This window comes from Miscanthus floridulus, chromosome 5 (genome assembly GCF_019320115.1).
Source record: "Miscanthus floridulus cultivar M001 chromosome 5, ASM1932011v1, whole genome shotgun sequence".
Lineage (NCBI taxonomy): Eukaryota > Viridiplantae > Streptophyta > Magnoliopsida > Poales > Poaceae > Miscanthus > Miscanthus floridulus.
Window position 1 is genome coordinate 1,366,411 of NC_089584.1, and position 71,732 is coordinate 1,438,142.

The window sequence follows — 71,732 nt, forward strand, 5'->3', positions numbered from 1 at the left end:
ATGGGGATGATGTCGATTGGGACACCATCCAAGAGGATGAGGAGTGAGTGTTGTTCCTTCTTCTTTTCTTCTCTTTTTGGTGCTTTATGCCAAAGGGGGAGAAAATTAGAGGGGTCAACAACTTTTTTGACGCCTTGGAGGTTGTTGCAACTAGAGTTATGTTCGTATCCGTTTAGAGTAGTCTTCGTTAGGTGAGAGTTTGAGAGTCCATTACAAACTCTATTATGTAATAGTGCTACTTAAGTACTTTATATATGTGTGGGATATGGATATATATTAATCTATGCTGTCATTTGTGATATAATTGTGCTAGAATATATATCTTTATATGTATCACATGTTATGTGGTCTCTATTCTGATCTTTGCTGTTACAGCAAGTGCGGCAGTACCGCACCCAGCTGCAGCAGTAAACCATGTTGTGCTTAAACTGTCATTTGCATCATATTTTACATACCTAACATAGTATGCAGCACCCCATAGGAGCATGGATATAGGGGGAGCCCCATCACTTTTACTAAAATATAAATCTTGACTTATTATGTCAATTTGAGAATTCAATTCTCTATTCACATATTTAGGGGGAGGCTCTACACCCATGGCTCAAAAATCTTAGTATTTATTTCATATCTTTTGTAAGCTCTAATTGGGTTGTCATCAATCACCAAAAAGGGGGAGATTGAAAGTGCAATCAAGCCCTAATTGTGGGTTTTGGTGATAATAACTACACAATTAGAGAACTAATAAGATTTATCGAGATGACAAACAGAAAATTCATGTTTGAGGATGCTACATGAAATGGAGGAGCCCCCAATTACAAATATAGATGGCTTCAAACTCAAAGGAGGTTTAAATTCTTTTTTATTTTTAATTTGAGTATAGGAAAAGCCATACTATAAAGGGGGACACAATGCTTAAGCTAATATATGCTACCAAGTGCTCAAACATAGACATGCATCCTTAGATTGACAGCCAAGATAGTTTGCACTTCACTCTTACCCTTGCTGTCTTGCATGATACGGCACTGCCACACTTGAGCAGAGGCACTGCCACGACTCAAGTGACCGTTGGGGGCTGGGGGGGTATTTATACTCTTCCCCTTCCTCCCCAACGGTTCTCTACCTCTTCTTTCTCACTCCAGCACGCCCAAAATAGAGCAGGAGCTCTCTCTCTCTCCCTCCATTATTGACCTTAAGACCCCAAACAAATCCGTTGATTTCCCCATCAATCCTTGAGGGAAAATGGTCCAAAACTCAATTAGAGAGCAGCTTCATTGATTCCCCAACTCTAAAGAGCACTTGGGTCACGTTTTGGTCAGCGGTTGTGTTTGTGACTCTTAGAGCTTAGCTCCTAGTCGGCTAGAGCATCACCCATGGAGCTTGCCAACTTGTGTGGTAGCCCCAGGTGGTTGGTAACCATCTCTTGAAGCTAGTAAACTCATCCATCATGTCAAGAGTTAAGTCTCTTGACTTAAGAATGAGAAAGGGTTGGAAAGCCCTCAGCCTTAGTGGCTAACCTCAACAACGTCTAGGTAGGCAAGCCTTGGTGGCGAGTAGAACCATGGGATAAATAATTGTGTCACTTATGCTTGATTTACATTACTTGCATGAAAAATTGTGGCTGAGGTGATTTCTAGGGTTTCTAGTCGATCTACTTGTGTATGGTATTTCTACCACTTCTAGCTCTTGATCTGTGATTGTCATACCTACAGTAAGCTAGGAAATTTCTCTGATCTAAGTATTTATTCATAGATTTTGAACTGTAACTCGAAGTTGTCTATAGGTGCGGATCTCAGTGTTTTTGTAATCAATTTGTACAAACAATTCAAAAGACATATTGGTCTAAACTGCTGGATTTTTGTAGCATCTTTGATCTTTGGTAACAAAGTGATTATTCCATAATTAATTCTACTAATATCAACCTTGTGATGAAAGAAATCATCAAAGAGTTGTACAATATCTTTCTTAACAATAGCCCAACAGTGTTGATAGAATTCAATAGGGATTTTATCAGGACCAACAGCCTTGTTTTTCTCCATTTGCCACAAAGCATTTTTGATTTCATCTTGTGAGAAAGGTTTGCATAGCAACTGGTTATCATTTTCTCCCACTTTGGGAATGTCTTCCCACATATCAGAGTCCAACTAGATATAATAATCAATGGGTGGGCCAAATAGGTTAGCATAGTATTCAGAAGCATGTTGCAGCAAATTCTCATGTCCTTTAATATTCACTCCATCTTTTTCTAAACTGATGATGTTATTTTTTCTTTTCCTACCATTTGCACATCTATGGAAAAAGCAGTGTTACAGCCCCCTTTAAGAAGCTAGGATCCATGACTTCTTTCATACCAATACAACTCCTCTTGTTCAAGACTCATAAGATTTTCACACATCAACCATAACTTCCTATCAACTTGGTTAACAGTTAGCCCCTCAATCTCTTCCAAACATTCCAACTCAATTAACTCATTCTAAAACTATTTTCTTTGCTTTCTTAGTTCACCTTGAAAATTAAACCCCCATCCTTTAAAATACTGCTTAAACAATTTTAACTTTTGCTAAATTCTATCAAGAGTGGATTTAGCTCTACAAGGTCTATTCCAAAAATTTTCAACCATAGCATTAAACTCAGGATTTTTTAACGGTCAAACTTGAACTGAATAAATGGTAGATTCACTTTTTTCCTAGTGGAAACCACTAGAGGATTATGATCAGAAATTTCTCTTGGTAATTTACTCACCAAAACCTCAAGAAAGAGATCTTCCCAATCCTTTGTCACCAAGACTCTGTCCAGTTTTTCCAAAGTGGGTTTTTCTTGATTATTAGACCATGTAAATAACCCACCATTCATCACCAACTCCCTCAGCCCATAAAAATGAATCAAAGAATTGAACAAAGGACCATCCATAGTATTCTTTTCTTTAACATATCTAATAATATTGAAATCACCTCCTATTATCATGGGTTTACAGTTTGCTACACAAAATCTAGATAACTTAGACAAAAAGGAAAGTTTATTCTCTTCCTAGGCTACTCCATAGACTACTAGCAAATTCTATTTAGTCTTTAACACCTTATCCCATAAATTCAATTGCAGCATGAATTCTCCTTTTTTAAAAGATCCCACATCAAATGTTTCTTACAAAACACGAACCAATATCCCATCAGACTTACCTTTGGAGGAATTCCGCATCCAAAGGTAGTCTTGATTTGTATCAAACTTTCTCAATAAAGATTCATTACACTTTGCAATCATTGTTTCTTGTATTCCCAAAAAATAAAACTTATTCTCATAGATAAGATTCTTTAGAAATGTGGACACACCTTTCTTCTTAAGACCCCTATAGTTCCAAAAAGACCTTGTATCATCATCTTTTTCTTTATTTTTTCGTTTTAATCAGATTCACAGAAACTTTAAGGTTTCTAGAATCATGCAAGCCAGGAGCTTCCTGATCTTGCTTTCTCCCCCTAGGGAGATTCTTACACTCTTCTTATTCAACATCATTTGACTTCTGAATAATCAACATTTCAAGATCAGGATCTTCATTAGATTTTTCATCTTCTATCAGAACTATCTCAGTGCTAGGATCAAATTCCACAATTTCAACACTAAGGTTATTTTTTGATAACTTAGCATGTTTATCATTCAAACAATTCCTAGCAGACTCAAGATCTTTAAGCAAGTCAAAAGTAGCATAAGCATTATCATGGACAAGCACACACATATTTTTAGCTAATTTCCCAAGCACATCATTATCCATATCAACAATACTATGAGTTTTGACATTGATACCTTCTACGTTTCTTTTTCTAGCCATGGCTTCATTCTTTTCTTGAGTGGTAAGAATCACATCCTTTACTAGCCTTTCACTCCTCCTCTCCACCTAAATTTTCTTAGCTTGATCTTTAGTGGCAGCTGTTTTGGATCCCTCAGCTTCAGAAGTAGTAGGAATCATTGGGGCTTTGTTTGAACCATCATCTGTGATGACACTCTCTTGAGAATTGATGAGAGTATCATGTCCACCCTCACTCTCTTCTTGACTAGTAGGAATTTGATAAGCTTCCACACTAGCAGCCTTCACTGAATCCAGCATTTGAGTCAGATCAGTCCCTTGAACTTGTTTTTTCAGAGAGAAAATCTAGCCTTGGTTATCAGCATTCTCATCAATTTCCATTTCCCAAACCTACTATTCCCCATCCCCTTCCTTTGATTTAGAAGATTTCCCTTGCATTCTACTATCATATGCATCAATCTTTCGAAGCTTATCACTCAAAGTCTCACTTTCAGCACCAGACTCCTTAAAAGTGTCAAGTATCTGAACTCTATCAACCTGTTCCTCAGAGTTAGGTGGTTGAATGTTCTGCTGAGTCACAACTTGTTTAGCTTTCTCATTACTAGCAATTCTACCACCACTCAGCTTAGGAGGTGTAGAGTTGGTGGTAACATCAACTTTATGTTGTTGCACATTCTTATCAGATCCAGCCCCAAATTTTGGATGCCACCTTGACTGGAAGAGCCAGTAATTTGAAGGGTCTTAGGAGGCTCATCAACCTTGAACCTTTTGGGTTGGTGATCCTTTTCAGTTATCTTGATCCCACTGGATAGAGTTTTGATAGTACCATCACCTTGCACCTCTCTCCAAAGGTAAAATCATAGATGTATAGCCCCAGGGTGCCATCTGTAGTTTTGGGAACTCTTGAAATGTCTCTGCAAGCAATCTTGACCCTCACATAATCAGCTCTAAACCTTGTCTTTTCATCAATCTCCATGACTTTGCCTACTAAGCCTCCAACTTTGGCAATGGTCCTAATTGACCTTTGGTCACTAGGGATGTCTTTGATCCTAAACTAAGCCTACTGTAGAACACCTTTAGCACCAATCTTGGGAGATCACTGTTCCAATTTCATTAAAGCATCACCTGATTCCATTGCTAGTGCTTTGAACTTACTCTAGTCCACCACCATCTTTGCATTGGGGAACCTCATGACAAACCTATTCTCTCCAACCTGTTTAGCATTCCACTTCCAGGTACTGGAACCAACCACACTCATTAACTGTTGCTCTATTTGTTTGCTGGTTGCATGCTCCTGTAAGATTGATATCACAACAATACTTTCTTTCTCCCTGGAGACTCTTGGGTCAATGAATTCCTCAATGAAGAAGAAGCTCCGATCCTCCACCTGGGTTGCACAAAGTTTTGGGCTAGTATTCCACAAGACACACCTCCTACATTCATAGGTTGAATGGTTGTTGAAGCCACAGATCTCACATACCATCCTACGACAATCTCTGGTAGTATGGTTGAAGAGCCCATAGTTCTCACATGCCACCCTATTCTGAGCTAGATTGGGAGGGTTATGAGGAGCATCAGCAGACTCATTACCAGAATTACCTTGATCTTCCCCAGGTTTGATCTTCTGCTCAGTAGCCTCTCCATGAACTTGATTTTCACCAGCTTTCTCGGCCGCTTGATCCCACTTTTCATTAGCTTGCTCTTCAGCAGCTGGAGCTTCTTCATGCGGAGCAATCTTGGGTTCGCCTTCCTAAGTTTTACAATCCTAGACATTACGACCCCTTCCTCTTCCAGCATCACCCCTTCCTAGACCTCTGCCAAAACCTTTAGGACCTCCACCGAAACCTTGATTACCACCACCGAAACCTTCGGCCCCGCCCTTCCATCCACGACCACCCACACCACTTCCACATACGTTGTTGCGGCGACCTCCTCCTTGATTCATCACTTCGATTGTACCCGTAGGCACCGAATGCACCACAGAAGCAAAGGATTTGGATGGAGCTCCCCACAAGTGACCGACAAATTTGGAGATGTTGGATTTGGGAGGAGGGTTCTGAAACTGGGGTGGGGGTCGGGTTAGGGTTAGAAACCCCGATCTGATGCGACAGGTTCTGTGGCTGCGGAATAGGAACGAGGAGGTGGAAAAAGCTTGGGTGACCAGATCCGGCGTCTCCCCAAACCTCTCGCTCACCCCTTCCCCGATGGATGTCGCGTGGCCCTTCCTCCGGAGATCTCCCCAAAATCCCTGGTACTATCCGTACCTTCGGTGGTAACCAGAACCAGGGACGCTGACGCGTAGGCCCCTTGAGCTTGAATTTACTGGTTCCCGCCATCAACACTTGCTCTGAATCTCTTGCGCTTGCACCAACTCCGGCCAAATCGCCATTGGATTTCCAATTGAATTTGACCGGGATAGACTTGATCTTCACCTCATTCCTCTCAATCTCCTCATATAGAAAGGATTTCTCTGCTGCTATGCTCTTGCGGCCGGAGATTGAGGAATCAATCGGGAATCCGAACTTCTTATCCTTGGTCCGACGGCGAGCACCTTCCGCGATCATCGGGAACACATCCACGTGTCGCTTCGCGCCCTCGAGAGACCCCCCCCCCCCCCCCCCCCCCGCCCCCAGAGCTCCGCCCGAGATCCAACCTCTAGGGAGCTTCCAACCTGTTCCAGGCTCCGGAGCCGCCGGCGAGGTTGCGGACGCGGTGGAGGGCGCCGCAGATGGAGACGTGGGGGAAGGAGAAGGAGGGGGAGAGACCGTTACGGGAGCCATTGCAGAACTCATCACCATCGCAAATTCACATCCATTTTTCCGATTATATAAGCCGTCAGAATAACACGATACGATTTTTTGGCTGAAATCCGAGCATACTTGTACGAGCTCAGGTAGAGCAGTGAGCTCGGCATGTTACCAGTGTCCAGTATATACTCTACTCTGCGGTTGTCAAACAAACAAAACTCATCAGGTCCATATATATGAACTCCTAGAAAGCGAGGCTCATACTCTCTCGCATGCTGTATTATTCAGTCAAGTCAACCACCATTCGTTTTGTCACAACGACAAACTGGTGACGGCTTACAGTACTTTGTCGGGATTGGTCGCTACTGCTTGTATGGAACGGTCAAATTGAGTACTTTGTCGTTTTCAATCCCAATTCAACAAGCAGCGAGGAAATTAAGTACCGTGATAGAGATACAGCTTTGTCGGGATTGGTCGCTACTGCTTGTATGGAACGGGGATCCTGTCGGGGCCAGACCTCATGTCCTCCCACAGGTTGCCACTGCATGCCGGCTGGGATATGACGAGCCTGCTGGTTCACACTGCACTGCGTCATGGAGATTTTTGCTCCTGGGATGCTACAAGTACAAAGTAGAATATGCCGGTGCCGCGGCTGTGGTGCTATGTCCGTGCCACAAAATATCTACCTGAACGTGTGGTCACCAGCGACATGTGATGCGCGCGTTCGATGATCCTTGACAGAAAGAAAAGGGAACCCGAAGGAGATTCCATGCTGGACGCTGACCGATCGATTTTAGTTTGCATGAAAAAAAAGAAAGATGTATCTGTACAGAGCCTTCGTGATGATAATGAAATTCTCATGGTGCCGTGCCGTGTATTGTACATGGTATATACGACGAACCCTTGTTCTGTTCCTATCCTATTTTAGCTAATTCCATTTTTATCTTTATCTATCTAGACTAGATAGACTGACTGGAGTCTGAGAAAGAGACGGGCGTTCTGCTTGCTGCTGCGTCCACCTATCATCTCGTTCTATCCGTCCGCGGGCGCAAGGACACGGGAGGTGAAAAAACTCACTGAAATGGGCTGCGCTTCACTGCCCACGCGGCCTTCTCCGACGCCGTTGCCCGCCACCGGCCGCGCGCGCCCTTCTCGCTCTCACCTTCGCACCTGCACCACCACCACCACAGGTGCCTCGCTTGCTATCTCTTAGTCTTAATTAGCTTCCTCCCTCGTTTAGTCGTTTTGTTCTATATATACTGCTCCCGTTCCATTCCAATCACTGTTACCAATTACCATAGGAATTAAATACTCACTGGAATATGATGAAACCTGGGCAATCATATTTTTGGTAAAAGAAACACGGGATCGGGATCTTTGCCTTTCAGGAGCTGCGTGCTGAATCTCTTCAGAACCCTTTTCGGATTGCTCTTTAATTAATCCTACTGATGCACCATTTTCTTTTTCCTGCATGGATTTATTATTACTCCGAGACCAGTGCCTTCTCATAATATTGTACCCCAAACGAGTGCTATCACTTCAACATGTTCAGAACAGAACAGGTTCTTTTGTGTTGTTGCCGCCGACAGTTAATTAATTCCCATTCTTGCTGCTGCAGGCAAACCGAGGAGGGCTTTTTCCATCAGAGCAGCTCACAGTGGCCTCAGCGATGTATCTGTAGAGAGCCTTCCCCTTCCTGATAATGAAGCTCCAGTCACCGGTGCTGCTTACAGCTTCACAGGAGCAACGACATCACTCACCAACAGGATCCTAACATCCTCCAAGAAGGCTACTCTTGTCAGGCATGGCCTGAGCTCATGGAATGCAGAAAGCCGTGTCCAGGTTAGTTTGCTGCTACTCAATCATTCAGAAATCACAAGGTCTGTTTACTGTGTCGGGTTGTAAAATGCAATTTGCGTGTTTAGTTTTATTTATTTTTTTAAAAAAAGTGGCAGGAGCTCTGCTTGCATTGAATTAAGGAAAATAGAAGGTTTTTGCCTCAATGGCAGACATGGCTCAACAAGCTACAGGACAACCACAAGAGAGAGACAACCAGCAAAGAAACGAAAACAAGACGAAAGCCCCCAAAACTAGTTTTGAAAAGCACGTTGTCGTTTATCAAAGTCCTCTCTCTTTTGTACGTAGCGCAACCGATAGAGCCGTGGAGCAATCATTTTGGAAAATCCGCCGATTCCTTTCTTTCCACAAATTCCACATGACCTAGATGCATACTCCGTTGAAGTGTCGTCCACAATTTGCGTTCAGTTAGTTACACGCTGGAAAGTATGTTCAACCAATCATTTTACCAATTCATTCATGAATCATCATACTTTTTTTTTATCTATTCTATTCTAGTGTGACTGGGTTATAAAACATGTTCAACCTTTTTGAGTTCATTGCTGAAATCGTTGCTTTTGTCTAGGGAAGCTCAAATCTGTCTGTGTTAACAGAAACCGGCACCAAGCAGGCAGAGAAATGCCGCGATGCTCTTGCAAACATCAAGTTCGACGTTTGCTTCTCTAGTCCTATTTCACGAGCAAAGGTTGGCCAATTACATTAATTAATTACAAGTCTACTACATATCTGAATGTAAGCTACTAATATGCATGCATGCATGCATGATGCCTATATTATGTGTAATGGTATAAGGAAGTGACATTTCTATGCAGACAACCGCTGAAATTATCTGGAAAGATAAGGAGGAACCCCTTGTGTTTCTCGATTCATTGAAAGAGGCACATCTCTTCTTCTTAGAGGGCATGACCAATGGTAATGAAATAAGAGAATCTTCTAGGAGTAGCTCGTTTTATATATATCTTGTTGTCCATTTCGGTTTCGGAAAACTGACCATATTACATGCTTGGAGGCAGCGGATGCTAAAAAGCAATATCCGGAGTTGTACACAACATGGAGGGAGGACCCTGCACATTTTCATGTCGATGGCATATACCCGCTCAGGGAGGTGTGGAGAACAGCAAGACAAGCATGGGAGCAAATCTTGCTCACTCCGGTATAATACATCAACCTTGCCCTACTTCTTCTCTTCAGGTTCAGGGTGTGTCATTGTTTGTCCTTGATTGAACTCCGGTTTCGACCTTTTTTTTTCTCTCTTTTTGGGGGACAACAGGGAGAAAACTTCTTGGTGGTTACACACAAATCCATTTTGCGCGCGCTCATCTGCACTGCACTAGGTCTCCCTCCTGAGAGGCAAGTTGTCTGAACTTTTCTGTGGCACCAATTCTGAACTTTATTTGTCCCACGTTCATGGTTGGGAAATTTTGATGAAACTGTTTGTCAGAGTTATGTCACCAAGATCTATGCATCGCTGTTCGCAAAAAACTTGTTTTCCCCCCCTTTCCTCAAATACTCCAGCTAGTGAACAATGCAGTTATGCAGGTTTCGTGCCATTGATGTAAACAACGGTGGCGTGTGTGTCTTCACGGTCAACAAGCAAGGAGAAGCTATGCTTCAAGCCCTCAATATGACAGCGCACTTGTATAGTGATCACACCTATCAGTACTAGTTTTGCTTTTGCCCCTCTCTTTGCATTACATTACCTACCTTGTATATTATTACACTTCCATTAGAGGACAAGCCATTATTGAAATGGCTTTGGTAAATACTTTTTTGAAAGAAAATACTAATGTGACCGTAGTGTGCATAACGATAGGTTACAGTTACACAAATTGCTCCTGTCAGATGTGATTGTCCACGTACATGAATGTAAACTGAATCATGCGAAAGTCATTTGATCTTTGAGGAACTGTTCATCTCCATCTATAATGTGCTTGCTCACATACTCCCTGGAGAGGTATTTCTGCTTCTGAGAGGGATGTCCCCAAGAAGGTACAGTTCAGTTCAGATGCTATAAGCCTAAGCAGCTGGTATATGCATGCCTGGCCTTCTGAAGGACTGATACAACTTGTTTGGGACTGAAGAATTTTGCAGGACTTTCACTGAAACTTACGGAAAACATAACAATTCCTGAAAGACTTCAATTTTCAACGAAGTGACTATCGTTGATGATGCTTTATTCATCGATTAGTCCAGAAGGAGATTCTGGTGTGCATGTATCCTTCCCGTTGACTAACAGCATGTTTTTTATGAGGAGAAAAATGCAGTTGTAGCTAGAATGAGATAAAGAGATCTGATCCAATCTACCATATCAGAAAGAAAAATGCAGTTGTGCTCATGGTCATGTCAGCAGAGCGTTTGCGAGTGTGTAAATGGAATACATGAGAAGGGAGAAGCAGAGGACAACTGCGCTGCGACAAAGCCGGAGATGAGAGCCCCCTGACATGGTCGCAGAACGTCTGTAGCTCAGGGGCTGCTGTAGCTGCCCATCGTTCTTCCTCAGGTCCGATATGGCGCCCGCGGCAGCGATGCATGGCACTAGTGACAGTGAGCAGCATGCCCACCATCTGTGGAAAATTCACCAAAACGAAATAGCACACGGAGCACGATTCCAGAGGATGAATACATAGCTAGCTTTTGCAGTGTTTGTCACCACGTCGGCCACGAGGACGGAGGGGGCTCGCTGGCGGCATGCACGATGAGGACGAGCAGAGCTGTAGGCGCAGGCGACGACGTTTGCCACCACGAAGAACCTGTGATGTGACACCGGCGGGCCAGGTGAGGTGGCGACAGGGCAGCGATCAGTGCTCGGAAACGGCCAACGGATGCTAGCTGAGTAGTAGTAAGCTCCCATGGAGTTGGAATGTTGCAGGACCGGATCGATGATCCGATGCCAAGATAGGAGGTTGATGATATCATGTGCACATGAGTGAGCAACACAGATAAACCACGACCAACCAGCTGGGAAATTTCTTTCTAAAGGAATGAATTTGATCACTTGAATTTTTTGATCTTGTCTATTGCTTAATTAATTTTGTTGCTTTATTACTTGATAACCGGTGTAATCTGCCTATGAATCCTGAGAGCTATGGTAGAATTTAATTTTGAAGAATAGTTGTCTCTCCATCCAAAAAAAATGCAATTATAGGCTTGGAACTAGTCAAACTTTCTCAAATTTGACATATTCTATAGAAAAATATCAGTATTAATGTTTGCAACTAGATTTACTATAAAAATATATTTCATAATCAATCTAATGCTACCTATTTGATAACAAAATGTTAATACTTTTTTCATATAGAGGTGGTTAAAGTTCAAGTTGTTTGATTCCTCGAAAGTGAGAATTACACTCTTTTAAGATGGAGGGACTACATAGGGTGTGTGTATCAGTATGCTCCGAGTAAAGTCTACCCCTGAGATACCATGTGCTTTGTGTACTTTGTATTCCCATGCACATCAAATGAAATTGTGTATGGAGGACATATCCTTAAGGGTGATGATCCTTCCTCGTGGATGTAAGGATACTCATCCTTTTTCGGGTTGAAGACAAGAGGACCTTGGGACATATAGCTACCACTATCTCTCAACATCTGGCAACTCAAGCCGAATGTGAGTATTGTCGTGACAATCAGTCTCCTATATATATGCATAGCATGTGATACTAGAGCACAGTCCTTTATTAAAACTTAGTAACATAGAAAGTGATTGATATATAGAAACCTCTACTCAGACGAGTGTATATGTGTTTGGATGGTGGGATGGAGGATGGAGAGGTTAGTTCTTGCTAGTCTTTAGTTTAGGGACAGACTGAATTGAGCAGCTTCTCAAGTGGAATATTGACTTGGTTTTTCGGATAGCCTATCCCGGAAAAATAAATTGATGAGCTTGCCACGCAAGCTCAAAGGAGCTACTAGTGTGGAGGCACAAACAGAGGAGGTTAGAATCAACATGATCAAGGAGTGTCTAGAGCAGCTATAGGTGGAGACAGAGGCCGACTAAGGCGCGGTTCACATGGTAGGGTCATGCAAGAAAAAAATTAACGATATTATAGGAACCATTCCATCCTTAACGTGAAGGATGAATTTATCCCATCGCCTACTAAACAGACGTAACTTATCACTTGTTTTGGGACTCGACGAAATTAAATAAGCAAGTCTTTTCCTTTTTTAAACCACAACAAGCCCTTTAATTTGCCAATAAATTTACCCCGATGGCTTGTAACAGGTGAACAATAAACTTCCATCATTGTTGTAACTTGTAACACGGTCTGTGGGCTAGTGTGTGCCTACATATAATAGATTAAATAGGATACGTGCTACTTGATCTGGAGCATGTTGTTTATCAACACGCATTGTGTAATGCGTTTTACAATCTCTTGTTATTAAGCACTCAGGAGGAGCTTCGAATCGATGGTGTTGCTAGTCACTTGTGCCTATGGAAGGAACGCAACCGTCGGACCTTTGATCGCAGGTCGAGGACACCATTCGAACTGCTCTCCATCATCCTGGACGAAGCTGACGCCCGGATCGGGGCTGGGTTTAGCAGCCTGGCGTTGCTCACCGCTCAAGCCGCTTGATCAGCCGGGGAAGCGTATTCAATCTACATCGCACAAATTGTTCTTTACTCAGTACAACCTTCTTTCTCCACCGTTAGACGGTGATTTGTGTTTCGTATGTTCTCCCACACAGGAATGGTATCTCACTGTGACTCTGTCTGTGGAGGTTCTAAACTTTCCCACATCTACTTAATGAGCATGTGCTAATGCACGCTTTCGAGAAAAAAAAATCTCTTGTTATTTTTTTTGGGCATTGTTACGGTTAGCGCGAGTAACAAGAAAACAGTTGAGTGAGATATATATAAGCCTGAGTCAGGACCCACCAACCCTATCTCGGGAGGGGCGCCCACGCAAGGCATTGGTGCTTATGTTACGAAGGCCAAAGCACCGGTGGAACCAGCCTTTAGCGGAACCATATTCTGGACTCTCACTCACCCAGGAGGGCAGCATAGTAAGATTAAGGGTATAACAACACAAGCCGTGCAGGTGTTATATGAGAACCCCTTCCATAGGTCATCACTTCACCCTCTGTATATATAGAAATATGTTCAGGTGGGAACTATTGTCCCCTATGCCTCCATATAATAGATTAAGGCTATGTTTGGATGGACTAGTACTAGTTGCTAGCCATGGCTAAAAAATAGCAAGCTAAAAATTAGCCAACTAATTGTTAGTCTATACTTGTTTGGATCATGAATTAATTGTTGGGTTCTACAGACTAGAACTAATTGTTAGCCCTTGATAGTTAGGTTCTATAAACTAGTGAACTAACAACTAGTTGAGGCTTTGGCTAAACTTTAGCCAATCAATTAGTCCTCCTATTTTGATCCGTAAGGGCTAAAGTTTAGCCAACTAGCTGTTAGTCCAAGAAATCTAAACAGGACCTAACATGATACGGGCTACTCGATCTGAAGCATGTTGTTTATCAACTTGCATTGTGTAATGCAGTTTGAAATCTCTTGTATATTTGTGTGGGGAAAATCGTTACTGTTAGCACGAGTAACAAGAAAACAATGGAGGGGATATATAGGGCCTGAGTCAGGACCCACCAACCCTATCCTGAGAGGGGCGCCCACGCAAGGCATCGGTGCTTATGTTATGAAGGCCAAAGCACCAGTAGGATAAGCCTTTAGCGAAACCATATTTTGGGCTCGCACTCATCCAGAAGGGCAGCACAGTAAGGTTTATGGTTATAACAGCATAGGCCGTGCAGGTGTTACATGGGAACAACTCCCATAGGTCATCATTTCACCCTCTGTATATGTGAAAATATATTTAGGGGGAGACTATCGCCCTTTGAGTTGTGGCTTGGAGGGATCAATCAAGAGGAAAACAGAGAGTTAGGCCCTGTTCGGCTAGCTGGAAAATCAGTTGATGCTGATGCTGATTTGTTGCGAGAGAAAAATATTGTTATTTCGCTGAAACGGTATGGCTAATAAGTTCAAGCGAATAGGGCCTTAGAGGCTACCAAAAGCAGGTGAGGCAACACAAGCACCGAAAAGAGCGATGTGCCTAGGCAGGGGCGAGCAGGGCTTCAACGCTGGAAAGAGGAAAGTGAAGGCACCCGAAACCAGGGGCGAAGCCCAATAATGGCCTGTGGGTGCCCAGGCATCCCCTCCGATTCCAGAATTTTTTAAGAGCTAGCAAATTTCGGCCATATAGGCACCCCCATGGCCCAAGACGAGGCACCCCCACCAGCCTAACAAGCCCACTGCAACACTTCCTTCCAGGATCGCTTCCAGCCGAAGCGTTGCACGCGTAGCGGGCGGACTTGCGGTTTTCCTTGCTCGCAACGCTTCGCTTGCCTCGTGAGCGGTGAGTCCGAGCTGCTAGGGCGCTGCCAACGTTGGTCACGCCAAGCTGTGTGCCCCTACTGCTGTCCCGGCGCCGCCGTCCGCTCGTCCCGGCGCCACTGTCCGCTCCACACCGAGCCGAGAGCAGGGTTCGACTCGCTGGCCAGTGGCCGCCCCCGCCCTGAGCTCCTGACTGCTGTATTCGGTCTGCCTGACCGCCCTCTGCGGCTCTGCCAGCTGTCCCTGTCCCTCCCATCGGCCATCGCTGCCCCTGCCGGCTACCAGTGAGTTTATCCTCAATCAAATTATTTATATGTGAAATTGTGAACTGCAATTTGATTATGCAAATGAATGAATTATAGGACATGATCGATGCTAATAGAATTTCTTGTCCAGATGAAATCAATTGGGATGAGGAGATTAAATATGACCCCGGTTTGGGAAAGAAATTGATGCTTACCATCCTAACTTGAGAGAAAAGGTGAGAAGAAATGAAGAAAGTTAGCAATGAGACTATGGTTCGTCGTTTCATGATCATGGAATAAAAAGGCGTAAATATGATCTCTAAGAGGTAATGCAAATGCAATGCATCTGCTTTCAATAGATGATTGTACACTTTCTTTGCTAAATAATTGACATGTTTGCTCTCTATTCTTTAGGCTGGATCACATATTTTACTATATGGGACATCTTTTGTTCATTGTTTTGGCATTCTTATAATCACTACACTACAATGTCTTTATTTTGTTATAAACGATGAGTGTTATTGCCCTTGCCCTTACCAGTTTGCTTATGTTTTGACCAAAGTCACATTACTATTACTGTAAGTTGAATTTTGATGTTAAAAATTATGAATTAATTATGCTATTTGTTTGAACATAATATAAGTCACTGTATTATTCATGATCAAGTTGAGCACCTCAACCCATTTGCTCTCCACTGGCCGAAACCGAAACCAACCACACTTCCACAAGTATAGTCCAGTAGTAGTGATCTAGTGACGGACGGAGTGACGCTGATCGTGGCGAGAGGGACGACCACACACAATTCCCTTCCCTCCCTCTGTCTCAACTCTCAAGGCTCTCCCTCTGACGGCAGAGGCTCCGGCGGGGAGGCGCCTCCTCCCTCCCTCCCTCTTCTACTCTTCTGTCTTCTCCAATGGCGGCGATTACCGCGCCGCCGGCCCCTCCTCCGGCCTCCACCTCATGCCGTCTCCTCCGCCGCCGGGCGCCACTCATCCGCTTCGCCGCTTCCTCCTCCTCCTCCTCCTCGTCCCCATCCTCCCGCTTCCGCCCATCCTTCTCCTCCTCCTTCCCCGGTGCAGCCGGCAGCAGCAGCAGCGGCGGCGGGGGCGAGATCCTCCACGTGTCGCCGCCACCCCCGCCCGCTGCGCCCCCGGGGGCCCCCGTCTACGTCACGCTCCCCGCCGACGCCGTCGGCCCGGGGGGGCGCGTCGTGCGCCGCCGAGCCATGGGGGCCTCGCTCGCCGCCCTGGCCGCCGCCGGCGTCGCGGGCGTCGCCGTCGAGCTCTGGTGGGGCGTCGTCGAGCGCCACCGCCCCGGGGAGTACGACTGGGCCGGCTACCTCGAGCTCGCCGCCATGGCACGACGCCACGGCCTCCGCGTGCGCGCCATCCTCGCCTTCCACCAGTGTGGCGCCGGCCCGCATGACCCGCCCTGGTGCGTCTCCCCACCCCCTTGCCCGCATCATCAGCTATTCAGCTCCTAAAAAGATCCCCTCTTTTTTCTCCCCCCACCCCTGCTCTTCTCTTCACTTCCTTTGTTAGGTTCAACTATACATACAGGATATGTATGTTCACATCTCAGTGAGGTTGACGGGCTGTGCATGTCCAGTCTCTTGAACTGGTGTGCATGTTCTAACTCACTTCTTTGGAACAAAATTGTAGATAAAAAAGGCTGCATTTCTACTTCTCGGTGGTATAATGCTATAAGCAGTTGTTAATCATTAATGTCTATTGGACATGCAAGTATGGCCAAGCACATCACTTAACTTAAATTCACATCTCGTGGAGTTGAACACATCTGCTGACTGCTGCCAAACTTGAAGATTGATGCCCAATTCAATTCATAACTATTCTTCTGGGTTGTGTAACTAGTATTTATGTGGTGATATGGTTTCTGTTCAGAATTGACTGAATTTATTGATACTTGTGGTTATATCCTTTGCTACACGTGGCATGCACTTTTGTCCCGCTATGTGGCACAAAACGTTTAGTAAAAAAGTTCTTTATTAGTTGACGCTCACAATTTATCATTTATGGTTAGTTATTTTAGCTCAGGAGGTATGTAATCCCTATCAATCATTTGGATTTTATTTACTACTAGCATTGAGCACTGGTATTCTATACTGCACTAAATGGTCATGAGCATGCCTTGCTCATGGATTCCCTATCTAGACATGACAGATTCCCATGCTAAGCATGAGTGCATCGTGCTGATACTATTCACGTTGCATTGGAGAGAAGTGCTTCCCTTACACACGTGTGCACCCAACAATAAGGCCACAGTTAAGGTCTGAAGTAGAGGAATCTAGTATAGAGAGAAGGAGACTGATATCGCCGCAAATTTTGCTTTTTTTGGGCTCAACTCAACTGGTCAAGTCATTAGGGGCCACTTCAATATGCTCATGTGATAGAAATGGAACCTCGTTGGTACATGGTTAGAAAGTTTATGATGCTTCGGTTTCAGATCATTGATGTAACTATCAAAAGCCTACCGATTGTTTTTTTTTGGTGACTTATTTCTGAGTATTTTAATCAATGGATTGCCTCAAAACATCATTCTTTTTTTATATCGGATGTGCTGGTAACAATCCTTTCCCAAAATGGCAGCTACAATAAATCGTCTACCTAGTAATGCGAAACTACATGACATTATATCAGCTGTTCATGAAATAGATCCCTAATGAGTTTGCCATTTAATAACTGCTTTCCCTTCTTGCTTTTTCAAGTTGTCCTGTTACAGCCAACCTATTATTAATGCTTTTTGTTGCTGTGGTGTAAAAGTTTAATCACTTGGCCTTGCGTTGATGCACACACAAGTATATCTCCTTTTAAATTCATGGTTGGAATTTCCTACCTTTCCAGGATTCCTTTGCCACAATGGGTGCTTGAGGAGATGGATAAGATTCCAGACTTGTCATATACCAATAGATACCAGAAGAGAAACAAAGAATATATATCACTGGGATGTGATATTCTTCCTGTTCTGAAAGGAAGATCACCTATGCAAGCTTACTCCGACTTCATGAGAAGCTTCCGCAATACTTTCGAAGATTACCTTGGGGCCATAGTAACAGTTTGTATTCTCCCTGTTTTTTAAACACATACAATTAATTCTGAACCACCAAAGGACGTATCCCTATTATAACATTGTCTCTCAGGAAGTTCAAGTTGGAATGGGTCCAGGAGGTGAGCTTAGGTATCCATCATACCCAACTGAGAAGCTAAATCAGCCAGGCAGTTCATCTGAACTTGGGGAATTTCAATGTTATGACAAGGTATGATGGGAAATAAAATTCTTTCTCTAAATTTACTACAAAATGGAATGTTTTTGGTAGAGCGGGAGGCATATTGGATGATCAGTCTCAACGTTGTTTACTCTACTTATGCAATTCGATATGCAATGTCTATTTGTATCTTCAACTTGTAAGTAGTACCAGTATGGGTTAGCTCCCTACCATTTGGGCTTATACTGAATCTTCTATACTAGTCCATCACGCGCGCCCTCGCGCGCGTCGGTGGTAAAATAAATAAAGCAGCACCATAGGCACACGGTTATATATACTGAAAAGATTACAACAGCAGCATAGTGCATAGAGACATGCTTAGATTTTTTCTGCCGGAAACCTTGAACCTTATGCACAAGTAAAATAAATCCATACATACAGGAAACGAAATTAAGGGATCATCATGTCATGTGCGGCATCCCATACACCAGGCGGAGGCGCGCACGCGATGTGCGTCGGGCCGCTGAGCGCGCCGCAAGCCAGGCTCAGGCCGCGCATGCAGAGGGGCCGCAGCAACAGCGTGGCCAAGATTAGAAATAGATCAAGTCAATTTCCTTAAGTTTAGTTATTTCCTTATATCTAGGAGGTTGGTTTCCTTTTGAGTTGCAGCCGCATGGCTATTTAAGATTGTACTCGGCACCTTGAGGAATTAAGCAAGATTATTATCTCCTACCTCTTCCTTCCCTAAACCCTAAGCCTGCGGTAGAGGGGTATAACCTCACCGGAGAAGACGGCCGACGGCTACGAGCTCCGTAGCCGAGGCCCTACCTGTCGGGGGTTTGACGCCCTTGACAACCTGGTATCACACGTCAGCCGATCCTCTCACACCCATCCCGATTCATCTCTTCCAGCCGCCCCAGCCCACCAACAGCCGTCGCCATCTACTGCTGCCGCGCCCACCCCGCAACCCACCGCCACCATGGCCGAGCCTACCATCGCCGATCTCTTCAGGGAGCTGAAGAACATGTCTGCCGAGATCACGACCCTGAAGGCCGACATGGCCTCCATGAAGGCCTCGACGGCCGAGAGCAGCGGGGGCCGCCATTCCGAAGGGCCGCGCGAACTGGACTTCCACCCGAAGCACAAGAAGTGGGATTTTCCTCACTTCGACGGCACGTCCGACCCGATGTTGTTCCTCAACAAGTGCGAGGCCTACTTTCGCCAACACCGCACCATGGCCGAAGAGCGCGTGCGCATGGCGTCCTATCATCTGGACGACGCCGCACAGTTATGGTTCATCCAGCTGCAGGACGATGACGGCACGCCAACGTGGGGTAATTTCAAGGATCTCTTGAATTTGCGCTTCGGTCCTCCCCTTCGCTCCGCTCCGCTGTTCGAGCTCGCGGAGTGCCGCCGCACGGGGCCCGTGGAGGAGTATGCCAACCGGTTCCAGGCCCTCCTACCTCGCACCGGCCGGCTCGACGAGGCGCAGCAGGTCCAGCTCTTCACCGGAGGGCTCATGCCGCCGCTCAGCAACGCCGTCCGTCTCCACAACCCGGACTCCCTCGCCGCCGCCATAAGCCTGGCCCGACAGGTCGAGTTGATGGAGCTGGGGCGTCCAGCGCCTCTTCCACCGAGGGCGCCCCCGCGCGGCCCACCGCCCCCCGCGGCCCGGGCCAACATGCCGCTCCCACCGCCCCTCTTGGCACTCCCGGCGCCACCGGTGGCTGCCCAGCAGGGCCGTACCGAGGGCAACCAGCGCCGCCTAACCCCGGAGGAGATGGTCGAGCGACGCCGCCAAGGGTTGTGCTTCAACTGCAATGAAAAGTACTCCCGCGGCCACAACAGATTCTGCCGACGTTTGTTCTTCCTCGACGGCGTCGAGATCGACGACGCTCAGGACGCGGGCGACGACACCGCGGCGGACACCGTGGCGCAGGAGGCGCCGATCTTCTCCCTGCACGCAGTGGCTGGCGTGCCCGTGGGTCGGACCATGCAGGTCCGCGTCATGGTGGGCTCGACCCCGCTCATCGCCCTCCTTGACACCGGTTCCACCCACAACTTCATCGCCGAGACGGCAGCGGCGCGATCCGGTCTACCCATCCAAGCCAGACCACGCCTCACGGCCATGGTGGCCAATGGCGAGAAGGTGCCGTGCCCAGGAGTCATCAGGCACGCCCCACTGGTGATCCACGACATCGCTTTCGCCGTCGACCTCTTCGTTATGCCCCTTGCAGGACACGATTTGGTGCTGGGGCTGCAGTGGATGGCCACGCTCGGCCGCCTGGTGTGGGACTTCGTCGATGGCTCGGTCTCCTTCCAGTGCCAGGGCAGCATGGTCCGCTGGCCCGGGGTGGCTACCTCGAGCACCCTGGAGACCTGTGCCGCAACGTCCAGCGCACCACTCCTCGACGAGCTGCTTGCCGGGTTCGCCGACGTCTTCGCCGAGCCGCGCGGCCTTCCGCCACCACGCAGCCGCGACCACGGCATCGTCCTCAAGCCGGGCGCCTCCCCAGTCGCGGTCCGGCCCTACCGGTACCCCGCGGTGCACAAGGACGAGCTGGAACGCCAGTGCGCCGCCATGATGGAACAGGGGATCGTTCGTCGCAGCGACTCCGCCTTCTCCTCCCCGGTCCTCCTCGTCAAGAAGGTGGATGGCTCATGGCGCTTCTGCATCGACTACAGGGCGCTGAATGCGCTCACCGTCAAGGACGCCTTCTCGATTCCCGTCGTCGACGAGTTGCTTGATGAACTCCATGGCGCCCGCTTCTTCACCAAACTCGACCTCCGGTCGGGCTACCATCAGGTCCGCATGCGGTCCGCCGACGTCCACAAGACGGCGTTCCGTACGCATGATGGCCTCTACGAATTCCTGGTCATGCCCTTCGGATTGTGCAACGCGCCGGTGACCTATCAGGCCCTCATGAACGACGTACTCCGGCCCTACCTTCGGCGTTTTGTGTTGGTATTTTTTGACGACATTCTTATCTACAGCAGCTCGTGGGCCGACCACCTTCGTCATCTGCGCATAGTGCTCTCGGAGCTCCGCCGGCACCACCTCTTCGTCAAGCGCAGCAAGTGCGCCTTTGGGGAGGTTTCTGTGGCCTACCTCGGGCACGTCATCTCCGCGGCCGGCGTCGCCATGGATCCGGCCAAGGTGCAAGCCATCGTCGACTGGCCAGCACCTCGCTCGGCTCGGGCGATCCGCGGGTTCCTGGGACTTGCGGGCTACTACCGCAAGTTTGTGCACAACTACGGCACCGTCGCCGCTCCGCTGACGGCACTCCTCAAGGAGGGGTTCTCCTGGAACAACGACGCGGCGGCGGCGTTCGCGGCACTCAAGGCCGCTATCACGACGGCGCCCGTCCTCGCCATGCCGGACTTCACCAGGCCATTCACCGTCGAGTGCGACGCGTCCTCACATGGGTTTGGCGCGGTGCTCATCCAGGACGGCCATCCGATCGCCTTCTTCAGCCGGCCGGTCGTGCCACGCCACCGCTCTCTCGCTGCCTATGAGCGGGAGCTGATCGGCCTCGTCCACGCCGTCCGTCATTGGCGTCCGTACCTGTGGGGACGTTCCTTCGTCGTGAAGACCGACCACTACAGCTTGAAGTACCTGCTGGATCAACGCCTCGCGACAATTCCCTAGCACCATTGGGTGGGGAAACTCCTTGGCTTCGACTTTGTGGTGGAATACAAGCCGGGCGCAGCTAACACCGTGGCGGACGCCTTGTCCCGTCGCGACACGGACGATGGGGCCATCCTGGCACTATCGGCCCCTCGGTTCGCCTTCGTGGACCGCCTTCGCCATGTTCAAGCGGAGGATCCAGCCGTGGTGGCCCTTCGAGAAGAGATAGCAGCAGGCCACCGTGGCGCGCCATGGTCCGTGGTCGATGGCGGCATGGTCATGTTTGCTGGCTAGCTCTACATCCCGCCATCTTCACCGCTGCTACTGGAGCTCCTTGCTGCCGTGCATGATGATGGTCACGAAGGAGTCCAGCGCACGCTCCACCGCCTCAGGCGTGACTTCCACTTCCCCGAGATGCGCCGGCACGTCCGGGACTTCGTACGCGCCTGCGCTACCTGCCAGCGTTTCAAGACCGAGCACCTCCAGCCGGCCGGCCTGCTGCTGCCCCTGCCGGTTCCAACCGGGGTCTGGTCGGACGTCGGCCTCGACTTCATGGAGGCTCTTCCGCGTGTGCGCGGAAAGTCCGTCATCTTGACGGTGGTGGACCGATTCAGTAAATATTGTCATTTTCTCCCCTTGGCTCACCCCTACACTACAGAGTCTGTCGCCGAGGCGTTCTTCAAAGACATCGTGCGGCTCCATGGCATGCCGCAGTCCATGGTCTCGGATAGGGACCCCGTCTTCACTTCCACATTCTGGCGGGAGCTCATGCGTCTCATGGGCGCGAAGCTACACATGACAACGGCCTTCCACCCGCAATCTGACAGACAGACAGAGGCGGCCAATCGAGTCATCGCCATGTACCTCCGTTGCTTCACCGGCGACTGGCTCCGGTGGCTGCCATGGGCGGAGTTCACCTACAATACTGCCTACCAGTCGTCACTGCGGGAGACGCCGTTCCGGGTGGTCTACGGCCGCGATCCCCCCACCATCAGGTCGTATGAGCCAGGCGACACACGCGTGGCAGCGGTCGCCAAGACCATGGCTGAACGCGCCGCTTTCCTGGAGGACGTAAAATATCGCCTGGAGCAAGCCCAGGCCACCCAGAAGCGCGTCTACGACAAGTCACACCGGCCGGTGGCGTATGCCGTGGGGGACTGGGTTCTTCTCCGTCTTCGTCAACGCCCAGTGGCGTCCCTGGCCGGCGCTGTCAAAGGGAAGCTCCAGCCCAAGTATTTTGGGCCGTACCGCGTCCAGGAACTCATCAACGAGGTTGCTGTCCGCCTTGAGTTGCCTCCACGCGCCAAGATCCACGATGTCTTCCACGTGAGCCTTCTGAAGAAGTGGATTGGACCAGCACCAGCTACACCACCTCCTCTACCGCCGGTTCATCATGGCGCTATCGTCCCAGAACTAGAGAAGGTCGTTCGGGGTCGTCTGGCTCGTGGAGTTCAGCAAGTGCTCGTGCGCTGGAAGGGGGAATCGGCATCCTCTGCTACATGGGAAGACAAGGCCGACTTCATCACCAAGTACCCTGCTTTCCGGCTCGAGGATGAGCCGGTCGTCGAGGGGGGGAGAGATGTCATGTGCGGCATCCCATACACCAGGCGGAGGCGCGCACGCGATGTGCGTCGGGCCGCTGAGCGCGCCGCAAGCCAGGCTCAGGCCGCGCATGCAGAGGGGCCGCAGCAACAGCGTGGCCAAGATTAGAAATAGATCAAGTCAATTTCCTTAAGTTTAGTTATTTCCTTATATCTAGGAGGTTGGTTTCCTTTTGAGTTGCAGCCGCATGGCTATTTAAGATTGTACTCGGCACCTTGAGGAATTAAGCAAGATTATTATCTCCTACATCTTCCTTCCCTAAACCCTAAGCCTGCGGTAGAGGGGTATAACCTCACCGGAGAAGACGGCCGACGGCTACGAGCTCCGTAGCCGAGGCCCTGCCTGTCGGGGGTTTGACGCCCTTGACACATCATGAGAGATATAAGGTGCCAAATGAAATAAAGGGGTTTTTTAGGTTACCATACCAAGACCAAGCAAGTTCAGGGAGGAAGAAATAGAGCATAGCATGGATTTACAGAGGTGCTATCCATTCGTAGATGTACCGCGATGTGTTCCCATTTCAAGGAAATGAATGGATCCATTGATACGTGCATCAGTGTTTAATAAATGGAGAGATGGGATGGAGATTTAAGGAAACCACGTAGGTTTTCTTGTTGAATCCGTCAATCTCTATCATAGATCAGAAGAGAGCCCATCAGAAGAAGGGACAGAGATTAAGGGAAAGCAACTACCTTTTCTTGTCGAATCCGTCAATGTCTAGCACAGATCAGAAGAGGGAAATAGAGGCGACCGTAATGGGATTAATAGCGGAGAGTGATGTTCTTGCTTCACCTGGGAGATAACAAGCGAACAGAGCATAGGGGACTGTAGCGGAGGCACCGGAGGCCATAACCGTCGGGGCTAGGCGCGCGGCCGCAGCACCTGCCGGGGGCTCACCGCCGCCCCACCCGAACCCAGAGTGGGGAGCCGGTCATGGCGGGGGGAGGGGGGGTGGCCGTGCCCGCGCCGCTGCGCTGGGGAGCGGCCACCGCGAACGACTGAGCCAGGGGTGTCGGCCCACCCGCGACGGTAGCCGGCCGGCTTGCGGCACCACGTGGGTAGAGAGAGAGAGAGGGAGAGAGAGGAAGAGTAGAGGGAGGGAGCGTCCCCGTGGTTGGGGCGCGCGGAGCGGCGGCGGCGGCTCTGGCAAGGGCGGCTCGGGGAGGGGAGGAAGAGGCTGCTGGCTGGATGTGGAAGCGAGGAGAAATTTTGGAGAGCCAATATTTTTTAGAGCAACCACCGATAGGGTAACACGTTGAGCAAACAGGAAAGAGCGTTGGAAGTAAATCTGGACCGTGAAATTAGAATCAGACGGATGAAATCTTTTTTACTACCGTGGATGCCCTGAACGGCGGCCAAAGTCTCCTGCTTTGATATATTAGATGTGAGTTTGCATTTGTAGAAATGACTTGTATGTTCTGTTCTACTTTGTTGTTTTGAGCCATGCAATAAACAAGGACAACATCTGCATTTCTGAAATGATTGAAACACATATCCTATTCGTGCATCTGATGCTACGTTACCATTACAAGATTTAACTTCTGATAGATGTGATCTGTTGACAGTTTATGCAAGCTTCATTGAGTGCTCATGCACAGATTTTTGGGTTACAAGAATGGGGTAATGGCGGTTCAACTGGCACAGATGGTTCACAGCAGAACCTTGAAGAAACAAGTTTTTTTCGCGCTGATGGAGGCTATTGGGATACACCTTATGGTCACTTTTTCCTTGAGTGGTATTCAGGAATGCTTCTCCTCCATGGAGAGAGGTTATGCATGATAGCTGATGCAATCTTCTCTGGTACTGGTGTGACCATCTCAGGGAAGGTTGCTGGCATACATTGGCACTATTATACTTGTTCACATCCATCTGAACTGACAGCTGGCTACTATAATACACTATTAAGAGATGGCTATCTTCCTATAGCTCAAATGTTTGCCAAATACAAAGCTGCATTGTGCTGCGGTTGTTTCGACCTGAGGGACGCAGAAAGAACAAATTATGAGAGCAGTCCAGAAGGTACTCTCCAGCGCCTTGCAGGTGCTGCTAAAATGTGCAACCTTCCTCTTAATGGTGAGAATTCTGTGACAAGGCTAGATGATGCATCACTGAATCAAGTCATAAGAAGCTCAAGGCTCTACTCAGGTCGTACTTCAGGAACATCTTTTTCCTTTAACTATGTTAGGATGAACAAAACCTTGTTTGAGTTTCACAATTGGAATCGATTTACAAAGTTTGTTAGGCAGATGTCAGATGCCAGGACCTTTCTAGCAAGACTATATGTCAGGAGACGGCAGCAATACTTGTCTTCAATGTCGGTTGTTTGGGTGGTTAGTCGGGCTTGTGCATATACATGAAAGTTGTCAAAAGCTATTGGGGAAATCATGTACTTGTAATCTCAGCCATCAATGATTCGACAACTGTGGAAAGAAATGTTTTGCTCACTATATGGCTCATTTTTAGTTGCCAGAAGGGCAGGCAGGCTTATGCTCAAGGCTGTACTGATTTCATGCATATGCATGTATTAGTTTCATGCATATGCCATTGCTGAACAAAATTTTATATGTATTTGTTGTAAAGTGGTAGTGTAGTTGCTGCCAACAATATTGAATCTTGAAAAATATGCCCCTGTTAAAGGTCCCACGAGGGTCCTGTTTAGCCATTGTAGAAATACTTAGTTGGGGCCTTCTGTTTCCCCTTCCAATATGAATGCTTTTGAACTATATGCCTATGAAAATATGTATACTTCCTCAAATGTCAAATATAAGTCCATCTAAGTTTATCCTAAGTCAACTTTTCTAACTTTGACAAACAACATTATAAAATTGATTGACAGTGAATGGAGTACGATCCATTCCTGAGCAATGCTGGATTCACAAGAGGTCTAGTACTCTCCATTTCTTTTTTATAGAACACATTAAAATTTGGAAGTTCTAGAAATATATATATTTTAACCACCAATTTCTCATAGAAAACACTTTCAATTGCTATAAAATCAATGTCATGTTAAAATACATGTGAAATGTGAATTTATTATTACGATTTTTACACACTAAGCATGAATCTAATTTAACTCATTTAGCCATTTTATCAAAACTTTGAAGTTTGCCTTTTTTTTAATATATTACCCCCAATAAAAAAGGAATGGAGGGAGTAAAGTGCAGCTGATATTTTATGAAGTTGTCAGTTCTATCACCGCAATAAGTTAAAATCAGCATGCATCAACTTCATGGATCACAAAGATATAAATAAAATGAATAAATGTGTTTACAGCATGGAATTATGACCTACGAAAATATGCTACATTTCCAATACAATATAATCATCCTAACCCAATACTGTTCTGCACAAATTCTAGACGACAACAACAAATCCAGTTTATAACTTGAAATAGAATTTCCAGCACATAATATATACAAAGTTGACTACAAGTGCATTCTGCACAATTACATGTATTTTTTTTTGGGGGAAATACAATGATACATTTATAAAACACAATGAAGCAGCTAATGCTAACTAGCAACAAAACTACAAGTGGAACTGAACTCATGGTACAAGCACTTTCGAGTACCCATTGAGCAGAGCAAAAGGCTGACACGCATATCAACCAGAGCTTCCACAAGAACTGCCAAAGTGTGCTGCAATATCACTAACCAGTAGCCTGATGACATCGCTACCAGAAAGCCGCGAGATCTCCATGCATTCTTCCAAGTCTGCGTTGCACGCCAACTTTACCCACTCATGGTCATCATCGAGATACTTGATATCGAACGTACCAACATCCATCCTTAGCCTTTTCGCTACCTCCTCTTTCAATACAATAACACCACCTGAGCATGGGAAACGGAACCTTACAATATCTTCCTTAAAACCTGCCTTTATCGTTACAGTCCCTGAATGCTTCATTGACACCAAGTTGTTGGGAGGGGCCAAAAATGGTTGGTCCGATGTTGAAGTGAAGAGATTCTTCAAATCTTTGGAGCTACCAGAATCTTCAATCAGCATCCTGGAAAGTGGTAGTTGTGGTTCTTGAAAAGGCTCTTTGTTGAACTCTTGATTAAGTTGAGGTTCTGCGAATGTTGAAGCAATTGGCTTACAAACAAATGTTTGGTTTGCTGGACTTCCCTGGCATGAGCCTTCTGAAGTGCGTGAATTTATGCTGCCTTCTCCAGATGAACTTCTCGAGTGAGAAGCTTTGTCAGCTTCAAGCTGCGTGTCATTGTTATTGTCTATAAATCCTTGCTGGGCCATGACTACACCAAAATGGTCATCATTTTCAAGTGACTTTTGCAAAGAATCTCTGTCACCATCAACAGCAAGATTCGAAAGATCTGCCACTTTACTTTGAGTTAATTTCTCTACATTGAGAGACTCCGATGAACGGCCAACAGGTATAGGAAGAGGACCTGTGATAGATGTGAGATTAAATGCCGCATCGGAGCCTTGAACAGACTCGATTACCTGCTTTAATTTCGAGAGAGACCGGTTGACCTTATTAATTTTTTGAGATGGCCAACGAGAAATTCCATGCTGCCGGCAGATGCGCTTCATGGTTGTAGGACAAACTGCGAGATACAAAAAAATGAAACTAGTTAATGCTCACAATCTCCAAGAGTCAACCCCTTACATCGTTATCACAACTGAAAAATCCACTGTTTTGCCGCCTCTACTCCCTCTTTAGGCTCTATAAATGGCAATTGATGGAAACAGAAGTTGACAGCATGACGGGTTTATAACGAGCGGACAACAGACGCACAAGACACAAGAAGCTCCTCTGCGATACATGCGACTATGGATAGGACACTTCTAATAATAGTACTATAGCAAGCAAAATTATAGAGGCAACTGGCAGCATCCAATAAGTACAGGGATATCGAAAGAAATTCTTTCCAGGTTGTTTCTGCATACATGATTGCACGACCAATTTATCCAAATCCCAATTATCCAAGCAGTATGCCAGAATGACAGAGATCCAGATTTAAGTCTCAAAGGCAATTAGGTCTAACCAAGTCATTGCCCTTCCAAAAGTATTTCATGCAGGTTCTACCTAACAATGATGTACAAAAAGTCAAAAACACTAAACTGCAGAGAAACACAATTTTCCCTAATCAACTCTTCCTGTTCTAAAATCCAAACACCTCTGTGCAGGCACTATCTGCTATAAAGTTCAATATTTTAAGAATAGATTCGACTTAGTCAACAATTTAACCATGGTTTCACGGCACGTCAACACCATGAACTCAAAATAAAGTGAAAATCTCAAATGCAAACCTGTCAACTATAACTAAGCCCTCTTAATTGTCGAGAAAAAGAAATAGTATAGCAGATGAGCTGCATATGGTATCATTTTGAAACTAAAAAAATGCACAGTCCAGACTACCATTTCAAAACTTAAAACAAAACTGCAATGAGCTGGATATGACCATCCAAGAGTTAGCATTAGGTCAGCAACAGTGTGACACTAAAAAGGAGTACATTGAACTTGAGTATTAGAACATACCACCAAGGCTTTTAGCTGCGTTTTTCAAGCTCCCAGAAAAATATTGCTGAAGAACCTCTAAACTGAAAGTCTTTTCAGCTTTCCCACGTCTCCTTTCAGGGGGTTTGTTGGTTTTGTGAAGCAATGAAGAATCAGAAGCACCGCTACCATTTGGCCTGCCAGCAGAAGTACCATTGTCTTGAGAGTAGTCATCAGTCAACAATTGCCCCTCTGTCACATCCAAAACTTTCTTGTTCCCGTTATCAAACTTGTGGGCTCCTCCATGTCTATCACCATCAGGTGATTCACGAAGGGAACCATCAGAGTTATCAAACTGTGCATCTGTTTTGAATTCTTCATTCTCAAGTTTTAGCACATTACTAAGTTGAAGAGAAGCCCCACTTGCAGCCTGTTCGGGAGGCCGTATCGTATCGTGGATTATTTACTGCTGGCTGGTTTGGTCTGAGAGAAAAACACTGTTCCTGGCTGGAAATTTACGATCGTTTACGAGCAAGCGAACAGGCTGTTGAATCTCTGTCACCAACTACCTTTAGGCTACGAAGACACCGCTTCATCAGAGTTAATATAGACTCCAGTAAGGCATTTTGGTCATCTTCGTCAATACAATCGGGCGGCAAGAAAAACTCTAATATGTAGTCGTCATTCCCGGTATAAGAACTTTGCAAGCATATTGCAAAGCAGCCAGCCAACCCAAACATGCGAGCATAGTGTACAAGGGGATATGCCAACTTACAGAACTTCTGGATATCTTTTGAAAAGCAAGGTTTGTGTGAGATAAATGCCTTTCCAGAAACTCCTTGTCCCCTCTGTAGGTGATGCTCCACGCATGCATCTCTAAATCCCCACATATGAGCATCAATCACATGAAACGCCACATCACTAGTTGACATGCAGACTTCCCCCACGCAACTTCCATCGAAACTTTAAGCAACTCTTCTTTAAACCACCACCATGTGCCAATACACTTCTATACTTGCAAGGAACCCAGGTCTGTGCCAAAGGAAGCTTGTGCTCCACACACTACAGTCAGGATCTCCAGTATTTCGACCAGAGCAGCTTGACGGCCTTCATTACATATCTGAAAAAACAAGACGGCGAACAAAAATATAAGCCACCTAGAGCATGGACAGAAATAATCTTCTTGTCCATAAACCATAACCATAATGTAATGAGTGAAGGCTCACCTGGACATTTGGATGGTACAATATTTCAGTGCTTTTATGATTTACGGCCTGCAGAAATATTGTCAAACTGTAAGATGATAGCTCAACAAAATTTAGGCTACAGGTGGTTTGCTATAGCTCACATGTAAGGTTACTAACATCAATCTTAAGCAATTTGCTGCTCCACTGAATGTGCATGAAAAAATACAGCAAGCAAAAGAGGAAAAGGACCAACCTCAAGTGCTTTGCAGACTTTATCGACCTCACAGGCATAGTTTATCTTCTTTGATGTCATTATAAGTTCGACAACAGCAATACACGACTGAGCGGCAGGATCAAAAACAGGCAGGGCAACTGTACCATGGACGTTGTAACTGATCGCATGGTTAAGTCGTTGATACTCACCACTGCTATAGTACTGCACATTTGGTGTCCACTCAGGCACCTTTTGCTTATAAACACGCCCAGGTAGGCCCAGCTCTCCAACATTTTCCCCATCAACTGAAAACATGTACATCATGGATACAGCTCTGTATTGAAGTAGGCCAATGCTCTGGTGGTCAAGCACAAAAGGTTGTCCTGAAGTAGTAAGCACATAGCGGTCTCCGTTCTTGACTGGTGCCCAGACTTGGACCAACAGGTATTGATCTGTGGACTCCTTGAAGTACCGAAGAGCTTGTGTAAGCTTCTCTTTGACCAAGCTAGAGTTATCTGTGCCATCTTCGTCCAGAGATAGATGAAACTGCCATTTGTGATTGATTTGTTCAACTCTCTTGCTTGAAGTGTCAGAATTCCCTGGATAATAGAAGCATAATGGTAAGGCGAGGAAGGATGATATAACACCCTAGCCCAATAAGAAAGGGATGCTGTTGTATTTAAATGAACCATGAGTTCTGCTTATGCTTGACACTATGATCCAGACCTAGCGCTCATGTGAATAGTTTAAGTCCCTGTTTCTACCTATGGACAAACCAAGTTTACCACAGTCATCGAAGCTGGAGAAAACATAATTGATTTATGCTTTCAATAAAGTTAAGTAACATCAATGCTTCGACACATAACAAAGAGAGAGTGTAGAGCCCATGCAGTAATGATGTCCTAGTTTATTTGGCACATAAGTAAAGTTGATCTCATTGTCGTAATTTAATTTAACTATAATAACTATAAGCAGAAGGGCGGGCCTGGTACAAGCGGTAGAGTCTCACTGCCTATGACCGGAAGGTCCCGGGTTCGAGTCGCGGTCTCCTCGCATTGCACATGCGAGGGTAAGGCTTGTTTTTTCTCAATCACGCAAAAGATTTGCGCGTTTTTGTATTAAGTAGAAGAATAGTTTGTTACATCTCGGGTGGTTTACAAGATTAACACTGAGCGCACCCACCCTGCTCAGCTTCTTCTCTAACCTATTACTCGCTAAATTAAACAACCTAGGTGCTTCGCACCGGCCTAGACCCATAGCTCTGCCTGAAGTTTGATGGTTGCCTTGATCGCCGGAATCTATGTGGCTGCTCCGCGGAAACAACGCGCATTACGTTCTTTCTAGATTTCCCAAGCGATTAGCGCGAACATGGAGTCTGCGCCTCTTGCAAATGACGCTGGCCAAAGAGCTCTCCAGGTCTGCCACCAGTCGACAATGGCGCTGGCTGGTTGCTTGGTCAGAGTTGCCCCAAGCGCCGTGGCTGCCTCGAACCACAACTGCCTGGCGAAGGAACATTCGACGATGATGTGATCAATGGTTTCCGGTTCCTGATCGCACAGGAAGCAAGTGTCGTGTGCATCGAGCCCATGCTTCCGTCGTCTGTCCGCTGTCCATTGTCGTTGGCGAACCGCCAGCCAGAGAAACAGCTTGGCTTGTTATCCAACTGCTTCCACTTCCAATACATGCAATCTGGCATACGGCCCATGGCGTCATAACCCACCAATAAATCTAGTAAATACAGCACGAGCTAGCTTTAGACAGCCTGTTCGTTTGGCTGTGGCTTGTCGTAAACGATCGTAAATTTCTAGCCGGAACAATATTTTTCTCTTACATAAACCAGCCAGCAATACTTCTTTACGAACCAGCAACGATACGAACCAGCCAACCGAACAGGCTGAGAGACAGCACACGAGCACTAGGAGACAGAGCAAAGCAGTCCACAGCAAAGGAGGGCACTTTTTGTGTGCACAGTAAATATAATCAAGTACAGCCTCCCCCTTGTAGTGGAATCCAATTTGCCATCAACAAATCCTGGCAATGATTAGCGTTAAAAACGAAGCATGGCCCCACCGAGGGTCGGGAAGAAAGGGAGGTTTTTGAGCCGCCGCGGCACTATCTAGACAAACGCAGTCGTATTGTTGCAAACTAAGAGACGCGGGTAACTTTCCAGCATCCTATCCGTATTCTTGCGACGCAAAGATTCTGTTCCATCCAAAACTCGCAAGCCTAAGGCATACGAACAATGAAGGTGTCCGTAATAATAAATTTATTTTATATATATTGGTAAGATTTTTTTTAAAAAAAAGAGGGGTGGCATGCCAAAGTCAAACGTCAAGCTGGGAAGCTGATGATAGACTGATAGATAAGGTTAGTGCTAGCGTATTGGTGACAATAATAGGAGCGAGATTTCAACTTTCCGCGAATCTAATCAAACCAAAATCGCACAAGGAAGTGGAGCACAAAATCTCAAGGGGATTGGAATCTCCCGGAGACTGATAACCTGTTCGCTTGGTCGTATTTGGCTTATAAGTCATGGCTTATCAGCCAACGAACAGTATTTTTCTCTCACACCAAACCAGCCAACAGTACTTTCAGCCATGGCTTATCAGCCAAACAAGCCCAAACGAATAGGGCGTGAATTGGATCCCTTTGGCTGGCGGGTGAGTGTTTCTCTCTCTCTCTCGTGCGATCCATGAAGAAAGATGAGACGAGACGATGTATGGCAAGGAAGCGCAGTAGGTGGATAATAAGATAGTAGGAGCAGAAAGGAAGGCTCACCGGAGCGTGGCCGCTGGACCTCCTCGACGACGACGGCCGCGACGGCTACCTCCGGCGCGGCGGCGGGGGCGTTGAGCATAAGGATGGCAACGGGGATGTACCCGTCGGGTATCGCTGGAATGTTTTCTTCCCCGCTACGGAGAATTCATCCCGTCCCCGTCCCCGTCCCCGTCCCCGTTAACTGTCTCGGGTATAGATTCTTGCCCATCCCCGTACCCGTCGGGCATCGGTCGGGTAACAGATACCAGACGGGTACTGCATACCCGATAAACAAGGGCACTTGGGGTCGCAGCTTTGCAATCGGAGACGTTTCTTCTTCACCCGGGTATAAGTGTCGGAGTCTCGGAGATGCCGAGGAGAAGGAGCGAGGTTGCGAGTAGGACGAGCAAAGGTGGCAGAGAGACCGAACTGAGGAAGCGAGGGGCATGAGCGCTCATGAGGCAGACGTGCTTGTGCTGCTGGCGTAGATGGTGAGGAAAAATTGAACTAGGGTTCCTAGGACACACAAATTATATATATAATTGTTCAGATTTATGCCAAAATACATATGTTGAGCTTCTTTGGGCCTAATACTCGCATGACAGCTCAAATAGTCGGGTTCCCCAACGGGTAACGGGGACGGGTAAACAGGGAACGTTCCCGTACCCGCTATACCCGTCGGGATGGATTCTTGCCCATTTAGATGCCCACGGGTAAAGATATAACCCTATCCCCGTCCCCTAATGGATCAAATACCCATCGGGTATCAGATATCGGGGGGCCGTTGCCATCTTTAGTCGAGCGGGAGCATGTGGCGGTCCTCGAAGAGCAAGAGCGGCGAGGGCGGGGTGAGCCAGGAGGAGGAGTTGGCTGGCAGCGGTGGGAGCTGCGGGGAGGCAGAGGCAGAGGAGAAGAGCATGGACGTGGTGAGCGAGTCGAAGGGCCAGGCGTCGGCGCAGCCGCCGCCGTCGCCGTCGCCGTGGGCGGAGGCGGGGGAGGGGTCGAGGTCCATGTGACCTTGCTGCTGCTGGCTGGTGCTGGCGGTGCTAGTGTGATCGGACGACGGCGGCGGCGAAAGAGGAGCAGGAGGCGACGGCGAGACGGAGGAGGACTGGGGGAGGGAGTGGAGGGGGAGGGTGGGTGAGACGCGGTGCCATGTGGGGGAGGGTGGAGGGGGAATCAAATGTGTGCTGCCGTGGTCTGTCAGGAAGGTAGTGGTGAACCGGAATAAGATAATGCCATGGCTGCCTCTGTCGACAACTGGGGTGGGCCCAAATCCTTCTCTCGTCGGGGAATTTCTGCTCGGGGGCTCTCGGAATCTACACATGTGGGTGCTGCCATAAATAAATAAACTAGTATTAATTGGTGACTGGGCAGTCACTGGTGGGTCGGCTGTGGTAGAACCACCCAAATTATATAACCCACATGCACCTGTCATTGTCCTAAAGATCTCTGACTACTGCACATGAGAGCCAGATAATCCAGATAGTCTGTCGAGTGTCCTCGGGGAACCCCGAATCATCCATATTTTACAACTCATACAGGATCAACATGGAGTTACCACAACATTACAACATTTGGTACAAAAACAACTTACATCGGAGTGCGAAAGATTTACAATATTAGGTTACAAAACATGTTCAAGAAAAAACTTAACTCAAGCTCCAAAAGATGAGTAAAACTGTGGAAGCAACTAAGGTGAAGCATCTAAGGTAGAAGAGATGTCCAGATCATGTCGAGCCCACCAACATGACCTCAACTAGCAGCACGAGTCAGATCCTGCAACAAGGGTTAATAAACCCTGAGTACTTGAGGGTACTCAACAAGTCGTACCCGACTAAAAGAAAAGACTCCAAGGGTATGCATGCTTAAAGGAAAGTTGGAAGCAAGAATAACTTTTGCAGAAAAGGTTACTACAAGTGGATCCTTACTTTCAATGTTTTAGCTTCGTATTAGGTCATTATAGGTATCTAGTTTGCACCTAATCTAAACCAATCACTTCATTAATCATCTCATCTTATCTTAGCTTGTATCCATCAGTAACCATGTTCCATTGATTAACTATGATGTATGGTCAGAGGGTCAAGTCTTCATCTCCGAGAAGCAATGGTAATTCGAATCAATTGGTCCAGCTACGGTTTCCTTACCACACGACATATGCAGATCATAGACCTACATATATCAACCCTCACGTAGATCCTCCAAAACGAGAACGGGTTCGCGCCACCCGAGAATACAGTACTCCACCTCCCTATGCCAACCCAGTGATTTCATAGGATGGGTACACGCCACTCTCGCCATCTCTCCACTCCCAGTGCGTGGTTGTCCTTTCTCATAATGGAATAGCCGAGGTATTAGGCTTACCGGAGTATGTGGCCAGTACTAGCAAAGTCTCAACCACACATAGGCCTACAACGAACAGTCCTCAATCAACACAGGTAGAAGCACTACATGGAGACTCCATTCTCGATGCAAGCCACCCACCCGGTCTCAATTTAATATTATAATAACCATGGTATTCACAATCCATAACTAGAGTTGAGAAGAGCAAGGTAAACATGTTTCTCTCGAACGATAAAACCATCATTCGACTTCTATCGAAGTCTAAGCATTACTAAGTGAAGCAGCTAATGCTAACTAGCAACAAAACTACAAGTGGAACTGAACTCATGGTACAAGCACTTTCGAGTACCCATTGAGCAGAGCAAAAGGCTGACACGCATATCAACCAGAGCTTCCACAAGAACTGCCAAAGTGTGCTGCAATATCACTAACCAGTAGCCTGATGACATCGCTACCAGAAAGCCGCGAGATCTCCATGCATTCTTCCAAGTCTGCGTTGCACGCCAACTTTACCCACTCATGGTCATCATCGAGATACTTGATATCGAACGTACCAACATCCATCCTTAGCCTTTTCGCTACCTCCTCTTTCAATACAATAACACCACCTGAGCATGGGAAACGGAACCTTACAATATCTTCCTTAAAACCTGCCTTTATCGTTACAGTCCCTGAATGCTTCATTGACACCAAGTTGTTGGGAGGGGCCAAAAATGGTTGGTCCGATGTTGAAGTGAAGAGATTCTTCAAATCTTTGGAGCTACCAGAATCTTCAATCAGCATCCTGGAAAGTGGTAGTTGTGGTTCTTGAAAAGGCTCTTTGTTGAACTCTTGATTAAGTTGAGGTTCTGCGAATGTTGAAGCAATTGGCTTACAAACAAATGTTTGGTTTGCTGGACTTCCCTGGCATGAGCCTTCTGAAGTGCGTGAATTTATGCTGCCTTCTCCAGATGAACTTCTCGAGTGAGAAGCTTTGTCAGCTTCAAGCTGCGTGTCATTGTTATTGTCTATAAATCCTTGCTGGGCCATGACTACACCAAAATGGTCATCATTTTCAAGTGACTTTTGCAAAGAATCTCTGTCACCATCAACAGCAAGATTCGAAAGATCTGCCACTTTACTTTGAGTTAATTTCTCTACATTGAGAGACTCCGATGAACGGCCAACAGGTATAGGAAGAGGACCTGTGATAGATGTGAGATTAAATGCCGCATCGGAGCCTTGAACAGACTCGATTACCTGCTTTAATTTCGAGAGAGACCGGTTGACCTTATTAATTTTTTGAGATGGCCAACGAGAAATTCCATGCTGCCGGCAGATGCGCTTCATGGTTGTAGGACAAACTGCGAGATACAAAAAAATGAAACTAGTTAATGCTCACAATCTCCAAGAGTCAACCCCTTACATCGTTATCACAACTGAAAAATCCACTGTTTTGCCGCCTCTACTCCCTCTTTAGGCTCTATAAATGGCAATTGATGGAAACAGAAGTTGACAGCATGACGGGTTTATAACGAGCGGACAACAGACGCACAAGACACAAGAAGCTCCTCTGCGATACATGCGACTATGGATAGGACACTTCTAATAATAGTACTATAGCAAGCAAAATTATAGAGGCAACTGGCAGCATCCAATAAGTACAGGGATATCGAAAGAAATTCTTTCCAGGTTGTTTCTGCATACATGATTGCACGACCAATTTATCCAAATCCCAATTATCCAAGCAGTATGCCAGAATGACAGAGATCCAGATTTAAGTCTCAAAGGCAATTAGGTCTAACCAAGTCATTGCCCTTCCAAAAGTATTTCATGCAGGTTCTACCTAACAATGATGTACAAAAAGTCAAAAACACTAAACTGCAGAGAAACACAATTTTCCCTAATCAACTCTTCCTGTTCTAAAATCCAAACACCTCTGTGCAGGCACTATCTGCTATAAAGTTCAATATTTTAAGAATAGATTCGACTTAGTCAACAATTTAACCATGGTTTCACGGCACGTCAACACCATGAACTCAAAATAAAGTGAAAATCTCAAATGCAAACCTGTCAACTATAACTAAGCCCTCTTAATTGTCGAGAAAAAGAAATAGTATAGCAGATGAGCTGCATATGGTATCATTTTGAAACTAAAAAAATGCACAGTCCAGACTACCATTTCAAAACTTAAAACAAAACTGCAATGAGCTGGATATGACCATCCAAGAGTTAGCATTAGGTCAGCAACAGTGTGACACTAAAAAGGAGTACATTGAACTTGAGTATTAGAACATACCACCAAGGCTTTTAGCTGCGTTTTTCAAGCTCCCAGAAAAATATTGCTGAAGAACCTCTAAACTGAAAGTCTTTTCAGCTTTCCCACGTCTCCTTTCAGGGGGTTTGTTGGTTTTGTGAAGCAATGAAGAATCAGAAGCACCGCTACCATTTGGCCTGCCAGCAGAAGTACCATTGTCTTGAGAGTAGTCATCAGTCAACAATTGCCCCTCTGTCACATCCAAAACTTTCTTGTTCCCGTTATCAAACTTGTGGGCTCCTCCATGTCTATCACCATCAGGTGATTCACGAAGGGAACCATCAGAGTTATCAAACTGTGCATCTGTTTTGAATTCTTCATTCTCAAGTTTTAGCACATTACTAAGTTGAAGAGAAGCCCCACTTGCAGCCTGTTCGGGAGGCCGTATCGTATCGTGGATTATTTACTGCTGGCTGGTTTGGTCTGAGAGAAAAACACTGTTCCTGGCTGGAAATTTACGATCGTTTACGAGCAAGCGAACAGGCTGTTGAATCTCTGTCACCAACTACCTTTAGGCTACGAAGACACCGCTTCATCAGAGTTAATATAGACTCCAGTAAGGCATTTTGGTCATCTTCGTCAATACAATCGGGCGGCAAGAAAAACTCTAATATGTAGTCGTCATTCCCGGTATAAGAACTTTGCAAGCATATTGCAAAGCAGCCAGCCAACCCAAACATGCGAGCATAGTGTACAAGGGGATATGCCAACTTACAGAACTTCTGGATATCTTTTGAAAAGCAAGGTTTGTGTGAGATAAATGCCTTTCCAGAAACTCCTTGTCCCCTCTGTAGGTGATGCTCCACGCATGCATCTCTAAATCCCCACATATGAGCATCAATCACATGAAACGCCACATCACTAGTTGACATGCAGACTTCCCCCACGCAACTTCCATCGAAACTTTAAGCAACTCTTCTTTAAACCACCACCATGTGCCAATACACTTCTATACTTGCAAGGAACCCAGGTCTGTGCCAAAGGAAGCTTGTGCTCCACACACTACAGTCAGGATCTCCAGTATTTCGACCAGAGCAGCTTGACGGCCTTCATTACATATCTGAAAAAACAAGACGGCGAACAAAAATATAAGCCACCTAGAGCATGGACAGAAATAATCTTCTTGTCCATAAACCATAACCATAATGTAATGAGTGAAGGCTCACCTGGACATTTGGATGGTACAATATTTCAGTGCTTTTATGATTTACGGCCTGCAGAAATATTGTCAAACTGTAAGATGATAGCTCAACAAAATTTAGGCTACAGGTGGTTTGCTATAGCTCACATGTAAGGTTACTAACATCAATCTTAAGCAATTTGCTGCTCCACTGAATGTGCATGAAAAAATACAGCAAGCAAAAGAGGAAAAGGACCAACCTCAAGTGCTTTGCAGACTTTATCGACCTCACAGGCATAGTTTATCTTCTTTGATGTCATTATAAGTTCGACAACAGCAATACACGACTGAGCGGCAGGATCAAAAACAGGCAGGGCAACTGTACCATGGACGTTGTAACTGATCGCATGGTTAAGTCGTTGATACTCACCACTGCTATAGTACTGCACATTTGGTGTCCACTCAGGCACCTTTTGCTTATAAACACGCCCAGGTAGGCCCAGCTCTCCAACATTTTCCCCATCAACTGAAAACATGTACATCATGGATACAGCTCTGTATTGAAGTAGGCCAATGCTCTGGTGGTCAAGCACAAAAGGTTGTCCTGAAGTAGTAAGCACATAGCGGTCTCCGTTCTTGACTGGTGCCCAGACTTGGACCAACAGGTATTGATCTGTGGACTCCTTGAAGTACCGAAGAGCTTGTGTAAGCTTCTCTTTGACCAAGCTAGAGTTATCTGTGCCATCTTCGTCCAGAGATAGATGAAACTGCCATTTGTGATTGATTTGTTCAACTCTCTTGCTTGAAGTGTCAGAATTCCCTGGATAATAGAAGCATAATGGTAAGGCGAGGAAGGATGATATAACACCCTAGCCCAATAAGAAAGGGATGCTGTTGTATTTAAATGAACCATGAGTTCTGCTTATGCTTGACACTATGATCCAGACCTAGCGCTCATGTGAATAGTTTAAGTCCCTGTTTCTACCTATGGACAAACCAAGTTTACCACAGTCATCGAAGCTGGAGAAAACATAATTGATTTATGCTTTCAATAAAGTTAAGTAACATCAATGCTTCGACACATAACAAAGAGAGAGTGTAGAGCCCATGCAGTAATGATGTCCTAGTTTATTTGGCACATAAGTAAAGTTGATCTCATTGTCGTAATTTAATTTAACTATAATAACTATAAGCAGAAGGGCGGGCCTGGTACAAGCGGTAGAGTCTCACTGCCTATGACCGGAAGGTCCCGGGTTCGAGTCGCGGTCTCCTCGCATTGCACATGCGAGGGTAAGGCTTGTTTTTTCTCAATCACGCAAAAGATTTGCGCGTTTTTGTATTAAGTAGAAGAATAGTTTGTTACATCTCGGGTGGTTTACAAGATTAACACTGAGCGCACCCACCCTGCTCAGCTTCTTCTCTAACCTATTACTCGCTAAATTAAACAACCTAGGTGCTTCGCACCGGCCTAGACCCATAGCTCTGCCTGAAGTTTGATGGTTGCCTTGATCGCCGGAATCTATGTGGCTGCTCCGCGGAAACAACGCGCATTACGTTCTTTCTAGATTTCCCAAGCGATTAGCGCGAACATGGAGTCTGCGCCTCTTGCAAATGACGCTGGCCAAAGAGCTCTCCAGGTCTGCCACCAGTCGACAATGGCGCTGGCTGGTTGCTTGGTCAGAGTTGCCCCAAGCGCCGTGGCTGCCTCGAACCACAACTGCCTGGCGAAGGAACATTCGACGATGATGTGATCAATGGTTTCCGGTTCCTGATCGCACAGGAAGCAAGTGTCGTGTGCATCGAGCCCATGCTTCCGTCGTCTGTCCGCTGTCCATTGTCGTTGGCGAACCGCCAGCCAGAGAAACAGCTTGGCTTGTTATCCAACTGCTTCCACTTCCAATACATGCAATCTGGCATACGGCCCATGGCGTCATAACCCACCAATAAATCTAGTAAATACAGCACGAGCTAGCTTTAGACAGCCTGTTCGTTTGGCTGTGGCTTGTCGTAAACGATCGTAAATTTCTAGCCGGAACAATATTTTTCTCTTACATAAACCAGCCAGCAATACTTCTTTACGAACCAGCAACGATACGAACCAGCCAACCGAACAGGCTGAGAGACAGCACACGAGCACTAGGAGACAGAGCAAAGCAGTCCACAGCAAAGGAGGGCACTTTTTGTGTGCACAGTAAATATAATCAAGTACAGCCTCCCCCTTGTAGTGGAATCCAATTTGCCATCAACAAATCCTGGCAATGATTAGCGTTAAAAACGAAGCATGGCCCCACCGAGGGTCGGGAAGAAAGGGAGGTTTTTGAGCCGCCGCGGCACTATCTAGACAAACGCAGTCGTATTGTTGCAAACTAAGAGACGCGGGTAACTTTCCAGCATCCTATCCGTATTCTTGCGACGCAAAGATTCTGTTCCATCCAAAACTCGCAAGCCTAAGGCATACGAACAATGAAGGTGTCCGTAATAATAAATTTATTTTATATATATTGGTAAGATTTTTTTTAAAAAAAAGAGGGGTGGCATGCCAAAGTCAAACGTCAAGCTGGGAAGCTGATGATAGACTGATAGATAAGGTTAGTGCTAGCGTATTGGTGACAATAATAGGAGCGAGATTTCAACTTTCCGCGAATCTAATCAAACCAAAATCGCACAAGGAAGTGGAGCACAAAATCTCAAGGGGATTGGAATCTCCCGGAGACTGATAACCTGTTCGCTTGGTCGTATTTGGCTTATAAGTCATGGCTTATCAGCCAACGAACAGTATTTTTCTCTCACACCAAACCAGCCAACAGTACTTTCAGCCATGGCTTATCAGCCAAACAAGCCCAAACGAATAGGGCGTGAATTGGATCCCTTTGGCTGGCGGGTGAGTGTTTCTCTCTCTCTCTCGTGCGATCCATGAAGAAAGATGAGACGAGACGATGTATGGCAAGGAAGCGCAGTAGGTGGATAATAAGATAGTAGGAGCAGAAAGGAAGGCTCACCGGAGCGTGGCCGCTGGACCTCCTCGACGACGACGGCCGCGACGGCTACCTCCGGCGCGGCGGCGGGGGCGTTGAGCATAAGGATGGCAACGGGGATGTACCCGTCGGGTATCGCTGGAATGTTTTCTTCCCCGCTACGGAGAATTCATCCCGTCCCCGTCCCCGTCCCCGTCCCCGTTAACTGTCTCGGGTATAGATTCTTGCCCATCCCCGTACCCGTCGGGCATCGGTCGGGTAACAGATACCAGACGGGTACTGCATACCCGATAAACAAGGGCACTTGGGGTCGCAGCTTTGCAATCGGAGACGTTTCTTCTTCACCCGGGTATAAGTGTCGGAGTCTCGGAGATGCCGAGGAGAAGGAGCGAGGTTGCGAGTAGGACGAGCAAAGGTGGCAGAGAGACCGAACTGAGGAAGCGAGGGGCATGAGCGCTCATGAGGCAGACGTGCTTGTGCTGCTGGCGTAGATGGTGAGGAAAAATTGAACTAGGGTTCCTAGGACACACAAATTATATATATAATTGTTCAGATTTATGCCAAAATACATATGTTGAGCTTCTTTGGGCCTAATACTCGCATGACAGCTCAAATAGTCGGGTTCCCCAACGGGTAACGGGGACGGGTAAACAGGGAACGTTCCCGTACCCGCTATACCCGTCGGGATGGATTCTTGCCCATTTAGATGCCCACGGGTAAAGATATAACCCTATCCCCGTCCCCTAATGGATCAAATACCCATCGGGTATCAGATATCGGGGGGCCGTTGCCATCTTTAGTCGAGCGGGAGCATGTGGCGGTCCTCGAAGAGCAAGAGCGGCGAGGGCGGGGTGAGCCAGGAGGAGGAGTTGGCTGGCAGCGGTGGGAGCTGCGGGGAGGCAGAGGCAGAGGAGAAGAGCATGGACGTGGTGAGCGAGTCGAAGGGCCAGGCGTCGGCGCAGCCGCCGCCGTCGCCGTCGCCGTGGGCGGAGGCGGGGGAGGGGTCGAGGTCCATGTGACCTTGCTGCTGCTGGCTGGTGCTGGCGGTGCTAGTGTGATCGGACGACGGCGGCGGCGAAAGAGGAGCAGGAGGCGACGGCGAGACGGAGGAGGACTGGGGGAGGGAGTGGAGGGGGAGGGTGGGTGAGACGCGGTGCCATGTGGGGGAGGGTGGAGGGGGAATCAAATGTGTGCTGCCGTGGTCTGTCAGGAAGGTAGTGGTGAACCGGAATAAGATAATGCCATGGCTGCCTCTGTCGACAACTGGGGTGGGCCCAAATCCTTCTCTCGTCGGGGAATTTCTGCTCGGGGGCTCTCGGAATCTACACATGTGGGTGCTGCCATAAATAAATAAACTAGTATTAATTGGTGACTGGGCAGTCACTGGTGGGTCGGCTGTGGTAGAACCACCCAAATTATATAACCCACATGCACCTGTCATTGTCCTAAAGATCTCTGACTACTGCACATGAGAGCCAGATAATCCAGATAGTCTGTCGAGTGTCCTCGGGGAACCCCGAATCATCCATATTTTACAACTCATACAGGATCAACATGGAGTTACCACAACATTACAACATTTGGTACAAAAACAACTTACATCGGAGTGCGAAAGATTTACAATATTAGGTTACAAAACATGTTCAAGAAAAAACTTAACTCAAGCTCCAAAAGATGAGTAAAACTGTGGAAGCAACTAAGGTGAAGCATCTAAGGTAGAAGAGATGTCCAGATCATGTCGAGCCCACCAACATGACCTCAACTAGCAGCACGAGTCAGATCCTGCAACAAGGGTTAATAAACCCTGAGTACTTGAGGGTACTCAACAAGTCGTACCCGACTAAAAGAAAAGACTCCAAGGGTATGCATGCTTAAAGGAAAGTTGGAAGCAAGAATAACTTTTGCAGAAAAGGTTACTACAAGTGGATCCTTACTTTCAATGTTTTAGCTTCGTATTAGGTCATTATAGGTATCTAGTTTGCACCTAATCTAAACCAATCACTTCATTAATCATCTCATCTTATCTTAGCTTGTATCCATCAGTAACCATGTTCCATTGATTAACTATGATGTATGGTCAGAGGGTCAAGTCTTCATCTCCGAGAAGCAATGGTAATTCGAATCAATTGGTCCAGCTACGGTTTCCTTACCACACGACATATGCAGATCATAGACCTACATATATCAACCCTCACGTAGATCCTCCAAAACGAGAACGGGTTCGCGCCACCCGAGAATACAGTACTCCACCTCCCTATGCCAACCCAGTGATTTCATAGGATGGGTACACGCCACTCTCGCCATCTCTCCACTCCCAGTGCGTGGTTGTCCTTTCTCATAATGGAATAGCCGAGGTATTAGGCTTACCGGAGTATGTGGCCAGTACTAGCAAAGTCTCAACCACACATAGGCCTACAACGAACAGTCCTCAATCAACACAGGTAGAAGCACTACATGGAGACTCCATTCTCGATGCAAGCCACCCACCCGGTCTCAATTTAATATTATAATAACCATGGTATTCACAATCCATAACTAGAGTTGAGAAGAGCAAGGTAAACATGTTTCTCTCGAACGATAAAACCATCATTCGACTTCTATCGAAGTCTAAGCATTACTAAGCATAAGAGGTATCGACCTATTCATACTAGCAGGGTATTACTAAGGATACCTGAATATCAAGATAATCATGCAGCAATGGTATTCGACCAACTTCTAATTACTTAATGCACATCTCACAAGACTTAAAGTGTAATAAAGATTTGTAAATACTAGAGAAGCGTTTATGCTCCGGGGCTTGCCTGTGTTGCAAAGAAGGTTAGTTTCATAGAAAGGTCCAAGAGTCAGACTTGGCACCAACACCTCTGGTGGATGGACCATTCCTTGAAACTTGATCAACATGAGTCTTCTCACTCTTGTAAGCACTACACGTAATAAATGATGCTTTACTTAACATGATGGACTATATGCCATGATACATGATGAAAGACACACAAGTGTATAGCAGAGCTTAAACTATTCTAAGAAAGTTGAATACAACTTTCCTTCGCGGTCCAACTAAGGTTACGCTTCACAAAGCATTTTAATTACTTGATTACAAGTTGATTAAGTGTTCATCAAGAAAGTAACACCTATGACAATACACTAGTTAAGCAAGACTAGGGCAAGGCCACATCATGACTTGATTACACTCATCCACTAACAAACTTGCATAAGCAACACATTTATTCATTATTAAACTATTAATAAAAGATCATACATATATGTTTATCCAAAGGCTCAAACTAGCATCAGCATACTTGAGCCACCACCTTATACTATTGCTTACAAATAATAACCATAGGACTTATACACATGCACTTAGCTTAACTAAACAATTGAGTCATTTTAATTATTAACAAGTTGATTATATAACTATAAAAGGTTTGAGTGTTCCAAGGTCCACAATCAAAGTATGAAATACACCAAAGTCATTTAAGTATTTATCTAATTCATTTTAGCATTTATTAATTAAAGAAAAGGCATTTAATCACACTTAAATTAATTAACCAATTTAGAATTATCAAAACAGTACCAAACATTTTGTGAAGGCAGGTATAAGCATGTAAAGCATACACAAAAGTTTCATGATTAAAGGTTAATTATTTTAGTCTATAAAAATCATGCAAGCTCCATTTATTAATTAAAAGAGGTAATTTTTAAGCATAACAAAACTATTGAAAATGAATATTTCATATTTTCAAGCATATGATAACAAGTTTACCCAAAAAGTTTCATAATTTCATCATGCTCCAATAATTAGTTATGAATTAAACAAAATTCAACACATATTAACATTTTCTGAAAATCAAAAGCCATTGAAATTTTTTTGTTACTCAGCGCCTCCCTACCCGCCGTCACTGACAGAGGGACCCAGGTCACGCCCGCGCTTTACCGCGGCACATACACCGTTGACCGGCGGGTGCTCATCGCTGGCGAGGTCTCCAGCGACGGTGCGGACACCTACGTGCTAGGGACAACCTCATGCACGTACCTACGGTGATAGTTGAAGCTCTAGGGCACGGCAGCGACCACACCAGTGACCATGGTGGCCCGCGCGGTGAAGGTCCTCAACGGTGAGATCTCCAGCAACGACGAGATGATCTATAGACTCAGTGAAACCGCTCGAACACGTCTTTGCTATTGGATGACCGGATTAGGGTTTCGTGCGTGCTCGGCCACAGCCATGGCGGCACGGTGGCACGATGCACGGCAGCACGGCGGTGGCACAGCGGCTGCTGCTCCTAATTGGTGTAACACCCCTGGTGTTACGAGCTTGCTTAGTACCAAGATTTAGATATGAGAGGGATTAGCCAAATAAGTTTTTGGGTTTTAAAAATTTATAACGTACATGAAATGATAAACAAATTCTATGTGGCTCACTTTTGTGGTTGGGAAAAATCAAAATAAATAGTGTTAACTAGTGCTCTTGGGAGCTCAAAAATTAAATTTGACGTTAAGATAAGCTCTTTTCGTTAAGTCAGCAAACACTTGAACTATTGTTTAAAATACCATTTTTGGTGAATTATATTGAGCAAAATAGTTAAATGGTGCTTAAATATTTTGGTCCTATGGGTTAGTATAAGGTATGGACTATTGCATGAAATACTTGTTGGTAGCAGTTAATAGGGTTTAGGCCTTTTAAAAATTATAACAAAAGTGTTAATGGCTGTTAGTTCGAACTGAACCTTAACTTTTCTAAGTATGGGAAAAGTAGTAAGACAATGCTATTCTGACATTTAATTTCTAACAAAAATATTTAAACACTAGCTGCATGTTTTGGTATTGTTGATTGCATCAAAGTGAGTACTTGAGCATAGCATAGGTCGAAGTTGTGTTGGATATCATGTTGCCCGCTCTAAATTTGCTTAAACCTTCTTAGAACGCGTTGTGAACCATGATTTGGTGCTTGGTTTGTGAACCAGCATTAAGCGTGATGAACTGGTGAATTGATGAAACCCTAAGTGCTAACCTAGTTTATCAAAGTGTTCATGAGATAGGTAGCACATTCCAAGTAGCGAAGCAAATGAAGATCATAACGTGATGACAGTGATGCCATGGTGATGATCAAGTGCTTGGACTTGAAAAGAAGAAAGAGAAAAACAAAAGGCTCAAGGCAAAGGTATAAGTGGTAGGAGCCATTTTATTTTGGTGATCAAGACACTTAGCGAGTGTGATCACATTTAGGTTCGATAGCTGTACTATTAAGATGGGTGAAACTCGTATCAAAATGTGGTTATCAAAGTGTCACTAGATGCTCTAACTCATTGCATATGCATTTAGGATCTAGTAGAGTGATAACACCCTTGAAAATATTTGTGAAAATATGCTAACACACATGTGCACAAAGTGATACACTTGGTGATTGGCACATTTGAGCAAGGGTAAGAAACTTCACCGGTGGAGTGTCCGCCCGTAGAGTGCGGACAGTATGACGGTGCCACTAGCGCCCTGTACAGAAAAGACAGGGTTTCACAGAGAGGACCATACGCTGGCCTCCACTGGACTAGCGCGTCCGGTCAGTAGAAGCAGTGAAGACGCTGGCGTCGGTCTTTGATCGGATGCTGGGTCACTTGGTGACCGGATGCTGAGTGGGTGCGTCTGGTCCCGCTGACGTGGCGGCGCATAGAGGAGGCATTGAGTGACCAGACGCTGAGTGAGTCTGGTCAGGCATGACCAAACGCGTCCGGTCGTGAATTTTTGCGGATGGAACCTTACTAGAAACGACCGGATGCTGGGGTCCCGCGTCCGGTCACTTTGAGCAGCGCGTCCGGTCACCACTTAAATGTACTGATGACCGTTGAGATTGAGCGATCAGCGTTTGAAGCCGATAACACGTGACAAGTGAAGGGTACAACGGCTCTATTTCATGGGGCTTCTATTTAAGCCCCATGGCCGGCTCTAGCTCACTCTCTTAGCCATTTGTATTGACATAGCAACCTTGTGAGCTTAGCCAAAGCCCTCCCACTCATCTCCATCATAGATTCAACATCTTTGTGAGATTGGGAGAGAATCTAAGTGCATTTCTTGAGTGTTTGCATCTAGAGGCACTTAGTGTTCGTGTTTCGCTACGGGATTCGCTTATTACTCTTGGTGGTTGCTGCCACCTAGATGGCTTAGAGCAGCGAGGATCATTGAGCGGAGGTTGGTGATTGTCTTCGGCTCCGATCGTGGTGATTGTGAGGGGTTCTTGATCTTTCCCCGGAGAAGAGCCAAAAGGTACTCTAGTGAATTACTCATGGCTTGTGTGATCCTCATCTTGTGTTGGTTGTGCGGCATCCTATTGAGGGTTTGACGTGTGATGCCAATTGATGCGTGAACCTCCAAGTGAGTGAATCGCCATAATGAGGACTAGCTTGCCGGCAAGCAAGTGAACCTCGGTAAAAAATCATTGTGTCATCATTTGATTCTGAGGTGATTGGTCTTCATTGGTATTCATTCTTGTGATTGATTGGTTCACTCCTCGACTTGGCGGTATAACCATCTTGCTCACTCTCTTTATATTACCGCAAACTAGTTATCAAGCTCTTTAGTGTAGCTAGTTGTGAGAGCTTGTTAGTTTAGTTAGTGTGGCCTTTTAGTTAGCATTTGAGAGCGCACTAACTTAGTGTAGTGACATAGCTATTATGTGGATAGAAACTATATAAACTAGAATTGTGGTAGGTGGCTTCCAATTTTAGTAGGCTAATGCAACACTTGCTTCGCCTCATAATTGTCTAACCGGTTTGCTAAGTGCTGTTGTAGAAATTCTTAATAGGCTATTCACCCCCCTCTAGCCATTAGGACCTTTCATGTTGGCACCTCTCTATCTCCCTCTCTAGTTGCTCCTTGGTCATGATGATTGCTTCGCTAGCTAGCTGGTAGTGTTGACCTTAGGTTCATAGAATTGGTTGAGCCTTCGTCGAATCAGTGAGCAGTTTTTGGCCTGCTTTAAAAAGCATGCGTGGCATCATTCCTAGTTTCTTGACCTGAGGCCACGGTCACCACGCACACCAGTGTGCTACCAGTGATTAGCTCAGGCCGTGGCTGGGTGGCTATTGCTGGTCAGTCTGCGGGTCGTTGTCGCGTGTCGCTTGGTGCCACGCAACGCCTTCGCTTTGTCATGGCTGAGTCCCACGGGCCAGCCCTGGTGGTCGGCTGGCTGTGCGCCAGGCTAGGCTTGGCCTCCACCGCCCCACGCTGTGTGCACATACTGCCAAGTCGCGCACAAGACTACACTCTGCCTTCCCTATCACCTTGCCTCGCAATGTAGCATGCGTTCACAGCCACTCACCTCACCTACCCCGCTCCTGCTCATACCACCTCCTACCGCATCGTGACGCCACGCTACCGCGTACACATGGCTGCATAGGCACCCCTAAAGGCTCCACCTGAGCATTAACCACGCGACCCTTGCCCTCGCTCGTGAGGTTATGTCCTCGTGCTACCATGCCTTGTCGGGTCTTGGCTGGGTCACCTCTACGGGGGCCACTCCCTATGACATGGCGGTGGCAGTGCGCCGCTCTCCTCTCCCCTTCATAATCACCAACTCAAGCCCTCCTAGTCTAATGTTTCACATCGGTGGGTAGCTTAGCAAGTTAGCTAGGTGTTGCATTCTCCTCGAGCCCAGCCTTGGTCTGTCAGTGGTCAATTTCGGTTTCTCCTCGCCGTCGGTCATGTGCGCCGCTATGACCAGAGGGTTGGGGGTAAGGCCCATAGGAGTGGTAATAGTTCAATTGCTTATAACCCTGAACTCGCCTTGACTCCCTCTATCTGGTGCTCGCACTATTTTGGCCAGGGAACTCATCGGCGACGTGGAGACGTGTCGGTGTCCGACTCAGGGCGTCGCCATTGTGCCCGAGCGCACGTGGCTAAACCACCTTAGCTTTTCCCTACCTCAATTGTCACCACAACACGAATTCCGGTGAGCTATTGGTGCTTATCCGCTATCTCTACCACCCTGATAGAATCTTAGGGCATCAAAACAGTCGCGCCGATGTCACAGATAGCCGCTCGCCGCTGCAGGCCACAACAGTGCGCCTCTGAGTCCCTAACCGCCACCCAGCCTTACGTGTTCAGCTGTAGATGGTGGTCGGTCCCTTAATTCTGTCGTAGCGAACCTAGTTTGCCCGGTGTAACCGCCTTATGCCGTCGGCCGCCGCGCCAACGCGCGTGGGGTTTCCAGGGATCTCCCCGTGGTAAAGGTGAAAACATCTGAGGGTTTGGTTGCAAGATTACTAATGGTAGGAATAGTGCGCATAGTAGTCGTATTAATCTCTGAAAGCTTGAGGGCTTTTTTGTAAAACAGCCAATGCGCGCGGGCGTCGTTGGCCTTGGGCTGTACTGGGCCGCCGCGACGCATGCGCAGCCGCGCCACGCCGGGCTGCCAGGCCTGAAGGGGTTGCTACCGGCCCTTTCCTTTTTCTAATGCATTTTCTAATTTAGTTTTTAAGACAAACTTATAAATGCAATATAAATTTGTGTAGTTGGCCAAAAATTGTGAAACTAATTTTGTTAGGTTTCTAAAATCATGATCTATCTGCTAGTATATTTTATTCACATAGTTTTATAATATTTTCAGGAGTTATCTAATTAATTTGATATTCTTAATATTGTAAGATATAAACTTGTAGGATTTTTTGTGATAAATTAGTAATAGTATTGGATCTAGAACTTTCACAGTAAATTTCTAACATTATTAGGTGCTCACTGTTATTTTTGTAGCTCTATAATAATTAGTTTGCTAAAGTATCTAAATGAGACATAGTTCGAAAATATATATTTAATCAATAAAATGCCGAAACACCTTGAGAGTTTAGAAATAAAACACTTGATGGAAAACAGTGCCTTATTCGATAACATGGTACATAGCCTAGCACATTAGTTATTAGAGCTATCTCGTTAGCTTGCGAGGCGTAATCGTATTTCTAAGAGTTTCGGTTGTCGTTGATTATTTATGTCTCTGCGTTGCATCCATGAATATCATAATAGGAACAACGATGGATCGTGGAGTCAACCAGGGAAACATAAAATATGGTGCCTCAGTGATCGTGTCACCATGATGGAATACTAACTTTTGGTTATATCTTACCCAGGCAAGCCCTAGTGCATAACCCTTATTATTCTACACTTTATTTTATGCCTGTGCATTAAGTTTTAAGGAGTTGAATGAAACCTACTTGCATATATATATATATATATATATATATATATATATATATATATATATATATATATATATATATATATATATATATAACCTTATCATATGAGTCCTACTAGTATGTCAGGATCATGTAGATTGCTATGCTATAGGATCCGGTAGAAGTCGAGTGATTACCTGTCACTCGCGAGAGATAGGAAAGATATTATTGTTGTTATTATCATATTACTATCACATGGAATATATATATATATATATATTAGGATGATAATTGGAGACCAGGCAGAATGGTACTTTGGATCTAGACTTGGTTAGGTATTCGAGCGAGGCTCGGATTGCACTTGTTCCGCCTGTGTCCATTGAGGACCGTCTGTTGCTGTGGACGGTAGTCAGGTTACAGACTTATTATCCTGAGCACATACTTGCTTATGGGAGCATGAAGGCTTGTTACGCTCTTGTCGTGGGTTTCGGCTCTTTTCGGACTGACTGATTGAAGGCGGGGAAATGTGGAGGTCTAAGCACCATAGTGAGATCGGGTCTTAAGTGTGGGGGCTTAGAGTCCAAGTTTGGACGGGGACCTCGACCCCTTGATAGGAGTGGAATGGGTTGGTCTTTGTTTGTGCCTGGGGTACAAATGGGGCATGTGTTTTGGGGTACCCAGCTAGGATACATTGGTTCGCGCATCGTTGTTTCTGTGAGACGATATGACTTGGCTATGGTCGAGCACCATAGTAAGAACTAGAACTTAAAATGTGATAAAATGGTTCTAATTGCTTACCACCTGCTTAAAAGTAGCATAGGTGCTTACAAAGAATGATTAGTTAATGAACTAATGATGACTGCTAATAAAATTGAATATAAGGACTCACGTTTAGTAATGCTTCCGCAGATGCAATAACCCACAAGCCAAATAAGCCTTGCATATCCTTGAAGTCTTTTATTTTTCTCTTGTCGGGTAAGTATTGCTGAGTACAATCTAGTACTCAGGGTTTTATTTCCTCTGTTGCAGGTGATTGGAGGATACTTAGAGCTGACTCTTGTGTGTGGAAACCTCCAGGTGGGCTCAGAGAGGATTCCTTTCACGCAACGACCGTAGTGTTTATTAATAACCCTCACTAAAGGTTTTTATAAGAAAAGATGTAAAATCTGCCAGCATCTCTTGTATAAAAATGTCCACTATGTTAATGCTCCACCATGTCATTAAATTAATCTTTGCTTCATCTGTAACTCTGATAACATTGTTATATTTCGCTGTTATAATCAATTGAGGTAATATTATGTTACTGTAATAAAGTGATGCAAGAAATGACTTAAGAATGTTGTAAGTTGTATTCTCTTATTTATGATACTGATGGAAAAATATGAATTTTCGAGTTCTCCCTTGGGGTGTGCTCGATGGAACTACGTAGTTTAGTGTCCTCTCTTGAGTACTTAGTGTCTAATGAAAGACAAATACTCCTGCGAGGCATTAGATTAGACGGTTCTGCCATAATTGGCCTAGCTAAAGATGGCTCCGTGTCAGAGAGGCTCACCGCGACTTGCTGAGCCTAATGCTTGAAGCAAAGGTGAAGCAGGGGTGACTGCCATTAGGAAGGACGATGACAGCGGCGTGGACTGGGCGGCGAGCTCATGTTTCGATCGGCCCTGCGCGGTAGCGATAAAAACAAATGGTCGATGAGCATCACCAGATCACAAGGGAGTGAGAACACCAAATGGAAATAGGAGAGATGCGCCCCAGCAGGCTAGCCACCGTGGAGGTAACCACAGCGGCCATGATGGTGCCGCCACGATGGAATCAGCACGCACGGTTTCGTTTGGCGATGAGGGGTGAGGCAAGCGGGCTTTGACGACGCGCGGGGTCAAGGCGGAGCTATGGGCACGGGGAATTGGATGGAGGTGGAGCGAGGACGATGAATTTGACCGACGAGGTGAGCTCGGCGGCGGCGGAGCTGAGGGAGGAAAAGAGAGAGACGACGGCCGGCTCGACGATTTGAAGGCGAGGCGAGACTCTAGCGAAACGTCCAGGCATGCCAGCTCCAGCTCGCGCGAGCCACGCAAGTAGCTGCATGTCATCGTGCGCGAACACGGCATTGCAGGGCGGCGGCGTCGGTGAGCAGCTGTGTGGCAGCTGCTTGCCAACCTACTGTTCACCATCTGAAACTCCAACTTACTCCCTCTCGTTCTCGTGATTTCACGTGGCAACATGGAAAAATCCAAGAGCGAAAGATGTTCAGCTACACGTGCGCTCCATCTTTGTTTAAAGGATCGACACTCAAAACTTGAGGGTTTTGAAGATTTCGATTTGAGAAGATGGCTACAATGAAACTGACAGATTGAATTCAGTTTCAGGTTTTGAAAAGCAGTTTTGATTAAGCTACTTTAGCATTTAATTACTAATCAAACAATAATCAATAATTACAACTTATTACACATTAACAAAGTACGAACGTAGTACCAAACAATGGAACAAGGGTTGAACAAATTTTATTCATGAAAATTCATTTAATAATTCCCCAAGGTTTGAACTCACTAACTACATTTCAGGGACTTGGGCACCAAGGCCAAGTGTAAGAAACAGTTAGTGAATTCAATCTTGGAGCTCAAATTTGAACATATTTGACTTAGAAATATTATCAATCTTTGATTCCTCATTATAAAGTACACTTAAAACAACAAGGTTTATTTTAACAAAATTTTAATTGTTTAAGCAAATTCTCATATTTAAATCCACATAGTTTCTTAATCACCTTTATTGGCATCATTTCATGCAACATGTGAAACATGACACATGCTACATATGAAACATATGAAACACTATATATGCAACATAGCAAAGCTATAAATGAAACATCACTTATGCAACATATGAAAGCTATTATTGCAACATGAAATGCATTTATGGCATGACACATGCTTATGCTTGATGATGCTCATGATCAAGTTTTAACTGCTATGGAAACATCTGGGATGTTACATCGGCAGAGTTCGGAATCAAAATATTCCACAAGATTAACGTGAATGGATCTGCATTACCGCTGTGTCAGGCTGATAGTTGTGGCCAATACCGACGTTCTAGCCTTGTAAGGTGTCTTTGCGGGATCCATATACGAAACAAGTAATCACAGATCTTAGCATCACTTTAAGACTACTAACACATACAGAATTATGTGTTTCAGTATAAGAAGATGTGTTCCATATCAACGTAGTGATGTTGCATACATTTTGCATTTTTATTAAATACCCAATCATGGGTAATAACCTAGATAGATGGCACGTGTATGTATGTGCTAAAACGATGTATGCCACCGTGATTGTGTTTACATGACACCCGTGTTCGCTTGTTCCTGGACCTTGCTATCACTCAAGAATCGAACCGCAATTGTCTCATTATATGGGTCTTGTGATTTTAGTCGGACATGTAGATGTGTACACTTGGGTGGTAATGAAGGGAGTACATACAAGTGCATGTGAAGTAAATGGCATATATAAATACATGTGGGTGCGCTATGTGATCATACTTTAAGGAAAACCTACGAGAGCCGCTTAATTGATTTTATCCGAATAACAACGAGGTTGGTTTGTCGCGTACATGTGGCAGCAAAAATAATACCAAGTGGCTCGCTACCTGCGTCACGCCAACCCCAATGACCACACGGTGGCGCACCATGGATGCATTTTAGACAACAAACACAACAATAGTTAGTAAATTAATAAGCAATAAGTAGGAGTACATTCAGCGGCGGATCCAAGAAATATTTCAGGGGGGCTGAACAACACTGCTGGTCTGCTGCTCGATCTTAAGTCTCAGCCCCCTACACTATAGAACTTTACCTAAAATTCATGGGGGCTCCACAGGAGGTTTCACTTCTCCGGTATAGGTAGGGGGCTCGAGCCCCCCACCCCACCGTTGGATCCGCCCCTGAGTACATTAGTACTGGTACGTACTGTGTTAGTGGTACATATATAAACAAGGCAAGGCAATGGTGGGTGTGCTGGGTGCACTCCAACAACGGGGCAATAGCAATAAATAATGGGCGCACGGCCGAGATGCGGAAGGTGACGTGGCACCCGGGCCTGGAGCACCACGTGTAGAGCAGGGAGTGGAGCAGGTAGCGAGAAGACGACGACGAACAAGTTGGCTGTCTTGGGCCGTCGCTGTGGCTGTGCGCGCTCCGGCCACCGCGTCGCAGCAGCCCAAGGTTACAGCCGGTTCGTTTGGATGGAGCTCGTCGAAAATGAGTGTAAATTTTTAGTCGAAATAGTATTTTTTTCTCACACGACGAACCAGTCAACCGAATAGGCTTAGGTCCCCCCTCCGATCTCGGACGGACGGGCTGCGGCCACCGGCCACCGGGCAGTAATGTTCTATCACCGCCCCCGCGCTCGATGGTGGCGCCTGTCCTGACGGCGACGGCTACGGCCGATGTACGGCCACCGGGCCGGATCGATCGAACGAAGAAGAAGAGGTCGTGGTCGTCGTCGAGTCGATGGCCACTTGCAGTCGAGACCAAGACCAGGACAGGACCCGGATGGATGGGATGGGATGGGATCGGATCGGGGCATCAGCACCTCCCTAGCATCTCCGATTATATCCGAATCCGATCCGTCCCCTCGCCCGCGCGCGCTGCTGGATTCCGATTCAGTCTGCATTGACTAGCTGCTCTGCTGCCGCCTGTCGTGTCTTGAGCTCATCCATCGATCAGTCATCACCAGCTTGCTTCAGTCTTCAGGCCCCGTTCAGTTGCCAAAAAATTTTACATAGTACCTGTCACATCGAATCTTATGGCATATGTATGGAGTACTAAATGTAGATAAAAAAAAACTAATTACACAATTGGTCGAGAAATCACGAGACGAAATTTTTGAACCTAATTAGTCCATAATTAGACACTAATTACTAAATATAAACGAAATGCTACAGTGAGCCAAAATCCAAAAAATTTTTATCTAAACGGGGCCTCAGATCATGCGTGCGTCTACTGGTCCACTTTTAATAATAAATAAATAAATAGTAAATGGCGATCGACAAGATTGTACGGACATAATGAGTCTCCTCTTTGCCTCTTGGGAGCATCGTCCGTCCATCGGAGTTTATAATTTTATTACGGCACAAGCTGAAAGATAATAAGCAGTGGAGGCTCCGCCCCCACCCGACGCCATCGAGTCCCTACGGCGTCTCTCCGATCCTCTGCGTGCAATTGCAACGCGACGCGGTGCCTTGCCTCCAATTCTCGCTATTTATTAATACCGTATATTAGGTATAGATCTGAGTTGACTGAAGCTCTCTTCTATCATCACAGTTGCCGACTCGTACGCCCGTACACAGTCGTCGTAGCCGCCGACTTGCATACTTGCTGTTACCTGTCTCTATTATTCACTCCACCGTAACACTTCTAGCTCCTGCTTATTGATCATCCTACTAATTAATTACATATCTAGACACAATGACAAGTGCCTTGCATTGTTATTTATTACTCCTTTCATTCTAAATTATAAGTCGTTCGGGTTGTTTAAGTTTCACTACGTATCTAAACATAATCTAAAAAAAAAACTAAACATAATATATAAGTATAAAAAATTAGCTACCCAGACACAACCCAACTTATTCATCCATCTCGTTTCTTCCATTCCATGGGCACCACACCACCTTCCCAGGCCAAGTGATGGAGGTTTTCAGTTGTTTGTGTAAAACAAAATAGGTTAACGAGGTTGCCCCTTGGGATCCTCGGTTTCATGTTATATAGATGGAAACAGCCTCCACCGTGGCAGGTTACAAGATCATGATTACAACAAACTGATTCCTAGAGTTACTCATCTACTTCCTTGTATAACAACCTAAGGATATACATAGAACCTGGACTACCTATATTGTCTAACACTCCTCAATCTCAGCCACTTTTAAGGTTGAGATTGTCCCTGAATTGACTAAGCTTGAACACAGGCAAAGCCTTGGTGAATCCATCAGCCACCTGGTCGCCACACTACTACAAAATGTTTATCCGCGGCGGCCGTTTTTGGTTTCCCGCGGCGGGCAAACCGGTCCGCCGCTGCCGGGAGGTCACGGTAAATCGTGGCCTTCCTGCGGCGGGCTGCTTTGCCCGCCGCGATTAATCAATTTACCGCGGCGGGCACCTAAGGAAGCCCGCCACGGTAAATCATTTGGAAAAAAACAAAAAAAAAGAAGAAAAGCCCACACGGGCTTGGATCTGGGCCGCACTGGACCTAGATCTCACCGTCGACGTCGATTCGCCGCTGTCACCTGGATCCGCCGTAGCTCCAGCCTGGTCGCACCACCGTCAGATCCGCCGTCGGCACCTCCGCCCGGACCGCCCCTGCTTGGATCCGCCCGATGTAGAAGAGGAAGGAGGCGCTCGCGGCAGATCAGGCCTCCCAGGCCACGCCACCGCCGGATCTGCCGTCGGGGCCTCCACCGGGGCCGCCCCCGCCTGGATCTGCCCGCCGGCACCTGGATCTGCCCGGTGGAGAAGGGGAAGGAGGAGCTTGCGGCGGATCCGGCCTCCCTGGCCGCACCACCGTCGGATCTGCCGCCGAGACCTCCGGCAGGGCTGCCGTCGCCTAGATCTGCCCAGCGGAGAAGGGGAAGGAGGGGCTCGCGGCAGATCCGGCCTCCCCGGCCGCGCCACCGCCGGATCCGCCGCTGGGGCCTCCGCCAGGGCCGCCGTCGCCTGGATCTGCCTGGTGGAGAAGGGGAAGGAGGGGCTCGCGGCAGATCTGGCCTCCCCTGTCGCGCCACCGCTGGACCCGCGGCCGTCCACGCCTGGATCCGCGGCCGGCGCCCTCGATCCACGCCTGGATCCGCGTCCGTCCACACCGGCGCCCTCGCCTGGATCCGCGGCCGCAACGCTGCGCCACCGCGTGCCTCGAGCCGCCGTCCACCGCCTATTGAGGGAGGAGGAGGGCCGTCGGTTGAGGGAGGACGAGGAGGAGAGGAAGGGAGGAAGAGGGACGCCGTGCCTCGTGCGAGAGGACCAAGAGGAGTGGTCGCTACCGCCGGTTGAGGGAGGAGATGATCGGAGGAGAGGGAGAGAGTGGCTGCCGGTTGAGGGAGGAGTGGTGGAGAGAGAGAGGTGGAGTGAAAACCCTAAAACCCCCGTATATATAAGCCCGATAAATCAGAATTGGATATAGGCCTCGCTGGTGTACCTATTGGGCCGTGGCCTTTTCCGTGGCGGGCCTTATAATGTGTCCGCCACGGAAAATCGATTTACCATGGTGGGCACCTTAAGACGGCCGCCACGGTTAATAGGGTATTTTCTGTGGCGGGCATCTTAATATGCCCGCCACGGTAAATCGTTTTACCGTGGCGCGCAAAAATGCCCGCGGCAGAAAATAAAAAGTGCCCGCTGCGGTAAATCATGGGATTTACCGTGACGGACAAAAATAGGAGCCCGCCACGGAGATCTTCGGGACAACGCTGCGTAAATTGAATTTTGTAGTAGTGCCAGTGTGTATGAACTGTATCTCCAGAAGTTTCTGTGCAACACGTTCTCGAACAAAGTGAAAATCAATCTCGATATGTTTGGTCCTGGCATGGAAAATGGGATTAGTAGATAAATATGTTGCGCCCAAATTATCACACCAGAGTCGTGCCTTGGCTGGATGTGGTATTCCCAATTCAGTAAGAAGTTTCTGCACCCATAATATTTTGGCTGTAGCATTTGCTAAAGCTTTGTATTCTGCTTCAGTGGAGGATCTTGAAACAGTGGGTTGCTTCCTGGCTGTCCAAGAGATCAAGTTATCACCAAGAAACACTGCAAAACCTCCTGTAGATCTTCTATCATCCACACAATCAGCTCAATCCGCGTCAGAAAATGCACTCATAAGTGTCGACTCGGACCTCCGAATACTAAGTCTGAGATTTACAGTTCCTTGAAAATACCTCAGGATCCTCTTCACGGCGCTCCAATGTATAGTGGTCGGTGTATGCAAGAATTGGCACACCTTGTTCACTGCAAAGGCTATATCTGGACGTGTCAATGTCAAGTACTGGAGGGCTCCAACCACACTACGGTAATTTGTTGCATCATCAGGTCCAAGTTTATCACCGGATTCCACACTTAACTTCTTAGTGGAGGACAAAGGGGTGTCAATAGCATTACAGCGATGCATACCAGAGCGCTTTAAAATATCCATGGCATAGCGTTCTTGGGTGAGAGTCAATCCATGACTTCCCCTCTTGACTTCGATCCCCAAGAAGAAGTGTAGATCTCCAAGGTCCTTGAGAGCAAAATCAGCCTGCAAGTTGGCAAGCAAAGCACTGGTGGCCCGGGGAGACAAACTAGCAACAATAATATCATCCACATACATGAGAACAAACAATCTATTACCTCCCTTTCTATAATAGAACAGCGAGGTATCAGCCTTGGAAGGCACAAAACCGAGTTGTTGAAGCTTGCCATAGAGTCTAGCATACCATGCCCGTGGTGCCTGTTTCAAACCATAGAGGGCCTTGTCCAATTTGCAGACATAATCTGGCCTTTGAGGATCAATGTAACCAGGAGGTTGGTGCATATATACCTCTTCCTCGAGAACTCCATGCAGGAATGCATTCTGGACGTCAAGTTGCCGAAGTGACCATCCTTGTGACAATGCAACAGAGAGAACAAAACGAATTGTAGCAGCTTTGACGACTGGACTGAAGGTATCTTCATAGTCTATGCCATACTGCTGCTTGTATCCTTTTGCAACTAGGCGTGCCTTGTAACGATCAACAGACCTGTCTGCTTTCCGTTTGACTTTGTAGACCCACTTACACCCAATTATGTTCTTGCCTCTCGGTGGCGGAACAAGATGCCATGTTCTATTTCGAATGAGTGCCTGATGTTCAGTATCCATTACCAAGACCCACTTACCATCCTTGCGTGCCTCAGAGACAGTAGAAGGTTCCTCAACAGCAGTGCTGGCAAGTTGACACCATCGAACTGTACCATCCGTGTAGACTTTAGGCTTGCTAATGCCATGTTGCAATCTTGTAGTTGGGCACTGCTGTTGTGGAGGAGAGGATGGGGCCACAGAAGGAGGTGCACCATCAGCGCTCGCACCGGATCCAGAAGCTGCATCAGCATCGGGTGCCGGTGCCGACATCTCGGCCCCGCCACTGGGATCAGGATGCGCCGCACCCGGTGTGGATTCCGACGCAGTCGATCCAGGTGTTGGCGTAGAGGATCCCGCGCTTGACGCCGTACTGCCCAGAGACAACGCGGTTGAGGAGATCATCTCTGATCCCGAGGTGGGTGCGCCGCCAGTTGTAGGGAACTGGACACGCGGATCATCATGTTGACCTGCGCTAGCTGCAACTCCAGAAGAATCATTAGGTGCATGAGTAGGTAATGGAGAGTTCAGCACATGATCAGACATTTGGAGTTCCCCAATACCAGAGGGATTGAGAAGGGTCTCGGGTAAAAGAAGAATTTCAGCGCACAAATGAGCACCGGCATTTGGGTGTAGTGATGCGAATGGAAACACATTTTCATCAAAGATAACATCTCTGGAGATATAGACTCATCCTTCCTTGGGATCTAAATATTTGAATCCGTTATGTTGGTTGCTATACCCTAAGAAAACACATTGTTTTGACCAGAAGTCTAACTTTCTAGCATTGTATGGATGTAGATGTGGACAGCAAGCGCACCCAAAAGTGCGCAGAGATGTATAATCAGGGTGTTGTCCAAATAGACGAAAATAGGGAGTATGATTACTGATGACTCTAGATGGGAGCCGATTGATCAAGTAAACGGCTGTCAAGAATGCCTCATCCCAAAATTTGAGCGGCATGGAAGCATGCGCTAGGATTGTTAGGCCAATTTCAACTATGTGTCTATGTTTTCTTTCCATGGAGCCATTTTGTTGATGGGCATGGGGACACGAAATGTGATGTGAAATGCCCATACGCTTAAAGAAAGGACTTAGAGCTTGATATTCTCCTCCCCAATCGGTTTGGATAGAACGAATTTGTTTGTCAAATTGCCTTTCTACGAAGCTTTGGAAATCATGGAAGATTTGAAAGACTTCGGATTTTTTACGCAACAAATAAATCCAAACAAACTTGCTATAATCATCTATGAACGAAACATAGTAATTGTTGCGACCAACTGAATTCGGGGCAGGTCCCCACACATCACTGAAAACAAGATCAAAGGGACTAGATGAAATACTAGTCGATCTAGGATATGGCAACTGGTGACTTTTGCCTTGTTGACAGGCATCACAGACACTAGAGTTATTGGACTCCTTGGCAAAGGGAAGCTGATGACGATGAAGGACTTGGTGAACTATGGCGGGTGCGGCATGGCCTAGGCGATGGTGCCACATGGACGTCGTTGGCTTGACCGCACCTAGCACTTCTTTATTTGGTGGCCTTACTGGGTAAAGGCCATGCTCACATTTGCCTTCGAGGATCATTTTCCTCGTTGACTGTTCCTTGACAAGAAAGCAATCAGGATGAAATTCTAAGAAAACATCATTGTCACGGGTAATACGATTAACATAAAGCAGATTCTTGCTTGCAGACGAAACATGAAGAATGTGTTTGAGTTGGAGATTAGTGTTTGGGGAACGTAAAATGCCATGACCAATATGACTGATCTCCATACCTGAGCCACTGGCGGTGTGCACTTGCTCACCACCGTGGTATTTGTCGCGCACGGTGAGCTTGTCCAGCTCGCTGGTGATGTGGTCCGTGGCACCGGTATCCATATACCAGTTGGTGTCCACGCCGTAGGATGCTGTTGCCGATGATGCCGACTTCTGTGGAGGCGTGTACGATGCGTCAAAACGCTTGAAGCAGCCTATGGCAGTGTGACCTTCCTTGGTGCAGACTTGGCAGTAGACCCCTGGTTGGAAGGGTTGTTTGCGTTGGCCACCACCGCCACCGCGACCTCCTTTGATGCTGCGACCGTAGCCTCCACGACCGGAGCCTCCGGAGCCGCCACGGCCACGGCCACCGCCACCGCTGCGGTTGCCACTGCCCCCACGATCTCCCCTTGACACCATGTTGGCCGAGGACTGGTTCCCACCGCCGCTACGCATTTCGAGACGCTGCTCGTGGCTAATGAGCTGGGTGTACAGCTCGGCGACGGAGATAGGCTCCACACGTGCAGTCACGGCGGAGACGACAGGGTCAAAGTCGAGGTCGAGACCCGTAAGGATGTAGGAGACAAGCTCCTCATCCTCAAGTTTGCGTTCGGCCGACGCCATCTCATCAGCCAAGGTTTTCATCCTCCCAAAATATTCACCAATGGAATTTGTACCTTTCGTGGCCGTAGCCAAGGCCATGCGCGTGGAGATGACTCGCGCGCGGGAGGAGGAGGAGAACATTTTTTCGAGCGCACGCCATGCACCCAACGCGGTGATCTCCTGATTCACCTGCCCAAGGATCTCCTTGGAGATGTTGGAGAGGAGATAATTGAGGACCATCTGATCCTTCGCCACCCATGCGTCATACTCCGGGTTGGGCTTGGGGGGGGTCCTTCGAATCTTCCTTCCCTTTCTCCGGGGCGAGGAAGGGAGACGGCGACTGCGCCTCTGGATGAATGTACCCGGCCAACTGATATCCTCTCAGGGCCGAGAGAACCTGAGCTTTCCACGAAGGAAAATCCGCTCGGGTGAGTTTTTCATTGGTTGGAAGAAAGCAAATGGGAAACATGGCAGCAGAAGGCAATGAGGATGAACTCACGAACGCCATTGAAGAGCTCCGTGTGGAAGATGGCTCTTGGTACCATGTAAAACGAAATAGGTTAACGAGGTTGCCCCCTGGGATCCTCGGTTTCATGTTATATAGATGGAAACAACCTCCACCGTGGCAGGTTACAAGATCATGATTACAATAAACTGATTCCTAGAATTATTCATCTACTTCCTTGTATAACAACCTAAGGATATACATAGAACCTGGACTACCTATATTGTCTAACAGTTTGTTTGTTCCTCGCCTTTGTTAATTAATATAATATAAAAGTCTCTTCTTCTGACTGCATATGCCTGCGTAGGCATGCAGGTCCACATGCATTGTGGTGGGTCGACCTCTCGCTCCATGATCAGGCGGTCGTCAGGCCAGCTCGATAGATAGATCGATATGAATTAGGCACATGAATGATATTTATGCGATGGTAGCGGGACGGATGATCCTTATGCATTAAATTGTTCCATTTTTTATGGATCCAAGGGGCAACTTCTGTGGCTTTCACAAGGAGAAGGAATTGAAGCAGCTATTGGCCAACAGCAAATAATGATGACAATGGTATTACGTAATTGGTAGTGTGTGGTCGATGCAAGATTTTTGTGTCGTTGAAGAAATGGCCACAACACACATACTACAGTATTATTCCCTCCCGGCCCACACAAAGATCGGATCCACATAACAAGCTCATCATCAAGCTGGCCATGTATTGTACTTACATATATACATCAATACATGCATGCATGCACCACCACATCGTCCACCTCTTCTATCTTCATTGCTTTCGCATATTTTTACACACTGCCATGGCTAATGGCTTAGTTTGCTTGCTCATATACTATACGTATAGTACTAACAAAGGTATATATAGAGATCGATATATACATCTATCATCATCAGATAATAATTTATTAAGTATCCACAACTTATGTCGTATATTAGCAAAACCGACAGCGGCAGACGGTGCCGAATTTTATGCATGTCCACAATACAACGGCGACGACGAGACTATTGTTCGTCGACTAATAATTAACATATGTATGCTAGCTGCAGGTTAATTTGCTTCTACGGAGAGGGACATCAGGGTTAATTAATTAATTTATCTATCAACATATATGCATGTGTGATGATGACGACATCGATCATATCCTCTTTAATTTCCAGAGTGTGAATCCATTGGCTCTCAGGACATGGAATCGCGACTGCATTCTTCAATTCCTAGCCAGCAGATTTTTTCTGTTTGGCTCGATGATGATTGTCTTGTTGTGTCAAGTTGCCGGCAAACCGTTTCTAATAACCCAGCCTATCTAGCTAGCTAGATAATGAGCGAGATCGCTTTAACTTGCCATCACTAGTCACATATATGTAATAACTGCCCTTCAGAAAACAGTACGTCGACCAAGCGGTGATATATGTCAGAAATACAATGTATTGGCAATCTAATTTATCGCTAAATTAAAACAATTGACCAATAAACTCCACCACTACTTGAGTCTCGAGCATTTTTTTGGTTCATTAGGGACAGAGAGAGTAGTAGTTCCCAATAGCTTGATGTACAAAACATCGTAAGTATAAATGTTCTCTCCTCTTATAGAATAATAATACGCTGCCTCGAATCTTCTTCTCCACATGACAGCACATATCATTCACCCTGTTCGCTTGTTGGTTTCAGCCAGCCTAAACCAGCCAGCCAACAGTGTTTTCCTCTCACAACAAATCAGCACCAGCCAGCCCAAACCAGCCCAGAAACCAACCAGCGAACAGGCCGATTATTGATTAGTTGATTTGTGTATATATAACTTCATATATATATATATATATATATATATATATATATATATATATATACACACACACACACGGTAAGGCTATTCTGCAGCTGGCCACAGAATAACTTATTCTATGGCAACTTTGATTTACGATAATGTTTGTACTAATTTACGATAATGACAATACGCATTTACGATACATGGGTTACTATAATTCAAGATGATACTTACCATAATGCTATAGTAAATCACTTACGAGGGAGTTATTATAATCTCGTAAATTAATATAGTAATTATCGCAACTCAAAGTGGCCACAGAATAACTTATTCTGCGGCCAGCTACAGAACAGTACGTCTATATATATATCGTAACTACTGCTCTGTAGCCACTTTGAGTTACGATAATTACTATGTTAATTTACGAGATTATAGTAACTCCTTACTAAGTGGTTTACTATAACGTTATGGTAAATATCCCCATGTGTTATAGTAACCCAACTATTGTAAATATGTATTGACATTGGCCCCGTCCGTTGGTCTGAATCTTGGCTGAAACTGGCTAAAAAACACTGTTCTGGCTGAATTGTTGTGAGAGGAAAACACTGTTTCGGCTGAAAAAACAAGCCGAACAAGCCGAATATGAGATAAGCCGAACATGACCAATAATTAGTATATAAAATTATCGTAAATAGAGGTGGCTACAGAATAACTTATTTTGTAGCTGGGTACTGAATATACTTATATATATGCAGCACACAGATGTAGAACAACAACACGAAATATGTAATATATATATATATTATTAAATTTGATCCCAATCTTGCATTGTTTCTTTTCCAAACGCCGAGGGAGTCTTTGAAAATGTACTGGATCTCTGGTCATGCCCACGACACAACATTTAAAATTATTTTGGGGGGATTTCTCTTGAGCCACAACAAAAGGTCAAAACACATAGTAGCAGCAACAAGATGATTCCAAGAACTAAATAGTATAGAACAAAAAAGTGAACATCAGCCCCTTTAATTTGCTCCACACAAAAAAAGGAAAGAAAAAGATGACGACATTAAATTAAATAATGGCACGAGCAGGTGGTAGTGGTACCGAGGGAAGCAGCCTGCTGATTGGCCCCAACGACCACTCACTTTCATTTGGTACCAAACAAAAAACCATACAATTAATTGTTGTTATATATGATCGTCGTCGTTTAGTCCGTGGCCAGGTACTGTACGTACGGCTGCACGATTGTATTCATCGTCCCTGTTAATGTTACCTATCTTTGCAGCTAAATCTAATCTACAGTAAAAATGCATCGCGGGTCGTCTCTAAACATTTCCATATTCGCATATGGGTCCATAAACTCTCGTATTGATCATCTGAGACTGAGACCTTCAATTTACCACTTGAAAGATTCGATGATCAATTTCGGAGTTCGTACACCTAGATGATCAATTTTCCCTCTTTAATTTAAACCCGTGTCTGTTAATAAAGACTAAAGAGATTGTAGCACTGTGATTGTCTAGCACAAGAGAAGCCTGCACGCCAGAAATAAGCCCATATAGAGGTAAATCAATAAAATGGCCCTAGAAAAACATGTCATGGGCTAGACGAAGCCCAAGAGAGGCGCAGGGGCTTTCCCCTAATTTGCAGCAGCTCTCCATCTCCCAGCCCAAGCCCAACTTCAACGACTTGGACTACCTTGTACACTTCGGTCTCCAAGATTTCAGTACGTGAGATCGCGTGAAGCGTTGGCACTTGTGGACTCTGGCCCAATAGCAGCAGACTGGAATCAAGCCTCGTTAGATTTTGCAGTCATCAATCATCAATTCAATCGAAAGCAAAGTTCAGCGACAAGCAAAAAAACAAAAAAGTAAAGACAACGGCTTGCTAAAATTTGGCTTACGCTGATGCTGATCTGTTGTGAGAAAAAACATTATTTCTACGCTAAAAAAATAGTGCTGATAGCGAACAGGGCCAACATGATTTTGAGTAGATTCTAATGATATACATGCACCCTGGTGAAGTGTTCGGTGTGGAGACACAATAGATCTCGTTCCAATAGATAGCATCACATATTTTATGACTTCATTATTCATTGACATGCCATAATAATTAAAGAAAGACATGGAATAAGCTTATGCCATCGTCTTTAAATTCCTGGTCTTCCTAGCGACTTTGGCTTCCATGACTAAGGATTTGGCCTTGATGCTAGCTGAGGTGGTGGCAGGGCCGTCCCTTGGCACGTGCAACGTGTGCGACGGTACAGGGCCTCCACTTTTCAGGGGCCTCCAAATATATATAGAGTATATATACGTAATTACGTATATATGTATTGCTTGGTAAATAAGAACGTACAGCAGTAGCTTTGGCCTTTGGCCCATTAGCAAAGCGACGTGTACAACAATTGACCAAAGCCCAATAAACAATGGCTTGTTGCCCGGCCGCTGTTCAGTTGGCAATGTTGCCGATCCCAATTCCCCAACTGAATCAGATCGCAAATCTTAGGTCTCACGTACTACCTCTCGACGTCTCGTCTCGTGTCGCCGCCATCGCCTGACGCCGTACCGGCCGCCGGCAGCGTTTCGCGAGTGACAGGGCGTGAGCCGTGACGATCTAGCTGCAACCGCAACAGCGAGAGCGAGGCGCTAAGGCCCTGAAGGTAATATAAATCATTCATATTTATTTTTCAATTCATTCACTGGTAGCCGCGAACAATAATAAGTAGTTGATCGATCTCTAAATTTTGTTTTTTTTTATCTTTTGATCTAGACACCTACTGGAATAGCATTCAAAGATTGAAGCCATGTCTTCTACAAATCGTTCTAGAAAATTTGAATCAGGTTTTCAAAAGCGTAAGAAGAAACAAAGAATAGAGGAATTAGTCCAATCTCAGCAAGGAGCTATGGATAGATTTGTTACAAAACAGTCACAAGTGTCGTCTGATAATCCAACACTTGAGGCAGGGGCCCTGCTTGAGGAGGGGCAGGCGATTGACAATAATATTGATAATGATCCTATAGATCCTCCAGAAAATAATGTTGAAGTTGAGGAAGCTGACAACACAAATACTCAGATAGACAGTGAAGACTTGAATCCTTTTTCAAATGCTAGTGATTCTTTTCAGCCTGATATATTTGATCCAAGATACTGGGATTCACTTGATAGTAGACAAGTTGACATTTTAGCACAAAAGGGCCCTAAAAGAGACCTATCAATTCAGAAGGGTCCTAAGGACATGTTATCTAGAAGATTTTCTTCACTATTCTATGATAGAATTCTGTCAAATGGAGAAAGCTGTGACAGGGATTGGCTTGTTTATTCTAAGGAACTTGATAGAGTTTTTTGCTTCAGCTGTAAATTATTTACAAAAGGTCATCGAAAAGGTCAGTTGGCAAATGAGGGTTATAATGACTGGATACATCTTGGGCAGAGACTCAAAGAGCACGAGACAAGTGCAGATCATGTTTTGAGCATGACAGCTTGGTATGAGTTGCGTAACAGATTGCAAACTGATCAAACTATTGACAAAGCTGCTCAACGACAACTTGAGAAAGAAAAGGACCATTGGAGGAAGGTTTTATTTAGAATTGTTGGCATAGTAAAATTTCTTGCCAAGCATAATCTTGCATTTCGTGGAAGTAACAGCAAACTATATGATGATAGCAATGGGAATTTTTTGGGCTTAGTAGAGATGTTGGCTGAATTTGATCCAGTTATTCAAGAGCATGTCCGCCGGATTACAAATGATGAAACTCACGTTCATTATCTTGGTCCTAGGATTCAGAATGAGTTGATACACTTACTTGCTTCTGCTATTAAGTCTGAAATTATTAAGAAGATAAAGAGTGCAAAGTATTTCTCTGTCATACTTGATTGTACCCCTGATGTAAGTCACCAAGAACAAATGTCTTTAATTATAAGATATGTGGACTCAACATCAGGTCATGTTGAAGAATCCTTTCTAGGATTCTTAGATGTAAATGACACGACTGGACAAGCACTTTTTGATGTGCTAGAGAATGAGCTAAAGATTCTTGATCTTGACATAGATAATGTGAGAGGACAAGGCTATGATAATGGTTCAAATATGAAAGGAAAACATCAAGGTGTACAAAGGAAGCTTTTGGATGTAAATCCTAGAGCTTTTTATTCAGCTTGTGGTTGTCATAGCCTTAATTTAACACTTTGTGATATGGCTACTAAGACTTGTGGCAGAGCTAAAGATTTTTTTGGAATCATCCAACGTATCTACACAGCATTTGCTAACTCTACAAAAAAATGGCAGATACTAAAAGAAAACATAATTGGACTGACTCTCAAGTCAGTTTCAGCTACACGATGGGAGAGTCGCATTGATAGTGTTAAAGCTATCAGGTTTCAGTGTGCAGACATTCGGGAGGCTCTACTTCAGGTATCCAACATTTTCATATTGGTACTGATTTAATAATGTACTTTTGTTGGTTATCTCATATATTAAAAATGTTTTCCTTCTTTTAATTTAGGTATCTGATATTGATAACGATCCAGCAAAGAGTAGTGAGGCTAAAGGTTTGGCAAATAATGAACTTGGACAATATGACTTTATAGTGGCAGTTGCTATTTGGTATGAGGTACTGTATGCTGCTAATTTGGTAAGCAAACAAATGCAAGAAAAGGATATGCTTATTGATGTTGCTATCAAGAAAGTGAAAGGGCTTATTTCTTTCTTCGAGGGCTATAGGGAAACTGGTTTCTTACAAGCTTTGGAGTCGGCCAAAGAAATTGCACTTGAGATGGATATTGGTACTACATTCACTAAAAAAAGAAAAATTACAAGAAAGAGGCATCACGATGAGAACCCAGAAGACACAAATATTGCCACAATGTCTCCAGAGGAGTTATTTAGAATAGAGTATTTTAACACTCTTATTGATCAAGCTATTGTCTCTCTGGAAACAAGATTTGAGCAGTACAAAGAATACCAAAAAAATTTTGGTTTCTTATTTACTTCGGAAACATTGCGGTCGTTGGATAACCAAAGCTTGAAGTCTTCTTGTGATAATCTTGAGGCTGTCCTTAAAAAGGATGAAAAATCTGATATTGATGCCAAAGAACTATATATGGAGCTGAAGTTTCTACAAGACTTCATTCCAGAAGAAAGAATGGGGCCTGTTGAAATTTTGCGGTTTTTAAAGGAGCATGGTTGTTTTCCTAATGCAACTATTGCATATAGAGTTTTGTTGACTATTCCTGTGACTGTTGCATCAGCAGAGCGAAGCTTTTCTAAGTTAAAGCTATTGAAGACTTATTTGCGTTCTACAATGACACAAGAAAGACTTAATGATTTGGCTATAATAGCACTTGAAGGTGAACTGTTGGAGAAGATTGATTATGAGCATATTATTGAAGACTTCATTTCAAAGAACACTAAAAGAATGATGTTATTCAAGTAAAGATTATGTAATATAGGTATCATTCTTGAATCTTGATATATATTTTATTGCAACATACTGCATGCTTTATAATATCGTATATTTAGTTTTTTTTTCTAGGCTAATAGGCCTCATTTCTTAGTATCGTACAGGGCCTCTAATTTTCCCGGGACGGCCCTGGTGGTGGTTGGACAGTGTAACCTGACAAACAAAGTGGAGGTTATATTTACTATCCACAATATAGTAACAATATATATATATATATATATATATATATATATATATATATATATATATATATTGTTACTATATTGTGGATAGTAAAATAATTTATTCTGTAGCCATTTTGAGTTACGATAATTACTATGTTAATTTACAAGATTATAGTAACTCCTTAATAAGTGGTTTACTATAATGTTATGGTAAATATCTCCATGTATTATAGTAACCCAACTATCGTAAATATGTATTGACATTATCGTAAATGAGTATATAAAATTATCGTAAATAGAGGTGGCTACAGAATAACTTATTTTGTAGCTGGCTACTTATTTTAGAATAACTTATTTCTTGATGATAACGGTAAAGATCGTGATAGCGTCACTTTGCTGCTCTACGTTGACGATATCATCCTGATGGCCTCCTCACAGGACATCCTGCATCGCATCAATGCACGCCTCAGCTCGGAGTTTGCGATGACGGACCTCGAGGCGCTCCACCACTTCCTCGGTCACGCACTCCTCTGACGGGTTGTTCCTCTCACAGCGCCAGTATGCTATTGAGCTCCTCCAGCGTGTTGGCATGTCCGAGTACCATCCTACCACGATGCTTGTGGACTCTAAGTCCAAGCTCTCAGCTACAGATGGTGCCCCAGCCCAGTCGCCAACCCGTCCGAGTACCATAGCCTCACCAGGACGCAACGGTACCTTACTCTCACCTGCCCCGGCTTGGCCTCCAGCAGGTGTGCCTCTTTAGCACGACCGCACCTTGCCCTTATCAAGTGCATTCTTCGCTATGTAAAGGGCATTCTTTCCGTTGGTCTCCACATTGGCACCGGTCCTATCCAATCTCTCACGGCATACTCAGATACGGACTGGACAGGGTGCCCCGACTCCCGTCGCTCCACGTCGGGCTACTGCGTCTACCTCGGCGACAACTTGGTGTCTTGGTCATCCAAGCGTCAGACATTGTCTCATGCTCCAGTGCTGAAGCAGAGTACCGTGTTGTCGCTCGTGTCGTCACCGAGTGCTACTAGTTGCGCCGGCTTCTCCAAGAGCTCCACTACCGCTACCCTCCGCCAAGTTGTCTTCTATGACAATGTTAGTGATGTATACATGACACCTAACCCCATCCATCACCACCGGACCAAGCTGAAAGCCCTAGTTTTGTTTTAGCTAATTGATGAATCCTATTTGGACTAATCCTTGCATCTAAGTGTGTGACAAGATAGGATGGTCCAACCCAAGTAAAGGAGCTAGGTGGCGCTCCTGGATGGAGATGGCCACATAAAATGAAGTCCATGGTGGTGGTGTGGACATGTGATGATGATCAAGCTCCGGGACTTGGAAAAGAAGAAAGAGAAAAATAAAATGGGCTCAAGGCAAAGGTATAATTATAGAGCCATTTTGTTTTCAGTGATCGAGACACTATAGAGAGTGTGATCACATTTAGGATAGATGGACGTACTATTAAAAGGGGGGCTCTTATCGGACAACTCCATCATCTAGTGCCACTAGGTGTTGAAAAACATGCATATGCATTTTAGGCCTAGTGCATAATCGGTGAGAAGTAATTAACCTTTGAAAAATGATTGTGAAAATGCTAACACACTTGCTCGTGATGGTGAAACACTTGGAGTGTTAGCACATTTGCAAAGGTGGAGAAAA

At 45.8% G+C, this 71,732-nt stretch overlaps 4 protein-coding genes, 1 non-coding gene and 1 pseudogene across 5 annotated transcripts; 3 read left to right on the forward strand and 3 right to left on the reverse strand.

Moving 5' to 3' along the window:
- The first annotated feature begins 7,555 nt into the window (after window positions 1-7,555).
- LOC136451293 (probable 2-carboxy-D-arabinitol-1-phosphatase) lies at window positions 7,556-10,300 on the forward strand. Its single transcript, XM_066452000.1, has 7 exons — window positions 7,556-7,730; window positions 8,159-8,382; window positions 8,963-9,082; window positions 9,210-9,309; window positions 9,411-9,550; window positions 9,668-9,747; window positions 9,937-10,300. Exons 1-7 carry the CDS (start codon window positions 7,622-7,624, stop codon window positions 10,061-10,063), a joined length of 900 nt encoding a protein of 299 aa, XP_066308097.1. The 5' UTR covers window positions 7,556-7,621; the 3' UTR covers window positions 10,064-10,300.
- A 5,435-nt stretch (window positions 10,301-15,735) lies between these two features.
- Window positions 15,736-26,163, forward strand: LOC136553250 (beta-amylase 3, chloroplastic-like). The gene is made up of 4 exons (XM_066544630.1): window positions 15,736-16,421; window positions 17,849-18,059; window positions 18,145-18,261; window positions 25,006-26,163. The coding sequence occupies exons 1-4, from the start codon at window positions 15,901-15,903 to the stop codon at window positions 25,795-25,797; spliced, it is 1,641 nt and encodes a 546-aa protein (XP_066400727.1). The 5' UTR covers window positions 15,736-15,900; the 3' UTR covers window positions 25,798-26,163.
- Window positions 26,164-26,808: 645 nt separating this feature from the next.
- LOC136553251 (protein NLP3-like) lies at window positions 26,809-34,116 on the reverse strand (annotated as a pseudogene).
- Window positions 34,117-35,745: 1,629 nt separating this feature from the next.
- Window positions 35,746-41,893, reverse strand: LOC136451244 (protein NLP3-like). Its single transcript, XM_066451965.1, is given in 8 exon segments — window positions 35,746-36,742; window positions 37,678-38,065; window positions 38,181-38,600; window positions 38,602-38,692; window positions 38,694-38,755; window positions 38,862-38,909; window positions 39,076-39,635; window positions 41,815-41,893. Coding segments are annotated over 8 exon segments (2,610 nt in total). The 3' UTR covers window positions 35,746-35,780.
- A 20,138-nt stretch (window positions 41,894-62,031) lies between these two features.
- On the reverse strand, window positions 62,032-62,170 carry LOC136455741 (small nucleolar RNA Z247). The gene has a single exon (XR_010759214.1). It is a non-coding gene; the product is annotated as a small nucleolar RNA Z247 (small nucleolar RNA).
- Window positions 62,171-67,559: 5,389 nt separating this feature from the next.
- Window positions 67,560-70,004, forward strand: LOC136451294 (uncharacterized). Its single transcript, XM_066452001.1, has 3 exons — window positions 67,560-68,846; window positions 68,938-69,105; window positions 69,148-70,004. The coding sequence occupies exons 1-3, from the start codon at window positions 67,671-67,673 to the stop codon at window positions 69,865-69,867; spliced, it is 2,064 nt and encodes a 687-aa protein (XP_066308098.1). The 5' UTR covers window positions 67,560-67,670; the 3' UTR covers window positions 69,868-70,004.
- The last annotated feature ends 1,728 nt before the right edge of the window (window positions 70,005-71,732 follow it).

Excerpts from the sequence above, each read along its gene's own strand:
- LOC136451293 (XM_066452000.1), top strand. The coding sequence starts at position 7,622 with ATGGGCTGCGCTTCACTGCCCACGCGGCCTTCTCCGACGCCGTTGCCC. Across the intron at positions 8,383-8,962 it reads ATGCAGAAAGCCGTGTCCAG|GGAAGCTCAAATCTGTCTGT; the intron begins GTTAGTTTGCTG and ends GCTTTTGTCTAG. Across the intron at positions 9,310-9,410 it reads CTTAGAGGGCATGACCAATG|CGGATGCTAAAAAGCAATAT; the intron begins GTAATGAAATAA and ends GCTTGGAGGCAG.
- LOC136553250 (XM_066544630.1), top strand. The coding sequence starts at position 15,901 with ATGGCGGCGATTACCGCGCCGCCGGCCCCTCCTCCGGCCTCCACCTCA. Across the intron at positions 16,422-17,848 it reads GGCCCGCATGACCCGCCCTG|GATTCCTTTGCCACAATGGG; the intron begins GTGCGTCTCCCC and ends CTACCTTTCCAG. Across the intron at positions 18,262-25,005 it reads AATTTCAATGTTATGACAAG|TTTATGCAAGCTTCATTGAG; the intron begins GTATGATGGGAA and ends ATCTGTTGACAG.
- LOC136451294 (XM_066452001.1), top strand. The coding sequence starts at position 67,671 with ATGTTATCTAGAAGATTTTCTTCACTATTCTATGATAGAATTCTGTCA. Across the intron at positions 68,847-68,937 it reads TTCGGGAGGCTCTACTTCAG|GTATCTGATATTGATAACGA; the intron begins GTATCCAACATT and ends CTTTTAATTTAG. Across the intron at positions 69,106-69,147 it reads AAAAGGATATGCTTATTGAT|GGCTATAGGGAAACTGGTTT; the intron begins GTTGCTATCAAG and ends TCTTTCTTCGAG.